Below are 72,089 nucleotides of genomic sequence, written 5' to 3'. Positions count from 1 at the left end.
AAACTCTATATATGGAAACTCTAAACATCTGGGCAACTGGGGAGTCAAACTGCTTTAAAGATTTAAAATGTTATTCAAATACAAGTTAGAAGTAATACAGTAATTCCTTACTGGGTACCTGTTATGTGACAGGCACTAAGCTAGATAGGTAGACCAGATTCAAAAGTAAACAACACATACACTGTCCTCACAGAAATAGCAATCCAGACGGGAGGGCAAAATTTTTAAACAGAAAAAGACATGCCAAGACAAGAGAAAGAACTGTATACTACTAACACACAGAGCAGTCAGCAAGAGCAATCTAAGGAAACATATAATACCAAGGAAAAATGCAGTTTCCTTTCTATTTTTTCAGCATTTTTTTTTAACATAAAGACAGTCAAGGGACTGGAGAGAAATTCTTAATTCAGAAAAAAAGCTCAGTGTTGATAAGTGAATTGATACTGATACTTTCTCTCTTATTTTCTCCCCTCACACATTACTACAGAAAGCCGTATTCAACTTACAGTATCTGTATTACAGCACTCATCATCGCACAGTCATAGGGGCACAAGTACTACTCCCTACAGAGGATAGGGCACCTGCTATTTCTAGTCTGCCTGCTCCACAATGAACATTTAATACATGTTTATGAAAAATTCCCCAGCCTTTTGGGTGGGAGCATTAAAAAACATTACACAACAGATCAGCTATGCCTCCCTGCTACGGAAAAAAAGTATTTTCATGACAGCAGACATTTCTTATCTCCAACAACAGTGCAGAATACCAGAGGGTAACTAATAAAGGCAATGAAATTGGCCTTGGTCTCAGAGTTAGAGAAAAATCACTTTTCCTTGCACTGGAACAGAGGCTTATCACTTTTAGCTACAGTGCTAACATTTTCCAAAACTACAGTTTCTGCCTTTCCTCTGTTGTTTATTTAAAGAGAAGCAGCAGCATAAACTCATGACCAGCAACAGAAAACAGAAGGTTAATAAATTATCATTTTTCTACATACCTACCACATCACCACTATGCGCAGAATTTTTATACTAGGCAGATGACTAATGGCAGTGAAAGAACTCAGAGCTAGGTTCAATCCTAGGAAGTATCCACAATGTGGAACTAACTAAAAGCATTGTCTGTTTTCTGGAAAAGCCCAGCAAGCTGCAGAATGTTTTTGTCAAAAAAGCATGTAGTAGGACAAAGAGACATCTTAACTAGGTTTACAACTCTGGGTTAAAAATTAACCCCAAGAGTATAAGACAGGAGCTCTCTGACTCTTTTTGGCTGCAGCATGCTGTTACATCATACCCTCACAGGAGTATCCAATGATACGCTGGACTCCAGGATAGCTTTACTAATCCTATTCACTCTTTCCAGTCACTTACAGCAGCACAGGAAATGCAAACAAGTGACGCTATTAATAGAGAGAACACTGAATTATGTCCAGTTCTTTTCTAAATCACAAACTCTCACAGCTAATGAGTGGCAAGATCTGGGGGCTGGGACAAGAGAAGATCTGAAAAAGAAATACATCAAGGTACACCTAGAATCTACGATCATCAGAAATACTACCACTCCTTTCAGTCTATTCCTCCAAATAACCTTTCTTTCTCACAATTCACTCTTGACACAGTGCTCTTCCTGAAATCTCTCCCTTTATCTGCCAAAAAAAACTTATGGGGGAGGGGGGTGGCTCAGTGGTAGAGTGCAGTGCTTAGCATGCATGAGGTCCTGCGTTCAATCCCCAGCACTTCCATTTAAATAAATAATAAATAAACCTAATTACCTCCTCCCTCCAAAAAATAAGTAAATAAATAACGAAGATAATGTTTTTCAAAAAAAAAAAACTCATCTGGGACATAACAAACTTCTATATTAACATATACCAGACATCGTTCTAGCATATTCTATTCTTGTTCACCAAGCAGATTATTAGGATTATTAATTATTAATGACATTAACTTCTAAACACTGTGCACTTTACATTACCTCATTTAATTTTTACAAACCTATGAGTTAAGTACTAGCACCCCTATTTTACAGATGAAGAATCTAAGGCTTACAAGTGTTAAAAGGTTTACTTTACAAGACAATGAGGGCTGGGGAGAGGGTATAGCTCAGTGGTAGAGTGCGCGCCTAGCAAGCACGAGGTCCTGGGTTCAAAACCCAGTACCTCCATTAAAAATAAAGAAGTAAATAAACCTAACTATCCCCCCCCCAAAAAAAGACAATGAGGGCAGATGATGTTGCAAAGTTTGGGTAAAACACATGGTATACTTATTAACCATAATCATGTATTAATTCACTTCCAGGAAGAAGAAATGTTACAATACTATAACCAATATTTGGGGGGACAGGGTAACAAGCTAGTAAGAAAGAAAATTGCTCTTGAAATTTTAGTACCTATTTTAAAAGGAAAATAGTAGGAAGGGTGTTTCTCTCTCAAGTGTCTGAGGGCTTTTGGACCTAGTTAAGTATATTCTTCTGAACAGTCCTTTCCACAGTGTATTCCTCACCTCTCTCTGTTCAGTAGCTCATTAGTTTAGACTTCACAGATATGCAATCGTAGATAATTCCAACTAAACAGAGATTTACCTTAGCATTGTGAAGCACTGTTTTTCCAAAGTACTGTTTTATGGAAAAGAAATTTTCCATTTGTAAAAAATTTGTATGCTACACAGTGGATCACAATGTAAAACAATTCTTCCCACTGTCATGATGGGAAAAAAAATTCTGATAAACACTGCTCTAAAGGTCTGCCAAAGAAATAACCTCCATTCCTTTGTTATATTAGAGAGTGAGACACTCCACTCAGATTTAAGACAACCAAAAGCTTCCACTAGGCAATTTTTAAGCTATGATGCATACCATCTCTTCAAGACCTCCCCATCTTCTTAAAATTGAGTACACAAAACACAACTGAACCATTTCTTTGGTTAAGGTAAACGTAATTTAACCAAAAAATTATTAAGGGAAGAAAGTTATTACTCTGTGCTATTTTAATAAAACAAGGCCATTTAGGAACTCACCTTAAACTACACAGTCTTAAATTGCTTTTATCTCCTTTATTCTTTTTACACAATCACCTGATTCTCTCTACTACACTATCTGGCATCAGCATGCTCTAGCATCTGGCAACTTCTCTCCTAATTCACATCGTCTAACCTGTAGGACAGGAAAGCAAATAAGCAGCCATTCGTATCAGACTAGCATCTGAAATAAAAATAAATAAACTCAGTACATGGACTGTGAGACATTTTTTGGCTTAGAGACCTTCCCTTTTGGCTTACCTCGTATTTCAGAAAGTTAAGAATGGTAGATAAAGATCCCCCAGACAGTGGAGATGATTTAATAAAAATACAATTAAGGGGGGAAAGGGGGAATTATAGGGTGACAGTAAAGGTAGAAAATTATTAAATGAAAGCTATTAAAGGGACCACCACACAAGTAAACATAAATGAGAATGAAGAGCTACTGAGAGTTTTAACCATTACAGGAGACATTAGCAACAAAATGGATAAATAAGCTCAAACATTTTTATGCTGGAATACTACTCAGCAATAAAACTGAATGATGTAGTGCTACATATGGATGAATAACATGGATGAATCTCAAATGTGTTGTTGAGAAAAAGCAGCCAGACACAAGAGTATACAGGGTTCCATTCTATAAAGTTTTAAAATAAGCAAAACTAATCTATGATAATGAAGATTAAAAGAGTGGTTACCTTTGGGGAGGAGGGTGGAGGTAACAACTGGGAAGGGGCACGAGGTGCTCGAGGAGTGCTATGACTATCCCGTTTCCCAATTTGAGGTGGCATTTACAAAATGTGTTCACTTTGTGATAAGTCACTAAACTGCTAGCACACTTACGGTATGTGGATTCAACGGTGTTCATGCTACACTTCTATGAAACAAAGTTTACCTAAAAACAAAAATCATCATGCAAGGGACTTCTAGTTAAAGAATTCAGTTGAACAACTAAGTTTATCTCTGCTCCCTTCCAACACCTCTGAAATAAGAGTAAAGAAATTAAAAGTCACCCTTAAGAACAAATAGAAGTATGGCAGACTGTACTTTCCAACACTGACCACAATAACACTCCCCTCCCACCCCCTCAGACATACTCTTCTGCAGTCTGACCACCGTGCCACTGCCCCATACAGATGACATTTCTGTCCCCTCTCCTAGAATCTGGTTGGGGCTTGTGACTGTTTTGACCAATAGATTACGGCAGAAATGTCATATTGTGGCTTCTGAGGAAAGATCATAAAAGGACATACAGCTTCCACCTGATTCTCTTATTAACCCAAGCTGCCATGTAACAAGCCCAGCTGCCTTAAAGCAACCATGCTGGGAAGGCCACATGTAGGCCCGTGGGTTGACAGCTGCAGCTAGGCAGAGCCTTCTAGCTATCCCTGTCAAGGTGCCACATATATGATGAAGAAGCCACCTTTAAAGTAGATCCTATAGCCCCAGCTGTTTAAGTTTCCCTCTACCATGAGTCATCAGGCCCTAATCATGTGGGGCCAAAAAAACAAAACAAAAAGGACATCACTGTTTGCAAATTCCTAACCCACAGAACCTATGAACATTTAATAAAATGGTGATTTGGGGGTGGTTTCTTATAGAGTAAGAAAACCAGACCAGAAATGGAGAGGACAGTAAACAAAGCAGATCAATAAACTTTTGAAAGACAAAATGCAGATAAAATGCCAAGTGTCTAAGGTTTCAGACAAGACAGAAACCCATCCAAGCAGGAGAATCCTAGACAGGTCCAAGATACAGTAGCAGGAACTGAAGAAAGGAAGATTATGAAAAAAACGGAATGAGAACTAGTTAAATCCCTAGATCTCCTCCAGATCAGGCTGCCAGGGAACTGTCTCTCCCCTATTCTCTCCTCCCCCATACCAACAAAAGGCCAAACATTTAAATCTAGAGATGCTGGACAGAAACAGAAACACCAAGCACAGAAGTGAGGGATGTCACATAGTCCACTTCCCTATTTTGGCTACCAAGGCACTAGGCTAGTAGGCCAGCACCAGGATGGGGGTGACAGGAAGTCCCAGAATGCTAGCTGTCCAACAGGCCTAGTGGTCTATACAACCACAGCAATCTGTGAAGGATACACTTAATTTAAAAAAAAAAAAAAAAAGGAACTATAAATTGATGTGTTTGACCATACTGGGGCTACATACATGAGAGAGAGAATTAAAACTAAACAAAAGGCCTATTTACTCATGAAAAAAAAAAAAAAAGGAAAGAAAATTTTGTACATTAAAAGGAAAAGTAATCATAGTGAAAAGCACTTGTTTATATAGTCTTCAACACTGATTTAACCCAACATCATAACACTATGGGAGAATAGGAAAATGTGGGGGCAAATGGAGCAGATAGGTGGGAGGTTATCTTCCACTGTAGAAAAATATCTAGCTATCCAGCCTTCTAGCTATCCCTGCCAAGGTGCAACAGATATGATGAAGAAGCCATCTTGAAAGTAGATCCTAAGGGGAGGGTAGAGCTCAAATGGTAGAGCACATGCTTAGCATGCACGAGGTCCTAGGTTCAATCCCCAGTACCTCCTCTAAAAATAAATAAACCTAACTATCTCCCCCATCCCTGCCAAAATAAAATAATTAAATAATACAGTAATAAATAAATATTTTAAAAAGGTAAATACCTAAAATCTTAAAAATCAACAAGCACCAGCATTGGCTATATAAAATATGGTGATAAATACTAGAAAAAGAAGCTACAGAAATGGAAAGGGGATGCCTTTGGGAAATGGAAGCATTCTTTTTACTTAAAAGTATACTAGAACTCTACACTTGATGTGAATTATATATCAATAAAGCTGTCACTAACAAAAAAGGATGAATTAAATTTTAAAAAGAAAAAATACTCTGGGAGCACACAGAGCAATTGGTTCCACTTTTATAGGATAAGGGAAACCATAAAAGGTTAAAAGGGGCCGCTGAAAAAGTATTGAAATAAAAATGACACAAAGTATAGAGGAAGAAATTAAAAAGTTTTATGGGGGCCCAAATGCTGAGGGACATCAGATGCCACTCCAGTCAATGGGAAGAAATCAAAGGTTTTTCAGTAGGTAGTTAGCACTGAGGGGAGCACAGATTTTTCTCTCTGAACAGACCAAAATCTGTAAGTGTTAGACTACTACAAAATCCAAGGAAACCAAGAGGCAGAGAAAAAGAATTATAGCCAAAGTACATATACAGATGTCTTTGAGCATTTGCATTTGTCTCTAATTTTTAAAACAAAGTTATAAACTTGTAATTTTAAACGGTCAAGAAGGGAATGATGGTAAATTTGATTTTAGAACAATGTAAACATTTTACAACCATGTGAATCTTTTAAACGTTACAGTGTAAAACATAAAAAAAAAAAAATTACAAGTTAAAAAACCAATCCCTAAAAAAGCCAAAAGCAAAATGAAACAAACAAACCTTACTGTGTAGCCAGTTGATAATATAACCAGACAGAGAATGATTATTTTAAGGAAGTTTAAAACACAGTAATTTGACCAAACATTCCCAGTGGAATATATCCTAAGGGCAAAAAGAACTACAAAAAACCCTCAAGCAACAAAGAGTAACCACATCGTGGTAATGTTGGTATTGTTATTCTAACACCACTAATAACGTGTATAGTCTGTGATAAAAGCAATCAAGTAATTATGCTACTGTCTTTGAGAACCAAAATTTTCATCAAGGAAGAAAATTCAGTGACAAAACCACTGCAGTTTTGTGTATAAACTGAAAGATCTGCATTAAATCATAATTTTACCTTTAAAATAAAGAATGCAGAGTGATGTTAGTGAAAATGGTGGAGCAAGGACCCCCAACAATTCTTCTCCAGTGAGAAAACTAGCAAATATTGTCAAAATCAACTTTGTAATAACTCTAGAAGCTAACCAAAAGCTTTCAGCAGTCTGGGAAGGGTTTGCTCAAGAGAAATGGCTGAATCTTGGTAAAAACAGAGAGCTTTATGGCTTTTTAACTTGCCCTAGTCCGTTTCCCTCTCCATCTTCACAGTATACTTGAAAACTAACAGCATGGACTTGTGATACAAGCCAGCGGCCTGAAAAGCCAGCAAAGGATGCTGACGCTCCTTCCAAGACTCATTTCCAAGAACCTGTCTGATGGTTTCCTGAAGACCCCACTTGCAAGGCTCTCTCTATCTCACATGACTTGGGGGGCTTGCCCACTACAAAAAGCCTTTACTCCAGGGACATTTACCAGAAACTATTCCAAGAAATTAATTGTTTGACTTGCTAAAGCAGTGGATAACAGTTGGGACAAACAATAGAATAATCAAAAAACCCTAAAAGGAAAAGTGGAGGAATGAGATGTCCCCCTAACAGCTTTCAAAGGGGCCAACAAATATGAAAAACCCGAGACTCAAAGCCGATCACAAACACAGGCTATCACCATACCCAAGAAAGAGCTGAGAAGACCCCTTAACAAAGACTAGGAGACTTACTGGTACTAGGCAATTAAGGAAATCTTTGTCTAATAGTTAGCTACATACTAAGATAAATAAGGAGAGATTTCAGTGGCAATACAGGACAAAGAAGAATACAGACTACAAAATTAGTTCAGAAAGTCACTGTAAACAAAGAAACAACTACTACAACAAACAGCAGAGGGGAAACATTCTGCTTTCCAGAATTGCTACACTGTATTAAAATGTCCAGTTTTCAACCAAAATTTTTAGATCTGCAAAGGAACAAAAAAAGCGTGGTCCACATTTTTGTTCCACAGAACAAAAAGCAATCGATAGAAACTGTGCCAGAGAAAGCCCAGATGATATAGGCTTACTAGACAAGACTTTAAATCAATTATCACAAATATGTTCAAAGATTACAAGAAGCTATGTCCAAAGAACTAAAGTGAAGTATAAGGATAATGTACCAAACAATACAGAATATTGATAAACAGAAATTTTATCAAATAAAATAAAGACCAAAAAGAAAGTATAACAACTGAATTTAATAAGTCACTAGAAAGGCTCAACAGCATATCTGAGCAGGCAGAAAGAATCAGTGAACTTGAGGATGGATCAGTTGAGATTATTCAGTCAAGGAACAGAAAAAAGAAATAGAGAAAAATGAACAGAGCCTCAGAGACCTGGGGATATCATGAAGTGTACCAAAACATGCAAATCAGAAGTCACAGAAGAGTTAAGAAAGGGAAAGAAAGAACATTCCAAGAAATAATGGCTGAAAACTTTCCAAACTTAGTAATTTAAAAAACTAATCTCACAGCCAAAAAGCTCAATGAACTCCAAATAACTAAACTCAAAACAGATCCACACACAGGCATTACAGTCAAATTCAAAAAAAAAAAAAAAAAAGACGAAGAATTTTGAAAGCCACAAGAGGTGACTCATCATATATAAAGGATCCTCAAATAAAATTAATACCTGATTTCTTCATCAGATACCAAGGAGGCCAGAAGGCAATGGGACAACATGTTAAAAGTACTGAAAGGAAAAGATGGTCAACCAACAATTCTATATCCAGCAAAATTATCCTGAAATATGAAGGAGAAATTAAGATATCCCCCTATAAACAAAAAGCAAATCTGCCAGCAGCTGACCTGCACTGCAAGTAATACAAAAGACAGTTATTCATGTTGAAATGAAAGAATACTAGACAATAACTCAAACCCACAAGAAAAAATAAGAGTACCACTAAAGGCTAACTATCCAGGTATATATAAAAGAGAGTATAAATGCATTTTGGGTTTGTTAAATTAATTTTCTCCTATATGACCTAACATTCAATAAAGCAATAATCATGTATCTGTGTTGATGGGAACACAATGCATAAAAATGCAACATGTGACATTAACAGCACAAAGGAGCTATATAGGAGCAAGGTCTTTGCATACTACTGAAATCAAGTTGGTATTAATTAGAACTAATAGTAAGTTCCCAGGGCAACCACTAAAAAAGATAACATGATAAAATTAACAAAAAGGGAATTAGAATACTATACCAGAAAATAACACACACATAAAAAAAAGTTGGAAATGGAGGACTAAAGAATAAAAATGACAGAAGACACATAGAAGACAAATAGTAAAATGGTAGCTTTAAGTCCTATCTTATCAGTAATCACATAAAACATAAATGAATTAAGCACTCTTACAATTAAAAGGCACAGATTGGCAAAACGGATAAAACGGCAAGATCCAACTATATGCTTCCTAAAAAAGATACACTTTAGATTCAGACCAAAATAGGATAAAACTAAAGGGATACAAAAATATGTACCATACAAACAGTAACCAAAACAGAGTTGTTGTGGCTACAGTAATATCAGACAAAATATACTTTGAAACAAGTATTATTAGTAGGCACAAAGAACATGCTATGGCGAATTCACCAAGATATAACAATTAAAAACAAGTATGCACATTTAACAACAGAACTCAAAATACCTGAAGCAAAAGCTGAATTGAAGAAAAATAGACAATTCAACAGTAATAGTTGCAGACCACAATACTCCACTTACAGTAATCAATAAATCAACAAAGAATCAGAAGATCTGAAGAACACTATAAACCAGTAAAACCAAAAAATCCATCTATAGAACACTCCCTCCGATAACAGCAGAAAACACATTCTACTGATGTGCACATGGAATGTTCTCCAGGATGAATCACAAAGCAAGTCTCCATAAATTTAAAAGGACTGAAATCATAACAGCTACGACCTCTGACCAAAATGGAACAAAATTAGAAATCAATGTAACAAAAAAATTTTGGGAAACTCACAAATTATGGAAATAACACAATCCAAAATAACTAATAGGTCAAGGAAGAATGCACAATGTTTAACCACTGCACATTATGATTAGCATATTAGACAGAAAATAAATCAACTCATTTCTTAACAGAATGAACAGCTAAGCTTATTTTAAGAGAAATTCATGTTAAAGGGCCTAAAACTTTTTTTCCAGGTTTTTTGTTTTAAAAAAATTTCAGTTTCTATATAAATTGCACTATAACAAGTTAGAAAGAACAAAAGGGACAAAAATCACAGAATTTGAGGTAGAATGAATTATAAAAGCCCCCTCATTTTTAAATTGTAGAACTGTGTTCAGCATGGACATTGCTGAAATTACCGTTATCCTCTGCCTCAGATGCACTGATGCCTCCCAAGTTTTCACTTGCCTATTCAACTGAATAGGGAAACATCTCTATGTACCACCTCTCCTCTTCTAAAATCTTCTGCATCATGTTATTTTGAGTGTTTTAAGAATTTCGGAGAAGGATTTTGTTGTTTTGCTGGCCTTAATATGGCAAAAGAAACAGAATATTCTGTTACATCGGTATGTTTGTCATGGGAATCTAAAGAGTAACTGCTATTTGATGGCAAACCAAAACAGTGACATTCTGCTATAACCCAGCTTATCTTTCAGTTTCTCTCTATATACGTGTAAATATATACTTTTTTTAAACAATGTAACAGAAAGCATTTGATGTCAAAAGTAAGCACTGTAATTATTTAAACCTTGTCCCCAAAATAATACAGCTATGGGTCAAGCCCTGACACAAGGGAACAGCTTTGCAATATGGTCACCGACTGATACTGTGAAAAGTTAAGATTTCCATGTAAATTTGATTTTTTAAGACTTACTTCATTCAGGTGACATAGTATCTTTAGGCAAAAATTTTCACAATTCAAACCTTGAATTGCTGTAATAGTAAATGAAAGACTTTCAGTTCCACCAAATTGGAGTAGCTTCATTTCTCTCAGGTACTCCCTCTTATAACTAAAAAATCCTGAATATGATAGAACAAATAAGCATAGGAAGTATCTAAAAGGTGAGGAAAGGGCAGCAGACTTCCTAGAGGCAACAGGACTTGAGGAATGACAAGGCAGTGAGTTCCCTAGGTTTTCTTACTGCCTCCCATACTTCCAGGACTGGGTGCTACTTCAGAAGCCCCTGATCTAGTACCACCAAAGTCACAGACCAAAAAACCTCCAAAAAGTCTTTTCCTCCTAGGAAAAAGACTAGGGGAAAAGTAGGCTGCCAATAGAAGCCTTTTTAGCAATACCCACCATGCTTCAGCCAAACATCAATGGAAAATACACACGCACACTCATGCAAACTGTCTAGTTTCAGTGAGGCCAAGCACGCAGCAAATCTTCCATACTTCCTTCCTCTCAACTGGGGTGGGGAGCAGGCAGTGCCAATCCGAGTCCACTCCCAGGGCAGTGCTGGCACAACAAAACAAGCAGTTGATCTTCTATTCCCCACACGGAGGGTGATCCAGTTCCCCAGACAGGATGGTATGGAAGAGGCTGAGCAGGAAGCAGATCTTCCTGGCCCTGCAGAACCAGGGCTTCAATACCCCTGCTGGGTTACAGCAAAACTGAAAGAGGAGCTGAACTTTCACACCCTACACCCAGTGAAAACAACTGGTGCTCAGATTCACCCATTTAAGGTAGCATTAGCAGGGTCAAGAGCAAGCTGGGCCACCACTACTACCCAGTAGCAAGGAGACTTAACAAAGCTGTATGAGGCAGCATTAGTCACTACTACACTTGAAAACACACACGCATGCACGCACGCACGCACGCCTGGTATCAGCATGAACCAGAGAAGAACTGAAACAGCACCCTACCCGACATCAACAAGACTGAACAAGGTGGTATGAGTTGGCACCAGTCAGCATTCCACCTTCCCCTCCACCCCTGGTGTCAGCAGGGAACAGTAGGGAGCTGAACCTTCAAACACACCCAGCAGTAAGATTGAATGAAGAGGTCAAGCAAGATGGAGCAGCCGACAATCCATTTCACACGTTCTCTGGGTGCCAGTGATGCCCAGAGGGAGCTGAGCTTCCACCACCCACCACTTGGCATCAACTCAGGGGAAGCGGTACAAAGTAGGGAGCTTCTCCTCCACCCCGCAGCATCAGAGTGGTGTGAGTTAGCCCTCCACTTCTGTCTTGCTGGGAAGCATGACCCATCAGAAAGCTGATCTTACACCTCCCAGACTCAGAGGCAACAAAGTGGTATAAACTGGTGCCCAACTTTTGCCAAGAAGATATCAGTGAGGACAAGGGGGGATGTGAACTTGCATCCATCAGTCTGGACCAAGACAGTATGACTCAGTGCCCTACTTTTACCAGGGTGGTTGTCAGCAGGGCCGAGCCAGAAGCTGAACATATGGAGCCACCCAGTCCTGGCACTACACCTCAGCAAGGAGACTACCTACTATAAAAAAGAAGAGGATCCAGAATTCTCATAATATGAAATCCAAAATGTCCAGAGTATAACTGAAAATCACTCACCATACCAAAAGCCAGAAAAGTACAAAGTGAATGAGAGAAAATAATCAACAGATGCAACACTGAGATGAACCAGGTTTTTGAGGTATTACCTCTGATGAAGATTTTAAAGCAGTCAAATAAATGCTTCAACGAGCAATTACAGCTGCTCTTGAAACAAATGAGAAAATGAAAAATCTCAGCAAAGTTATTTTAAAAGAATCAAAGGGAAATTATAAAACTAAAAAATACAATAACCAAAATAAAATTCTCTCAATGGGCTCAACAGTAGAATGGAAGTGCTAGACAACAAAGACAGATCAACAAACTATGGTTACCAAAGGGGAAACGGGGGGGGGGGGGGGGGGTGGAGATTAGTAGTCTGGGATTAACATATACACACTACTACATATAAAACAAATAAACAAGTGCCTACTGTATAGCATGGGGAACTATGTTCAATATCATGTAATAACCTATAATGGAGAAGAATCTGAAAAATATATATATGTATAATTGAATGACTTTGCTGTACACCTGAAACAACATTGTAAATCAACAATACTTCAACTTGGGGGGGGGGGGGAGAACTTAGCCAACCTAAACAAGAAAATAGACTGGGAGGTGTAGGGGATGGACAGAGCCTCAGGGACCCAAGAGCCAAAAACATAAGAGCTAAGCTTCTTACCAGAGTCCCAGAAGAAGAGAAAAGTGGGACTGAAAAAGTATCCTAAGATATAATGGCTAAAAACTTCCAAAATTTAGTGAAACACATTAACCCACAGAAAGAAAAAGATGTAAGAACCTCAACTAAAACAAAACGAAAGACATGCATACCAAAATACATCATTACTTAACTCCTGAAAACTAAAGACAAGGAAAAAACCTTGAAAGCGGCCAGAGAAAAATGATGAATTGCTTTCAGGATTCAAATGACTGCAAATTTCTGATTTGAAACCATACAGAACAGAAGGAAATAGCACATTTTTCACATAGGAAAAGAAAAGAACTGTACCCTGTGAATTCTACATTCAGCAAAAATATCTTTCATGAATGAAGAAAAATAAAGGCAATCTCAGAAAAACTAAGAGAATTTGCTGCTAACAAAGTCACACTGAAAGAATGACTAAAAAAAGTTCTCTAAGTAGAAAGGAAAGTAGAAGGCCAGGACTTCAGGAAGGAAAAAAGAACACTGAGGTGAGTGTAATAAGTGTAATATAAAGCAATGCAGAGTTTCATAAATCATATTTGCTGGTTGCTGGTTGAAGCAAAATTTATCGCACTATCTGATACGGTGTTCAACATTATGCAGAGAAAACACTTAGGAAAATTATATTTTAGAAGAGAGGAAAAGAACCTAAATGGAAGTAAAGGACTGCACTTCACTCGAAGCAGTGTAACATCCAAACCAGAAGATGGTGATAAATTACATATGAATATTGCAATACTGAGGGCAACCACTAAGAATTCTATAGAAAGAGATATACTTAGAAACACTACAAATCAAGATGGAATCAAAAAAAATATCTAGATAACCCCTAGGGAAGTAAGAAACAAGAAAGAAATGAGAAATGAGAAACAAAATAATAATAATAAAATAGCAGACTTAAGCCCTAAGATATCAGTAATTACCTTAAGTGTGAAAAGTCTAAATATACCAATTAAAAGAGACTGGAAGAACAGACTTTTAAAAATGATCTAACAATACACTGTTTATCATGGAAATATTAATTCTTTTAAAAAGCAAGAATGGCTACATTACTATCAGGTAAAGTGGACCTCAGAGCAAGTAAAATTACTAATAATTTTAGTAGGCCAAGAGAGATATTACATAATGATACAGAGAACCCACCAGAAGACAAGAATCCTAATTATGTACATACCAAAAGACAGAGCCTTAAAGCACAAGCAGAAACTGACAGAGATAAAAGGAACACAGACAAATCCCCAGTTAAAGTTGACGACTTGGTAACACGACTGTCTCAGCAAATGTCACAACTAACAGACAGAAAATCAGCAAGGATATAGAAGAACTGAAGAATACAATCAACCAATAGCATCTAATTGCCATGTACACAACACTCCAACAACAGAAAACACATTCATTCCAAGCACCCATGGATCATCTAGGTCATAAAACAGATGTCAACTAAGAGAATGAAAATTACACAAATTCCCTAATCATAATGGAATCAAGCTAAAAATCAGTAACAGAGTGAAAACAGGAAAATCTCCGTATCTCCAAATACTTACTGAATAACACACTAGGAAATATTCAATGGCTCAAAGAGGAAATTTTAAAATGCATAGAAATGAATGAAAATACAACATATAAGAATATGTGGGACATAATTAAAGTAGTGCTAAAAGGTAAATTTATAGCACCAAATTTTTACATCAGAGAAAAAGGCCTCAAATCAACAATCCAAAAGACATGAACAGAAATTTCACCAAAGAGGTTACACAGATGGAAAATAAGGACATGAAGGATATTCACCATCACTAGCCATTAGGGAAATGCATATTAAAACCACAATGAGCTATCATTACACACCTATCAGAATGCCAAAAATGAAAAAGTAATAACACCAAATGCTGGCAAGGATGCAACAAAACTAGAACACTGGTGGGAACTACTGAGGGGAATGTAAGATGGTAGAGCTGCTCTGGAAAACAGTTTGGCAGTTTTTTAATAAAACTAAGCAGGCAACTATTAGCAACTGGCACTCTTGGGCATTTATCCCAGAGAAAATTTATATTCACAAAAACCCCTGTACACAAATGTTCATTGCAGCTTTATTTGCGATAACCAAAAACTAGAAATAATTCAGACATCCTTCAGTGGGTAAATGGCTAAAGAAACTGTGGCACATCAATACTATGGAATACTACTCAGCAATAAAAAGGAACAAACTATCGATACATACGACAACTTAGATTAATCTCCAGGGAGTTCTGCTGAGTCAAAAGTGGCAATCCCAAAATGATATATACTGTATGATCCCATTTATATAACATTCTTCAAATGACAAAATTATAGAAATGGAGAACAGATACGTGTTGGTCAGGGGTTAGAAATGGAGCAAGGGGGGTGTTGTTAATATGGCCATAAAGGACAACAGAACAGATAACTGTCATGATAAACAGGTCCATATCTTGACTGTATCAATGTCAATATCCTGGTCATATTGTACTAGATCTATTATTACTTAAAACTGCATGTGAATCTACGATTACCTCCAAATAAACAATTTTTTTAAAAAATCAATAGAAAAAAATTTCCATTTATAGAAATGTATTCATGATACCCAAACTGTGATGTGATTGTCCACTTCTGTAAGGACAACCAAGTCCAACAAAACAAAGCAAAAGCCAAAAACACACATCAGATTTGGAAGGACTCCAGCTTTCCTTTTAGCTAGTCAGGACCCAGCTACCCCTTTTCATAGAATTATGACTATTTAAGAGTTGGATTATCATTACAGATAACTTAACAGTAAAAGTTATCCTTTGATATCTGAATGCTATCTACAATATCCAAGCCAAGTAGTGTCAATGGGCAAACGTGAACACTTTCAATGACAGACGACCCACCTCATATCTACCCATTGATCATCTTTGAAAAAGTATTACCAAAAAAGCTTCTTTTAAGAGTTATAGCCTGAATCTGGAGAGAAGAGAAGAAGGGACAGATTAGGAATTTGGGATTAACAGATACACACTATTATATATAAAACAAATAAACAATAAGGACCTACTATATAGCACAGGGAACTATATTCAATTTCTTGTAATGAGTTGTAATGGAAAAGAGTCTGAAAAATACGTATATATGTATGTAAGTATATGTATAACTGAATCACTTTGCTGGACACCTGAAACTAACATTGTACACTGACTACACTTCAATAAAAAATAAGAATTTTTTTTAAGAGTTATACCCTGAGTCTAACTTACAAACTCCAAATCTATCTTTTTAACAGATAGGCTAATAATGAAAATATAATCATAGATACATACAAACATACATATACATACATACATACATACACACACACACACAGAGCAAAATTCAACAGGAAAAGTTTACATTCAATAAATCAGGAAGTGCCTCAACTAAAGTAGGCAGCAAACCCTAAAACACGGGTCTTCGGTTTTCTGATCCACTGTTCTTCCCAGTATACAGCCTCCCAATCAAACTAGCATTTTGAGCACCCAGGCTGAAGAAACAATACTAAAGCCTGTTAACAATCTTAATGGGGCCATGTGCTTACAGCTATTTTTCCAGTTAGAGCAATACATTTGCTAGGGATCAGTCCACATTCTCTTCCCCTAGAACCCTTATAATCAATAGAGGAGAGTTTGAGAGAATATGTGAAGTGGTCATAGAACACCACAAAACTGGATGGTAAATCCATGCCATCTAAGCATAACGAATCCAATGGTTCTAAAGCTTTTTTTCTCCTCAACATACTCCTATCATTAATACCTCTACCCAAGAATAAAGTAAACTAAACTGAAAATAATGGAGTACACAGTTGGGTTTCAAAGTGATCCACACACTCCCCCAAAATCATACACAAAATGTATACAGCTACATTGACCCTCAAAGGGTTAGTGACCTCAAAAAAGTAAAGTGCCATTGTTCTAACTCAACCACCAGTCAATCTATAATGGAAATAAAAATATTCTGCTATAAGCTTATAACACACCACTGTACTATTTTTGACTAATCAAGAACACAAGTTTACCTATTTTTCCTTTTCTATAATAAAAAGCAAGAATAAATCAAGAAGGTGAATGATTCCTGCAAATACAAGATATTAAATAGTATAAACTATGGCTACTTCTTTCAACATTCAGGGAGTAAATTAAATTAGTATTCCAGCAGCCTGACAATCAGTCACACCAATAAAACCAAAATATAAAGGCAAAATTTGCCAATTATTCCAACTGACAGTTCACAGCATATAAAACTAAGCAACTCCTATCTTAGGAAAACACATGTGAACATATTTTCAATTAAAACTTTTGCATGTTGAAGAATTTCTTCCTTAAATACCATGTATAAAAGGAGAAATAGAACCTCAAAATCAAAATAACTTAATCACTCAAACCAATCCCCTCACCAACATCTCACTACTTGAATGACAGAGAACTCTCACACCTAAGACAATTCAATATAAAAACAATACTTTCATATGGTAAGAAGCAAAATTAACACAGCATTTTAACAATTTGTATACCGTACGATCTCATTTGTGTGGGAAAAAATACAACAGAATATGCTTGTCTATGTGTTGAAATATAAAGTTACCCAATAAACCTTTTATCAGTGGCTGCCTGAGAACAGGAACTAAATAACTGGGAGATGACGTGGGAGGAAGATTTTCTTTTCACTGTAAAATCCTTTACGTAACTTTTCAATTTTGTACTATGTACAAGTATACCTATCCAAAAACACTGTACGAAGGTATTTCAAAAGTCAAAGATAGGATCATGGCTGTGATTAGAATGTTAGCAGTAAGGATGGAGAAAAACAAGCAGATTTGAAACTTAAGAGGTAGAAATGTCAAGATATGGTGATTAGCAGAACTTGATAGATTAAGAAAAAGAGAAGTTAAAAAACTAAGGTTTCTGGCAAGGGAAGCAATAAGAGCCATTTACTAAGATAAGGGACGTCAAAAGACAACGATAAATTCAGTTTGCATATGTTCAGTTTAAGGTGTCTTCAAAAATACCCAGGTAAACTAATCAAGTAGCAGTCAAGTATACATGCAAGCAAGGAGCAGAGTGAGTAAATAAGGATCTAGAATAGAATCTCCTTGCAAAGGAAACTGAGATGTGGTCAGAGACACAGAAGGAATGCCAAAGTAGCCAGATGTTAGGAAAGTCAAGGAAGGGCGTTTTCAAGAGATCTCAAATCTGCCTATCTTCCCCCTCATTCTTAAACCACAGCATCATTTTTTTAAAATGTCTTTTCCAAGATGATAATAACGTATTATCTTGTACTGAACACCTTCCACACCAAGCCCAATGCTAGGCACTCTACGTACCTTTTTCTCCTAACACAAAATGCAGTAGCGTGTCAGAAATCTATTACCCACTTCCATTTTACAGATAAGAAAACTAAGCTTCTGCAAGGTAAAATAATTTGCCCAAAGATCATACATCCAGTAAGTGGCAGGAACAGAATTCGACTCTAAAAATCCATGCAGTGCTATCTATCCATCAATGCTTCACAACTAGGTTCCTTTTCCCTCCATTTCATCCCTCTCACTGTAGTCAATAATAGTCCCAGAAAATCTACTTTTGGTCACGTCACTTCCCCTGATTGCAGAGTTCAGTTCAATGACTTCCCAAAACATCCTATGGCCTTACAGTGATGGGAACCTTCAACTACCTCCTCCCAATCCTTCTAAGACCTCCCAATCCTACTAAGACACTCTACCCTCTATCCACACTAAACTATTCACAACTCCTCAAACACCAGTGATCGTCTCACCTTCAACTCTCTGCCCTCTTTTTCCTCTTGCTAAACTTCTACTCATGTTTCATAACCAAGACCAACCAAAATGTCACATCTTTGTACCACTTCTCTCACCCACTTCTCCAATCTAAACTAACTGCTCCAACATGTTGGAAATTTGTGTGGATAAACTACCCACAGTCAGAAGTTTTAAATGTTATAATTGCTCCAGCATTTGAGAGCTCACAGCATTTTGCATATATCTTGTTTACTGTACTTAACTACATCACATGATCACTCAGTCTGTCCATCTCTCTCCACAGACTGCAGGGACAGAGGCCAGGTCTTATTTGCTGCCCCAGGACTTGGCACAGTCCCTCACTCACAGTGCTTCAGCACACGTTTCACAAATCAATCAAGCAAAGTAAAAGCTTTTCTAGTTCTCATTCTGATACCTGAAATCAAAAACCTACGTTTAATTACTGTATCCTAAAAACAAATTTCCCCTAAATATACAAACTATCCAAACAGACTTAAGCAACTAAGATTCATAAGGTTTTTAGGAAAAGTTATCTCTTTTGTCACATATTGTGTAATATTCTATTACAGAATTCTACCACAGTATTAAAATACAAACAAACTCACACATATTCAGCTAAGTATCTGTTTTCTACTCAATTCCCAAGCAACTAATCCTTAACTTCCATACAGGAAAAAAAAAAAAATCAAGGCCCATGGATATTTGATATTAAGAAGTTATTTTATGTGTAATTAGGGCATTGTGGCTATGTTTCGGAGACCAACTGAAATATCTATGGATTAAATGATATGACTGATATCTGAGATTTCCTTCAAAATAATGGCAGTGAGGGGCAAAACACAGATGAAACAAGACTGATTATGAGTTGAAAATTGTTGAAGCTGGGTAATGATCAGTGATGGTTGGCTGGTTTATTTTCTCTGCTTTTGAAAATATTGGAAACTTTCTATAATAAACAGTTTTTTTTTAAAAGGAGCTAAAGAACATAATGTAATAGACCTACAGTCTGAAAACAATCCTTTATCTAAAAAGGTTTCTTCCATTGTTCTAAATTAAATTAGATGACCTTATATAATACTCTTAACTATAACAAAGCCCAATCTTCTTCCTGAGAATAAGGTTAGCAATAGCATCTTTTATTTATTTTAACACAGACAAAATACTACCACAGATGAAACTACAAAAATCAAGAACACATTCACAACAGAATGACAAATCTTAGCAATCTAGAGAAGAGAAAAGGCAGAATAAAAGGAAGAAATGGGTAAGAGAAAATAAATAAAAGCTTATAGAAGATAGTGGCAAACAGCCCATAATTTGGCTAAGAAACCTAAAACTGTCTAAATAAGGGATTATATCCACTTTTCCAGGTTATAGTTTTTAATTAGGTCCCAAATGTCAGCCCGGGCCAAATCAGACCCCAAAATAAAGTCATCAATGAAAGAGATGCTAAAGATCAAAATGAAGAATGAGTATACAACAACTATATCAAAGCCACCTAAATAAAATACAAAGAAATAGGACCAACAAGGTGTACCTCTCTACTTCGTTTACTCCTATCCCCACTGAAGGACCATAAAGATCAGAAGTATCCCAACTTCACAACAAGGCCTTTACAGGTATCTCTAACTACACATACGGTAGTATAAAATCCATGTTTTAATTCTGGTATACTATCAGTGTGCTTATTTTATTATTTTTAAGGTAATGCACATCTATGGTTTAAAAATAAACAAACAAAAAAAACCCACAGCAGTATAGAAATCTAGTTCAAAATCTACTCCTCTCCTCCTCACACTAGAGCTGTGTTGTACTCCAAGATAATCATTACTTAACTACTTCTTGAGCATCCTTTCAAAACTTTGTCAAGAGAATTTCTTAAATTGACCCATGAACACTCAACTCATTCAAGGATCCCAAGTTAGGAACTCATAACAAAGGTAAGTATTACTACAAAATGAGATCAGAGAGGGACAGAACACACAGGCAGGTGATCCTCTGAACATCTGCTAAAAACAAAATTCTGATTTCAAATCATGTCTTCCTAAACAAAATTAAAAGATTCCGTGTTAATAACAAAATCAAGAAACACCATCTCCAGGAAACACAATCAAGAAACAATTCCCATCCTGGTAATAAGAGACTGAGGCCCAATCTACAGTAGTACTTTGAAACTCAATTTACAACGGACTCAAGAGTAAACTAATTAACTGAAAACAGGGGTCCAGAAAAGCAAGTAGTATTTTTGCAGGAGCCATCAATGTCTTGCCCACCTTCAGCACCACCCACCTCGGGAAAGAAGGTGCAGATCATAAAAGTCCCCAGATGTGAGGAGCTAAGAGGCAGGCTTTTGTCTTCTACGGTCTGGTGTTCCAAGTGCATAATTTGTTGAAACATATACCTAGATAAATGGAAGATGCTGTTTGTAAATTAAGCTAGCCCAGAAGCCACTGTGCAATTATCTCACAAATGTGAATACCCGCCATTTAACTCATGTATTATAAAAATTTAATGAAATAATTGAGTTTTAAATGTCTGACACAGAATGTGTTACGTAATACAAATTCTCATTAAATGTTTCAAGAAAAAGTAAAATAAAATACATCAGAATACAGTGAGTCTCATGCGCTTTAGTTAATTTTAACTTAGCAACTATGAGTTAACTTTTGAAGTTAATTCTAATAATCTAAAATCCAGAGGCTGTTAGTTAACTTTTGAAATTCCCAAATCAGGAATACACAGTCCAGTAGAGTTAAATCTAAAAATGAGAGACAGGAGGAGGACAGGACAACACTCCACAAAGGCAGTGCTTCTCCTGCCTTTACATTAGTCAGCCCTGAAATGTGTCGGGTAGCACAAAGGGTGTTAAAAGTAAATTCTGACCAGTGAAATGAATGATGTTCAAGTTAATGTGGCTTGGCTAGAAGGCATCACCACCTCTGCATGAACAGAGTCTAAGAATCAGCAAATCCAGGATCCCGAAACTCTCCAGAGTGCACATATCATCTAGAAGTCCCACGCAGCTCTGTGTTTCTCTACTGACCAGGTGATTCTGGAGCTAATGCCTACTGCTGCTAACACACTGCTACATATGCCACCTTGCCAGCAAGGTCCTTGTTGACTGCCTACAAAGACAAAGAGCTGGGACTTTGTCAAGCTTCACAAACAGGTTCCTGTGCTTTTGCGCATGCTTGCTAAACAATGTTTTTATGAGTGACAGAAAAAAGAAAGAGCCTTTCTAACTTGTAAATTATTAAATCGATCTTTCTCATAAACTTTCAGGATACTTTACACTTCTCTTCTGCCACTGAAGTTTCTGTTAGTCATCCTTATACTTACCTCACCCTTTTAAGGCACTGTAAGTTTTCAGTGCAGAAGTGCAGACAAGGGATATCTATGTTATCTTCATATTCCCTGCATAGGCTTGCACTTAGGGTACTCAAATATTTGTTGCTCTAATTTACTGTCAACAAATTTCAAGTCAATATGGGAAACTGATACACTTACATATGAAGCTTCAGTATGAGTACATAAGACTGTCATTTATGCATTCATTAAATAAACTCCACTAATTAACTAGTCTACAGAAAAATACATGTGAGTCCTAAATAACCTAACCACCATTTCAATTCTTAGACAATCTGGTGGTATTTCTGTAACATAAATTAGCTCTTAATACCACATTCCAAAAATATTAATAATGCACAGTGTTATAAGTCATTAACATCAATTTCAAAGAGCTCAAAGTATCACAATGAATTTCCAAATAAAAATAAACTTAACCAAAAAAAGCCCTTTTCAAATCTGCAAAATGATACTGGTATTACATAAATAAAAACTAAACGTTACATAACCAAGTCAGAAAAAGATTTTTTTTACTCTGTAGCTAGCCGAGCAATGAACCTTCACTTTGGTTTAAAGCGTATGGCCCATCATTCCACTTTACCACCTACATCACAAAAAATCATCCCTCAGCCAGTTTTTCTTAACAACCTGAAATATATAGAGGTGGCAATCGAATGTGTTCCCTAGTCATTTGAATTTGTAACTGATTCTACGGAAAGAACTATCCAGTGGGGGGAAAAAGTCAGAACTTAAAAAGAGCACGTTTATATATTCCTGCAATTATAATTTGCGGCCAGATAAGCAAGCATTTTCTATAATCTCTTACTATATCTTTATCATCAGGAATGTATCAAAGTTTTAGGAAACGTGTAGTAGCAGCATGAGACTTTGTCCAGGTAAATAATAACGGCTGCAATTGTTTACAACTCTCCAAACTAGAAAATAGTTTTTAAGATGCATTAAATTAAAGACCTAATTTTCAAACACAAAGCATGACATTATTCTGTAGTTACTTTTGTAACCCACACACTAACCTTCTTTAACACTAGAAATGAATATATCCCTCACCAGCAAATAAAACACACACATAATATAAAATAATTTTAAACGTCATCAACATCCAAATATTATAGTATAAAAAAGCCACCTCTACAAGTGACCTAGTAATTTTCCCTTACCATCTACATGCAAGCAAACCAAATTTGGGAAAATATATGCCTTAATGGACCTAAAACTGCTTCCATTTCCCCAAAATTTTAAATTCCAACTATTTTAATATTAATTATCTCCGAGGAAAAGAAAGCACATACATTTTAAAGTGGTAAATAATCCATATCTACTTCTAGATACTCTACATAATCTTTCTATTGATTAGCAGAATTTCAAAAAAAAAAAATCCAGTAAGAGTATTTAATACAAACTTTAAAATAATATAGTTACTTCAAAATGAACAACTATGTATTTTAGCAATAATTCCGTGACAAAGATCCCCCAACTCTGTAGCATTATATTATCACTATAAATGCAAATGTATAGTATTACTACATTCATGCTATATATTATATTACATTAAACTTTAACTCAAATCTGTATCAACTGAAAATAAGATTAAACCAAAAAGATTTTCAAAAATGTACTGAAAGTCACCACAGTTAATTTCTGTTAAAATGTTTTACTTAATTACTTATCAGTAACTGCACTATAATTTTAAAAAATAAGAATCTTGAATTATTATGTCACCAAAAGATTAATAGCAGCATTACTTTGAAGAGGAAAGTGGTCAAGATCATGCGACACTTCAAGAACTGTGATTAAGCAACCACTTGCTGATTACAATCTTTTAAAGATAAAGGTATTACAACAAAATAATATACCATATTACTAATTATTTAAAATTAAAAACTCTAAGCATTGTGTATCAAATGGCAATCATACAACCAAAAATTCTTTCAATGACTCTAATTTATATTTATCTTACAAAAACATTCAGAGACTAAAAGAAATCAGCAGTTTGGACAAAGTATCCTCACACCTAAAAAGAAGAACATACAAGTTTCTGGACAAGTAAGAGATACTTACTATATGTTTTAAACTTTCCAAAAGCTTTTAAGAGTTAACTTTTTTAAAACCTCCTAATTTAAATTTTAAAACTTGAAAGAGGATCCAATAACATAGGAATAAGAATTTTTGAAAACAAGTAGTAATAGCTACGCTTCTGTCAGAAAGAAAAAAGTTACACAAATTGCAGACTAAATTTGTTTGGAGGGGGAGGGTGGGTAATGACAAAAATCATAGCTAAAAAGAGAATCCTAGAGTTACTCAGTTCCAGTATCTGCCCTTAGGTAAGTACCCTTAACCTACCCAAACAAAGAAAAGCCAACTCTTGTTTTGAAGACTTTCAGAGAATAAGAATTCTGAAAACCAACACAGCTCAACATTCCACAAAAAAAACATGCTGTTTACCAGGACTGTTCAAAAGATGGATGAAACTAAATAATTCAATACTTCCTATAGCAGGAATCCGGCTCATTCATTCTATTCAGAATCTAATTCAAACACCCGGTGTGAGGTTATATAATATCATCCAGCTTTGCATTACACATCTCACTGGTATGTTCAGGCTCACAAGGATGCAACCAAGAAGTGCATGAGGTTTCAGGCACAAGCTCCTGAGTGTTTTATTTTAATGTTAAGGCTTATGAGTCTTGACCTAAACAGGCAGGACCTCACAAGTACGGGGTCAGGAGTAATGAAGAATATTTTTCTTTAGCTCAACAAAATACTTAGTACTTTATCAAATTACCTGGTATTTTATGAGGCCTTAATTCTTCCGCAAAACATAATGAAGCTTCGCTACTTTCTCATTTATAAGACGTCACTGTACTTGTGAAAGTAATGCACACTTTCACAAAAAATACTTGAAAATGTTCAGTCCTTTTACTATTTAAACTCAATTATGCATAATAACTACCGGGTTCAATGTTATAATCTGAAATACAATGTTAAGCACGATCCACTGTGAATCTATCTAAATACAAGCAATCTGAGACATGAAATCACCTAGCATTTTACACATTATCCACATTAAACATCAGATTCCATTTATTTCTTCATTACCATAACCAAAAGCAATAGATTTAGCCAAACTTTTCCAAATGTATTATCTTTGCAGTTTTACCAGCCCCCATTAGACTGGCAACAGTCACTTCAAAATAAAGTAATGCTCCTTAAATTTTATTAAGTTAAATTAAATATTTTGCTTGGCCTTTTGGAATGACAACTTTGACAGTAACCGAGCACTTTTTAATAAAATATTTTAAATACTGAGGTTGCAAAACAAAAAAAACTCAAGGCTTAAGCCATTTATGCTTAAATCATTTCAGACGTAGTCACTATTGATTTTCCCGGCAATAATTTTAAGGAAGCCAATTAATACCTACACAAAGTTTAATTCAACTTTTCTCTGTCAGTCAAAGGAACTGGGCTTACTGAAAAAGATTATGGCTGTTTAGCTTTCTGGTCATTATTTGTGTCCAAAACCCCATATACTTAAGTTACTTTGAAACAAAAACAGAAGTGTAATTGCAGATAAAAGAAACGAGCGACTCTTCTAAACCAAACTACAGACAAAAATTCAGGACAACTAAATTTTTTAAAATCTCAACTTAAGAATAAAATGCTAGGCTTTAGTCATTTCTAACTTCCTTCTCAACTGCAACAATAAAACTAAGTGTCAAATGCAAAGCTACTGATTTCAGCTAGAAAAGAAAATGTCAAATGGATGCAACACCTATCGCGCACGGTGCAAGTTTCAGGGTCCAAATAAAGAAGCAAGCATACGATAATCATTTCGATCAGATTTTGGTCAAGAGACACAAACTGATGCAGGCAGATCGAGACTCCACAGCCTTTGTTCAATAGCTTACGGATGGGTAACTAAATGTGCTACAGGTTGATAAGCATTTACCAGGCTTATGAATGCTGCTTCCGAGCCTGAGAAAGGTACCAGAATTCCAGGCGCAAATAATCGTGGGTAATTTTTATTAAACACCACCGAGCTACACACTCTGAAGGAGAGGCCTATTCTTCGCTACTATTTATTTCCATGTTTACCTCTCCTCCCTCCCCCAAACCCCCCCCTTCACTTTCTCCTCCCACCCTGTCCCGCCATCTTGGGCCGATAGGAGCAGCCATTACTTAACTAAATGACAGTGCCAAGAACTTTCCACACAAATAAACAGAGACTACACCCCGAATTCCCCCCTGGCCTCCACTGTCAGACACACAGGAAACCGAGGCTCCAAGAAGAAAACACATTCACAGATAACTGTAGGGTTTCTATGGCCGAAAGACCCAAAAAAGTAAACAAGTCACCTAACTTCAGGTAAAACACAGACCTATCGAGATGCCCGTCAACGGCCCAATGCAAACTCTCCACCGCCCTAAACTACGTGCAACTTCCCCCTTCTGGGAGCGGGGACACAAGAAAGCCCCAAACGTTTGGTTACCAGTAGACTTCACGAGCAGCCTGCCTGGAGAAAAAGAATAAAAACCACAGGAGGCAAGTTAAGTCGGAAATGCGGGGACATCGGCACACATTTACGATCCCTTGACTCTTTAACAGGCAGCTCGGGGAGCTCATCGGTCGACCCCCCACAAAAGCCATAAAATAACAGGCAATTTTGTCCACCCGGTTCAGCTCGGCCCCAAAGCGCTGCCGTCTCTGTTCCTCCAGCTACGAGAGGAGAGGGCGATTTCGCAAGGGAGCCAGCGAGGCATCTAGGGGTGGGGGAAGAGCAGCGGCAGGAAATAGTTTTCCGGAAGCCCCTCGGCCATCGTTCGCGGCCACAATGAGCGCCAGCCCGGCTGCGGAGCCGCGGAGCCGCGGAGCCCGGGGCGAGTGGGGCGCCGGCCGGGGAGACCGTGTCCGCGCTCCGGCCCGCGGCTGCCTTACCTTGCCCAGTAGGGCCTTCGTCCTGGCGCCATCTTCATGAAACCTCACGAATCCGAAGAGGCGGCTGTGGGGAGAGACACAAGCGGCCCGTTAAAGCTCCGGCAGCACCATCGACCCATCCCTGCCCGAGCCCGAGGCCCCGGCGGCGGCTACAGCACCCCGAGCGCGAAGCCGAGGTGCCCGCCCCGCCGCCGCCGCCAGAGGCGAGCGGCGCTCGGGCCTCCCGGGAGAGCGGCGCCAGCCGGTCCGGAGCCGACCCGGCGGGTGACGGCGGCCCGTACCTGTCCAGTCCTCCGAGCGCCTCCCTCTCCTCGGCTGTCAGGCTCGGGGACGCCTCCTCGCTCTCGCCGCTCGCTTTTCCCGCCGCCATTTTCTTTTCCTCATCACCGAAAGCGGCGGCGGCGGCGGCGGCAGCGGTAGCGAGCGACACTCCGCAGGATTTCATGGAAACGCAGCGAATTCACAACTCCAACGCCGACACCCCCCCCCGGGCCGGGACCCGCAACGACGCCCCCAATCTCCGCGCGGGACCGGCACACCAACTTTATCGCCGCCTCCTCCTCCGCCGCGGGCGGCAGCGACGAAAAATCCCAACGCGGCGGCGGTAAAGGCGGCGGCGGCAGGGGCTGCGGAGCCCCCGAGTCGGCAGCGGCGGCGGCTCGGCTGTAGGGTCACATCGCGGGGGCGGGCGAGGGGCAGCTACGGGCGGGGACGACGGGAATGGCCGGAGCGCGCGGGGCTGGGGGACACAGGGGGGAATTCGTTGGAGACACAAACTTCCCCGGCACCAGCACAAAGTTGTTGTAATTGTGTCACACAGCGAACCCCACGCCGCCGCCGTGACCCCCCCCTCCCCGCCCGGCCGGGACAGCCAATCGACGCGGCACTCTCGCCTCACGTGACCTTTGTTGACTCACGTCAGCCGTGGCTCCACTCAACTTGCTAGCTGCCCGAGCCCCGCCCACCGAGGCCGCCACCGACGGGGAGCGGGACGCACGCCAATTCTGGCCGGTGGTTGGCTGCCGGGCCTGTCTGTCGGGGGGAAGGGTTGTCACCGAGAGGGAGCAGCCGGTTTGGTTGTGCCAGTTAAATACACTGGGGCAGAGAATGGAGGGTCCGGGCTGTGTCACCTCGGGAGTCGCGGCGGGCTTGGGAGGGGGAGGGGAGCGATAGGGAAGGGCGAGGTCTGGCACCGCCCGCGGCGGGAGCGAGCCGTGACCAAGGACGCCATGGACGGCCTTTGCCCGTCCGGGTGCTCCGGAGTGGCCCAGACAGCGGCTCCGGTATCCTGCGCTCCGGGGGTCCCGGGCCCCGGAGGGCCTGATAAAGAGTCGCGTCGCTGGGAGGAGGCGCACGGCCCGTGACCTCCGTCCTCCGAAGAAGGCGCACACTTTTGGCACCGCTGGAAATAATGGCCTCCGCGAGGAGCGCGGTCGGGGAGCGGCCGCCGGCTCCCTACCCCCGCGGCTCAGGCGCCGCCCTAGGCCATCCCTGCAGTCCCGGCTCCGATCCCCTCGCTGCGCCGCAGGTGAAGGGGGAAAGGCCCCCTGACCCGAGGGAATGAAGAGTCGCCCACGAGGGTCTGGCTCGCTGACCACGGATCCCCACCGCCGAAGGTCTGTTGGCGGCACTCTGGGGCCAAATTTTCGTGCTATCGGCTTTTTATCAGTAGTTCATTATGGTGATGTAAGAAGAAGCAATGACCAAAAAATTGTTAAGTGAGATCTCCAGAATGTTGGTTTCTAGTGCTATGATCTCAGTGGGGCCTTCATGGAAGAGTTGGGGCTACTTGTAGACAGGCCTGAGAGAAGACATAATTAAGATCCTCGTCGAAGCTTGCAGCCCAGAAAACCCTTTTCTACCACCACCACCCCCCCCCCCAAAAAAAACATGTCTTAGGCAGCAGTAACATTTTCTTGTTCTGACCGTGTCTCAGATGTTAGTAAAAGTCGCTAGGCTACCTTTCAATCTATAGTATAATTGGGAAAAAGGAAAACATGCCTTGGGTCTATTACTTTTCAAAACACAAGTTTAGTAAGATATGTCTCATAGAACTGTTACAGGGCACAACTCCAGTCTTCAGGGATAGGAAAAAAATAAATGGACATATGAAGACAAGATTTCCATTATAAACATGGACTCTATATTTTCAATAATGTAACCAATAAACAAGATACATTTAACTTGGATTTCAAAATATAAGGCAGACAATTCAGTGCTAACTCAGTAATCCTAGCAGTATTCATTGAGAAGCTATGGAAATCCCAACTGATTTTGCACACAGACAGTTTTAAACTGTCCCCCTGAGACGAGTAACTAGACTTAACTATAGTTTTACATGGATTACATTTCATGTTTAATTACTTTCTCTGATACACCTCTTCCACTCTTTACGATATCCTTTCCATTTTTACTTGAATGGGTGAGTATACAGGCTAAATATTTTCTACAGCTAAATTAATATGTGCATTGTTAACTTGGTCACAACAGATGACCTTCAAAGCTTGGGAGATTTTGACACCAGTCTACCCCCCCACCACCACCACCCCGACACACACACACAGACACACACTTAGACTTGCACAAGCAGGGATATGAATTCTGCCAGTATTTGGCAGTCTTCCTGGAGCTGGTGATTCTTGACTCAGGTCCTTTCCAAGAATTATTGGGCTACCCACCCCCAACCCCTCAAAACCCTCTTTCCCTCTACATAATCATTACTAGGTAATAGCAGCAGAATTGCATGGAGTGGCTGCAATGGGTGGGGTTGAAGTCAGGCTGGCAGACCTGGATACAAATCATAACTCTGCACAGGCTGTGTCCTTGGAAAAGTTCCTTATCCTCTAAGCCAGAACTGTATGTCTAATCCAACTACAGATATCCATCCTCCGTCATGAAGCATGAGACAATTTTTATACAGTAACGTGATCCTTAGATCACTAATGTTTTAGATCTTGCATAGCTTATAATCTGTCAAATGTTTGTGTAATAGGTATGTTACCTCTTAGGTTTAGGTCCTTCACTGGAGAGAGAAATGGGGAAGTTGGATGGATAATTTTATAATATTTCTATGAAATGTGAATCTAAAAACCTGTTGAGAAGGCAGAGCATTTGAGCCAAAGATACATGAACTGGGGAATCATGCAGTTCTGGGTTCAGAGCCTAACTCTACCACTTGATAGCTGGGTGACCTTCAACAAGTTAGTCTCATCTGACTAATGAGACTAATTTGGTTCAGTTCCCTCATCTGTGAAAAAAGAGAAAATAGAGCCACTTTACAATGTTATTTTCATGATTAAATGCCGTTAGGTAAAGTGCCAGACACATAATATGCATTCAAAGACCTCAAAAAAATAGGAAGCTTGGAATTTCTAAAATCCTTTCTAGCTTTCATATTCTGGGTTCTAACTGTGTTAATCACCACTCTACCAATCACTTCCTCCTTATCCCTCTTCAACCTCCCTATAAGCCCAACACATAGGCAGTCCTAATCTACTTTTTATTTGGGGCATATAACCCTAACATTGCTACCTCTCTCTTTTATTCTAAAATTAAACCTTATATCAATTAGCACTGATTTATGTTTCATAATTATAACCTAATACACTAGGAGCTGGGAAGAGTAATTTGAGTTTGCCAAGCTGATGTGACTAATACATGCATAGATAAATCAAACTTCTTAAATTTTATAAAATTTGTATCATGCTGAGTCAGATTATGGACTGATTAGTGCATCATGTGTAGCAACATTGTGTTAATACTCATGTAAGTACCATCAATTAATATCAGAGGAGAAGCCCACTCAATTATCGGAAAATAAATGTAACTTCCTTTTAAATACTAAATACTTAACCTGAACTATTTAGGAACATGTAGTTCATTTATAAAGTTAGTGCCATATGACCTATGCAGACAATAAAAAAATCATGTAGCAGAGTGATGACTTATCTAGTCTTATAAATAGAACTATACTTGTCCTTTAAGTCAGGATCAAAAATAAATTCAGCTCTTCCCACACTTACTGGTGTCATAAAGATTATCCAACTGATGTCCAAACACATTGGTGACAAAAATTAACACAGGGTTAGAGTTGAGGGGAGATAGGGAGCCAAGTATAGACAGATTTTCACCTATTACCAAAACTTCAGTTGTCAGAATAGTTTCAGGACTTCTGGAAGAAGCCTTGACTCCCACACCCAGCCTAGACTTCTACCCTTACCAAGCTGTAATTAAACACCTCAAATCCTACCCCCCACCACCACCGCACTAGAGAGCCTGGACTTCCACCCACACCCAGCAGTAGTGAGGCATCACTCCCCTTCCTTGCTTTTGTGGTATCAGAGGAGGCCTACTGGAGAGTCAGAACTTTCACCACTGCCCAGTGGTAACAAAGCCACCACTCCCATGGTGAGAGTGGACGCAATTTGGGAAACAGTAATGAGGCCCCCCCCCCTCCACTTCCAGATATAGTGGTATCAATAGAGGCCTCGTGGGGAGCCAGAACTGCCATTCACACCCAGCAGTAGAAAGGAGACCACCCGCCTCCACCAGTGTCAACCAAGGTTGAGTGGGGAACCTGGACTTCCACTTCTACAAGGTGGTAACAAGCAGTGCTTTCCCTTCCCCAACAGAGTGATGTCAGAAAAGGCCCACTAAAACAGAATATTTAGGTAAGATCGAGTCTTACAATACCCACCATGTCCAGGTTTCAGCGAAAAATCACTCATACCAAGAACCAGGGTAATCCCAACATTAGTTAGAAAAGATAGTCAACAGATGTGAACACTAAGGTGAATCAGATGTTCACATTATCTGACAAGGATTTTAAAGCAGTCGCAAAAATGTTTCAGTGAGCAATTATGAACCTATTTGAAACAAACGAAAAACTAGGAAGTCTTAGCAGATAAATAAGAAGTTTCAGCAAAAAAAAAAAAAAATAGAAGATATAAAGAAGAACCAAATGGAAATTTTAGAACTGAAAAATATAATAACCAAAATTTAAAGCTCAATGTATGGGCTCATCATCAGAATGGAGGGGATAGAGGAAAGAATAAGAGAAGTTCAAGATAGCACAATAGAAATTACCAATCTGAAGAACGGAGAGAAAATAGACTGAAAAATGATAATAATAAACAGAGCCTCAGAGATCTATTAGATGATAATAAAGGATATAACATCTGTGTCATCAGAATCCCAGAATGAGAGAAGAAATAGGTCAGGGCCCAAAAGGTGTCCAAAGAAATAATGGCTGAAAACATTCCAAGTTGACAGTCCCTGTCCTGAACTCTTACTTGGAGAGTTATGTAAGTAAATTCTATACTATAGAATAAAGTGATTAGTGCTATAAGCTTTGCCCAAATTTCTGTGGATGCTCAGAGAAGAGGCATCTTTATCAGCCTAGAGGTACCAGATAAAGCTCCTAGAGGATAAAAGATGGATTATTGGAAACTGGGGGCTGGGTACAGGGGTGGGTATCTTCCTGGCAGAAGCAGCAACAGATCTGCAAAAATACAAAAGAATATGAGAGTTCTGGTAAATTCAGGAAGTTGAATATGGCTGTCACCAAAAGGATAAGGAAAGAATTGGGAGTCAAAGTTGGAAAATTAAGCAGAACCCTGAAGAGTCTAGCAAGGCTTACTAAAGAATCACATGAATGGTTATGGTGATTTTAGGCACAGAAATAGCCAGGTTGCTATTGATGTTAGTGCTGCTGCTTTAAACAGGAGATTTCCTTTCACTTGGGCTCAGCAGCTGACACCAAGCTCGAAGAACATTGACCAGCTGGCTGGTCTAGCCCTTTTGCTAGACCAAGTAACCTATAGGCCAAATCCACCCTGCCACCTATATTTATTTGTACAGCCATTTCATCACACATTAAAATTACATGAAATTCAAATTTTGGTGTGCATAAAGTTTTATTGGAACACAATTATGCTCATTCATTTATGTGTCATCTGTGGCTACTTTCACAAAACAACAGAGAGTTGAATAGTTGCAACAGAGAATGTATGTGGTGCTCTCATCTCTTTGCCCTGCTGCTGAGTGCCCTACAAATCACAGTGATGCTGATATAACTTGGCAGTGTTTCAAGTGCCACACATATAACACTATGACATTTCTTTTTATGACCAGTGTATACCTATCATGCCAAAACCAGAAAAAAAGAGAAAAAGGACTTCATATGTCATGCTCTTAAGGCATGGTGGAGTGTGGATTATTTTGTTATCAAATTTGATAGCCTAGCACTTATTATGCAATAACACTATAGTTTTGCTAAAAGAGTACTCTATATGTCAACATGATCAGACTACACTCATCACAATATTTCCAACTGACAGGAGAACAACAGTGAGAACAATTAGAGAATTTAAAACAGAATATTTCATCACAGCAGAGTTTCTTCACAAAACTTAAAAAATGAATATGAGGCTGCAACCAAAGTAATTTTCTGAGTGGCTCGTTTCTTAGCCAAAGGAGGAAACCTGTTTAATTAAATTGTGTCTGATTGCAATAGCCAAAGTAATGTGTTCAGAGAAAACAAATTTAAGACTATTAGACTTTCAGCTAGAACAGTTGCTTGAAGAGTTGAGAACATTGAGAACAACATCAATAGTCAGTTTAAAAAACAAAGCAATTAACTGAGTGGTTTTCCTTGGCACTTCATGAGTTAACAGGTAATACTGATACTGCTCAATTGTTCATTTGAAGAATCAAGACCTTGTTTTAAATGACTGAAGAATTAGCTTCTGTGAATAGTCTGCATGGAACAACAATAGGGGAAAATATTTTCAAAGAAGCTGAAAAAATACTGATTCCATACAACATGAAGAGGAACCTGCTAAGATGTGTTACACGCAATGGTAGTAAAAATATGTGTAAAACAGAAAATTGCTCATTTGATCAAACAACAAAGTCTACGGCTATTTATTACATTATTCATCGGTAATTACTTTGTGGTAGTATTTGAACTTATTGTGTTATTGAGCCAGTAGTGTCAATGTTAACTTCATTGATTCACATGGCCTCTTCTGTGAATTTTTATCGGAAATAGAAACTGAATATCCTGACTTGTTCTACCACATAGCAGTTCTTGTTGTTCACTTGTGATTCTTTTCAGCTCAAGAACAAAATTGAGAATTTTTGAATGAGAACAGCCTTCAACCACTATTATTAAACTATGAATGGCTTTGGAAATTAGCTTTTGTAGGAGACTTGATAATATGTCTTAACGAACTTCACCAATTACAAGATAAAACAGCACTTAACACATGAAACTTATACTTCAGTAAAATTATTTTGATGACGACTAATGTTGCTTGAATTGCAAGTGATGTCAAGCCATTTTCTACACTTCCATGCTACCAAAAGTTAAAATAAGCATATTATCCATTCCTATACAAATCTACAACAGGTAAGTTTTCCAAGCTCAAATTACAGTTCCAAGCAGCATTTTTTAGACCTCAATGCAAGTGCAAAGGAAATTTCAATATTTCAAAATTCATTTAACTGTGCAGTTGAGAAGGTTCTACCTAACCATCAATTGAAAGCAATTAGTCTGCAATGTAATGACATACTAAAATGTAAATATCAAGAGAAGAATCTAATAGAATTCTATAAATGCTTTCCATGCAATTAATATGCTCACTTAAAATCATATGCACATGGACTGATGTCAGTGTTTGGCAGTGCCTATCTATATTGAAGGACATTTGTAAAAATGAAATACATAAAATCCCATTATAGATCAGCATTGACAGATGAACATTTGCAAACTAATCTGATGATAGGAAATACTAACTTTGAACCCTAATTAAGCAAAATGTATTCTAAAAACAAAGAATCCTATTCTTCTCATTAGTAGACCTCTATTATCAAAATACCCAATTATTATTATTACATTTTAAATGTCATCAATAAAATATTTGTGGAAATTTGTTTTCTCTCTTGTTATATAAGTACCTACATAATCTCTTTAATTTTGCCTCTTGACTTGAAAAATTTAAAATATTTACTATCTGGTCCCATATAGAAAAATTTGCCAACCCCTGGCCTAAATACCTGGGTCCCTGGGGACATCCAATTTAAAATGAAATATTGCCCTTTGTCCCCAAATGTATCCTGGCCTAACTTCTCCAAAAAATTCCCTCAAATCTAGAATTAAAGACAAGATTTCATAATATCAAAGACTAAAACTGATAGGTAACCTAAGGCTTGGATCTAAGTGAAATTGATGTTAATTATGAGGCAGATGGTCTTAAATGACTGGATTAAGAAAAATCTTAGTCATTGTTTACCTTGGCTTCATTTCCTCAAACACACTGACTGAAAAAGGTAGTAAGCCACTTATTTACACTTGATCTTAGCCAAAAGGCTGAGAAGTGATAGTAAGCCACTATTTAAGGTCCGCACCCTATCTGCTGATGACCCACCATCTACCTCCCAACTCAGAGTTGGTGTCCAAACCGACAGGAGATGTCAATTTCACTACCCTTGAAGGATGCTCACCAGAAAACTGACCTCTACCTACCCCACCACTGTATATCCTCTAGACTCCTCTATTTCCTGTTTATCTAGGTGATAGAGATTGGGAGGAAAAAAGAGACTTGCATTTAAGGAGGTGTAACCTTAATAATCATCCCTATTAACCATGATGGGCTTAATGGATGTGTAAACTGTGCAGTTGCACAGGACCCCATGATGATAAGAAGGGCTTCATGCTTGGTTTAATGATCTGTTGTCACTCTCTTGAAATTCTTAATTTTTGAACAAGGGACCCCACATTCTTATTTTGCATGTAATTTTCCTACAAATTACATAGCAAATGCTGCCCAACACTTTAAGGAAAGGCCAGCTTCTTAAAGATCCCTGAAGGAAGTCTGTGCTGGGAACTGTACTGTGCTATGTATTACATTAGTGAAAAAAGAGATGTAAAAGGCAAAGTCAGATGTGTATACATTAGCGTGCCCTCCAGCTATAGACTTGAGATGAAGATTCTGCCACTACTTCCATGGTGAGCCCAAGGGTAAGCAGCTCAATCACAGATATTGAGCCCACAGAAACCCTTGTCTTACTTGAGGGTAAAGAGACTAATCAACACAGAGCTACAGGAAGAGGACGGCACCTAGAAAAAAAAATGGCAGGAAAGAGAGCTCTTCACCAGGATCATCCAGGAGAAAAGTTTAGAGACCTGTTAACATCCTTAAAGCTTCTGCAAAAAAGAAACAGAAAGAATGAAGAGGTGAGACTGATATGAAAACCCAACAGGATGAGATGAAAAGAGAGACAAACAGGGTAAGGGAAATAAACAAGTACTCTAAAAAAATCAGGAACAAAATTAAAGTACACACTGGAGACAGTAAAGAGGAAAATTCATCCAGCAGAAAATTGAAATTGGTGTCAAGAACAAAGCAGATGCTAAGAAATTGAATGGAGCATGAAAAGACAGTGATGGAACTAATGAGAGAGAAGACAATAGCTGCGGAGAAAGAATGGAGAAAATGGAGAACCAGCGTATGGATAATTTGAGTTCCTAAAAGAGGAACAAAGGCAAATGGAAGAGATGTAATAAAAATAAAACAAAACAGAAATTTTCCTCTGCTGAAGAATAGTATATGTTGATTGAAAGAACCTACTATGTTCTAGGCAAAGTCAATAAAAGGGGTCACACAATTGGACACATCATGGCAAAAGTTTTAAGCTACAATATTAAACTGTCTATACTTTTTTGAGTGAAACAAAATGAAGTCAGTTTGCCCAGATAAAAACAAATGTCAGTCAAGATTGCTCATATCTAGAGTTTTAGAGAGAAAAGTTTGATTCCAAAATGCAATATTCATCTGAGTTGTTTTTCAGGTGTAAAAATGTCAGAAAAACACTCTCTGCTACATAGGGGATTGTAAAATATATCACCTTCTTGAAAAAATTGGTTTACAGTATTTTTTCAACCTACCAAGAGATGAAGGGGGTGGGGAAAAAAGTTCAAGAATGGGGAAGTCATGGAATGGAGCCAAAATAGAAGTGCATCTAAATAATTGCATCATATTTAATTATAAAATTAAATCTTAATCTCAATACTTTTTCTCAAATTAGGTTCTGAATTTTTAAAATAGTAAAAAAGTATATGAATCTTAAAACCTGAGTTAACATTTTCATGCATTAGAATGGGAAGGAGGTAAAGAAAAAATGCGCTAAATTCTATATCTCAAAGGTGTGATTCAAAATATGCTGTTTCACTTTGGACCTAGGAATTAGATAAAAATATGTTTAAAAAAAAAAAAGCTTTTGAAAAACTTAAAGGTCCATGCTAGGTAATATATTTGCTGTATTAATTCAGGAAATAGAAAGATGTTGTAAAACGTACAAGTTTTGCCTTTCTTCCAGGTAGCTGCCTTCAACTAATAGAATAAAATACTTTCTAAAACAATGGAGAAGATAAAAACAAAACTGAAAGTAGAGAAAATAGCAGAGAAACGTTAATCAATAAGTCACAGAACAAAACAGCATAAACCAAAAGATTTCAGAATTTTAAAATGTAAATCCCCTATTAAAAGACTTGGTTGAGTAAAAGAAATTTACGTATAATCTAGTTACAGGAGACGTACTATTTTTAAAATGACATAATGTGTTACAAAATGAAAAAGAGGCAAAGATAAATTAGACAAATGCAGACCAAAAAAAGGGGGTGGGAGAAGAGTTGGCAATATTAGCAAATCAAGACAAAAGCATTAATCAGGCAAAGAGAGTTAATTTTATATTTGTAAAAGGGTATAAATAAAATTTTCATTATCTTGACATTCAATGCCAGACTATCATACTATGAAAACATATAAAGCTATTAGAAATTGTATTAGTCAGGGTTCTCCAGAGAAACAAAACTAATAGCATTACATATACTTAGAGAGAGAGTGGGAAAGAGACAGAGAACTATTTGAGGCAATTGGCTTATGTCATTGTGGGGACTGGCAAGTCCAAGATCTACAGATCAGGGTGGGGTGGGGGGTAGGGGGAAGTTCTGGGCAACAGGCTAGAAACCCAGATAAGAGTCGATAATTGCAGTCTTGAGTCCAAGATCTACAAGGCAGGCCAGCAGCCTGAACACTCAGGCAGTTTCTACGTTGCAGTCTTGTGACAAAATTGCTTCTTCTCTGGGAACCCTGAGTCTTTGCTCTTAAGGCCCTCAACTGATTGGATGAGGCCCACCCACATAATGGAGGCAATCTGCTTTAGTTAAAGTACTGATTGCAAACGTTAATCCCATCCACAAATACCTTCACAGCAACACGTAGACTAGTGTTTGACCAAACAGATGTGCACCATAGCCTAGCTAAGTTAACACGTAAAGTTAATCATCCCAGAAATATAGGGAGAAATTGACATACAGATGATTGCAATATAAGACTTATTTATTTATTTATTTATTTATTTATTTATTTATTTATTTTAACATTTTTTATTGATTTATAATCATTTTACAATGTTGTGTCAAATTCCAGTGTTCAGCACAATTTTTCAGTCATTCATGGACATATACACACTCATTGTCACATTTTGTTCTCTGTGATGCAATATAAGACTTATATACCTCTTACTCATTGGGCATATTAAGCAGACCAAAAATAAAAATGAATATAAGGAATATGAATACTGTTAATAATATATAATATATTATGGATTATATATAAACTATCTATGAATATAACATACATTTTCTTATATTATAAATTAGATAAATAGGTAAGAATGGTGGTAGCAACCTGAAGAAAAAGTAATGTTGGGTCCATACTTCATACTTTGTACCAGAATATATTCTATATGGATCAAATATGTACATGTTTAAATTAAAACCATAAAAGCACTTGAAGAGCAATGGGAGATCTTTTAGTATAATCTTCAAGCATGGAAAGCCTTTCTGGGAGTGACACAGAACCTAAGAGTCATGAAAATGAAAACATAAAAATATAAATAAATAAATAATAGTAAATTTGACTTAATAAAAGTTACCTCTACCTGGTAAATCGATTCTAAGCAAAATCAAAAGACAAATGAAAAACTGGAGATAATATTCGAAATTCTTATCACAAACAAATGCCGTATTTCTCCGCTAGAGTTCTTACAAATCAATAAGAAAAAAAGACTAACAATCTAATAAAAAATTGATATGAGCAGCCAGTTCATGGAAAGAAAAATGCAAATGGCTCTTAAAAGAATGCAAAGATGCTAGAACTTAGTTGTAATAAGAAATGTGCAAATTAAAAGTAAACTGAGATTATGAAAAAGAACATGAAAACCAATATATGTATGTATATGCATGACTGAGACATTGTGCTGTATGCCAGAAATTGACACATTGTAACTGACTGTAAATTCAATTAAAAAAAAAAGTAAACTGAGATACTACCTCTGCCTAGTCAGAATGGCCAAAGGTACAAAGTTTGATAATACCCCATGCTGCTGATTCTGTGAGGAAGCAGGCACTTTGATACATTGCTGGTTGGTGTTAATAACATCCATAGGAATTAATCTGGCAATGTTTATCAAAATTTCAAGTTATGACCCTGTGAGATAATAGAAAAAATATATATATTGCTCTGTGCCCTCTCCTTCCCCGTTTCTGGCACAGAGCTCCTAAAAAACCTTGTCACTTCCTATGTGACAGAAGCACTAGGAGCATCTTTTCTTCTAATGAGGTGACTCCAGGTGGACCTGGGTGGCTCCTGGATGGGGCTGGTAGTCAGAAAGACTAAGGCACCGTTAGAAGCTTGGAATTTTCAGCTTCCCCATTCTCCAGAGAGGAGAGAGGGCTGGGAATGCAGTTAATGATCAGCCATGCCTACATGAGGAAACCTGTTTAAAAATCCCCAAACAATGAGGTTCCAGGAGCTTCCAGATGGGTGAACCATCCACGTACCAGGAGGGTGATGCACCCCAAGTCCAGAAGAACAGAAGCTCCTACTCTTGGGTCCCTCCTAGACCTCGCCCCATCTATTTCTTCATCTGGCTGTTCATCTGTGTCCGTGATTATATCTTCTAACAAACTGATAAACGTAAAGTGTTTCCCTGAGTTCTGTGAGCCACTCTAGCAAATTAATTAAACCTGGTGTCGGGGTGCGTGGGAACCTCCTATTTGTAACCACAATTGCTGTGGGTAACCTGGGGACCTACTACTCACAACTGGCATCTGAAGGGGAGGGAGCGGTCCTGTGGGACTGAGCCCTTTACCTATGTGATCTCCAGGTAGATGGTGTCAGAATTGAATAAAATTATAGGACACCAGCTGGTGTTGCAGAGAATTGCTTGGCTGGGGGAAAACCTCCAAATATTGGTGACCAGAAGTGTCAGAAGTGAAGTGTTCTGTGTGAGTGTATGTGGTAGTTGTATGAGTAGTAAAGGAGACACACAGATGGAAAACTGGGTTTTCCTGAATGCAGACCCACTGTTTCCATTTCTAATAATACCCTGTGGATATATTTGCACATGAATAAATTTATGTGCATAAACTTAACTATGTAAGTTTATTAATTGCCTTATTATTTGTAATAGCAAAATTCTGGCAACAGCCTAAATGTCCATCAATAAGGGACAGGTTAGATGAATTATAATACTTCCATACAATGGAATACTATGCAATTGTAAAAGAGAATAAGGATGTTTTCTTTTACTGACTTAGCATGATCTGTAATATATATTATTAAACAAAAAGAAACAAGATAGAGAACAATGTGTAAAGAATGCTACCATTTGTTGAAAAACGAGAGAAAATACAAATGTAATTCCTTGTAGATGCATAAAGTAGTATCTTAGAAGGATATGAGAAAAATTAATAACAACTGCCTTTGGGGAGGAGAACTGGTTGACTAGAGGTCAGAGATGAGGAGGCTTTTCACTCTATATACCCCTATGTACCATTTGGATGCTGAATCACAGGTATATTACCTAGTCAAACATGAAAAGTTTTTTTAAATAATAAAATATGATAAAACATATATATATATACACACACATATACACACACACTTAGAATCCTACCAGTAGACAATGCATGTTCCACTATTTAGGAAGACAGCTAATGAGAAAATTTCAGTGCTGTAATGCAGAAATTATACAAGCCAGATTCTTTGAGCATCATGCAATAAAGCTGGAAATGAATGCAAATTCTCACAGTCCCCAGCACAGGCCCCAGATCTGCCAAAACTTGGAGCTTCCAGAGTTCAATCAAATTTATCACACAGACCTTCTAATTTGGTCAAGTTCCATGCTCATTTTTTTATCCCCTCACCCTAGAGGCTACTGAAGAAAGAAGCCAATTATGAGTCCAGGTTCTAACACTATTATGCCCTATTTCAGAAAGTCTTGTTAAATACACTTTCTGAACACAGCTATGTGACCTTGATCCATCTCTCTGGATGGAGAGGACCTGGCAAGGAGTCTGGCCCAAGCACCAAAAGGTTACCATAAAATTCATATTTTCACTGCCTCCTCTCCCCTCATCAGGCAGTTCCCAAAAGGTGATCAAGAGGTCACCCCCCCAACCTTCCTATATTTCATTAGTGGGAAATAGCGAAGGCATATGGAAACGAGACACTGAGGTAGCTGGAGACAGGCTCTCAAGTACCCACAGAGAAACGTACCCCTCTTATTGTGTATCTTTACTTCCATGGTTTGTTTTAATTGAAGTGTAGTTGATTTACAATGTTGTGTTAGTTTCTGGTGTACAGCATAGTGATTCAGTTATACATCAATTCTTTTCCATTATAGGTTATTACAAGATATTGACTATATTTCCCTGTACTATACAGTAGGACCTTGTTGTTTATCTGTTTTGGATATAGTAGTTTGTATCCACCAATCCCAAATTCCTAATTTATCCCTCCCCCTTTATATCTTTACTTCTTTACCTCAACAGTTTAGGTCAAAACAAATAATCCCGTGATGTCATGGATGTCTCATCGGTAATGTAGGAGACATGGTAAATGTTTTAGCAGGTAAAAACCATTCTAAAAAAATTGAACTCAAAAGAATTGAATGAAGGTGTGTGTGTGTGTGTGTGTGTGTGTGTGAGTATACTAAATTACAATTTTATAGCACAATGAGCCTTTGGAATTAAGATATATGAACTCCAGAAATAGGATTAACACTTTACTGATCAAGTTTCACATTCTGGGTAGATGACCTTTTATTTAAATATTTATCTATGTAGAAACACATACAATGTGTGTTCTATTTTTGCCTTTCAGTCCCCCAATACCTGTTTAAATAGTTCTTTATATTAGATTTGTTCTGATAAAATAACTATTATGGTTTTGGTTTTCCTGATTCAATCTTGGCTAATACACAAGAAAATAGTAATTCCAATCCAAACTGCCATAACTGTTAAAATGATTCCTTCAGAAAAGAAGAAGAAAGACTCTGACAACAACAATGACAAAAACACCTCTGAAAAAGGTGGGAGTGGGGTAGGGGGACGTCATTGCTCTACCAAATGTCACAGCTGATTATGAAGCTGCACCAATTTTAAGGTATGTGTTACCGGCACAAGAAAAGATAGAGGATGTAACAACCCAGCAGGAACAAAAGCAGACAAATATTTATGGTGGTTTTGCAACATCTCAAAATTATTTTTAAAAATTAAGTGACTCCAACTTATATGAAATACCAGAGACCAAAATTAACTTAGGATCGATTTAAGTGTCACATGTCCCCCAGTGTAATAATTGATGGTGGCAAAAATCATTAATAAATACTAATATTATTGGATGAAAGAAACAGGATATTCACATGGTATAAAAGTATCGCCCTACAGATTGCTTACTAGTTTTAAAAGCAGATATCTGGTGGTCACCATCTTAACTAAGTGATCAAACTTGGTACCACTGTAGGTGGAATTATAGCTCAGTGGTAAAGGATATGCTTAGCACACATGAGGTCCTGAGTTCAATCTGCAGTACCTCCATGAAAAAAAAAAAGGATTTTTTTTTAACAAACTTAGCATCACTGCTAATGGGACAAAGAGACATTTGTGCCTCCTGATGTGACACAACATGACAGCACTTCTGAAGTGTTCGAGGAAAAATTACTCAACCCAAATCTAATCAAACCTCTAGACCCGACGTCGAGTTTAAAGAAAATGCAAATGATAAAGGAACAAGTAAAACAATAGCAAGAGGAAATAATTGGACAAATCCAGAGTGCTGGACCTTATACCACAAAATTGTTCCAGACTCATCAAAAAGACAATGTCAGGAGAGAAAAGAGCGAGGGCACTGTTCTAGATTAAAACAAATACAATAATGAAATATAATGTGTGCTCTTAATTGGATCCTGTTTAAGAAAGAAAAAAATAGCTATAAAAGACATTTTGGGAAAAATTTAAATATGGATTGAGTCTTAGAGAATTACTGTTAATTAATTGGCTTAGGTTTGATAATGATATTTTGAGTATGTAGGAGAATGTCCTTATTCTTAGATGATGCATTTTGAAATATTCAAGGGTGAAGGGTCATGGTATCTGCAACTTATTTTCAAATGGGTCAGAGAAAAAAGCATTATATTGAGAGAGAAAGCATATATGACAAAAGGCTAGCAATTGGTTAACCTTTTTGGATGTTTGAAAATTTTCAAATTAAAAAAAAGAGGGGAAGGTTTAAAAGTGAAAAAATATAAATGAGGAGAAATAGTATTTAACATTTTTATGATTATGCACTGGAGAAAACCTTCAAAGTGTCATTCAAAAGCAAGAACAATTCAGTTAAAGATTCATAGATTTAGCTACATAAATTTAAACTTTTGAATCACAAACAAGCACCATCAACAAATGGCATGTGATAAAGTGGGGAAACATATGCAACATATTTGACAAGAAAAGTTGAGTATCTTTATACTGTATAGCACAGGGAAATATATACAAGATCTTGTGGTAGCTCACAGTGAAAAAGAATGTGACAATGAATATATGTATGTTCATGTATAACTGAAAAATTGTGCCCTACACTGGAAATTGACACAACATTGTAAACTGACTATAACTCAATAAAAAAAATGTTAAAAAAAAAAAAAAAAAGTTGAGTATCTGTATTCTATATTTCAGGTCCCACAACTGAAAAGAAAAAGAAAAAATTTACATAGAAAATTGTCTTAGTGCATAAAGAGATAATTCAAAAAAGAAGGACAAAGATGAGAAGATATGAAATACCTAGTATTCATGCATTCACTACTGTTTGGTTGACATTTCTTAGCCTTCATCAGGGTCATTTAAGGTGCTTGTTAAAAATGCAGCTTCCTGTCCATCAACAGATGACTGGATAAAAAAGTTGTGGTATATTTATACAATGGAATACTACTCTGCCATAAAAAAGAATAAAATAATGCCATTTGCAGCAACATGGATGGACCCAGAGATCGTCTTTATAAGTGAAGTAAGCCAGAAAGACAGAAAAAAAGCAAAACACCATATGATATCACTCATAAGTGGAATCTAAAAAAAAAAAAAAAGACACTATGAACTCATCTACAAAACAGAAACAGACTTGCAGACTTAGTAAACAATCTTTAATCTTATGGTTACCAGGGAAATGGGGTGGGAGGGGATAAATTTGGGAGTTTGAGATTTACAAATGTTAGCCACTATATATAAAAATAGATTTTTTGAAAAGTTTCTTTTGTATAGCACAAGGAACTATGTTCAATATCATGTAATAACCTTTAATGGAAAAAAACATGAGAACGAATATATGTATGTATATGCATGACTGGGAAATTGTGCTGTACACCAGAGATTGACACATTGTAATTGACACACTGTAATTCAATTAAAAAAAAATGCCGTTTCCTGGACCTTACCTATTGCCTACTGAATCTAAATTTGTGATGGTGAGGCCCAGGTATCTGTATAATAAAAACTCCCCAGGTGATTTGTATGCGTACTCTTTGGGAATCAAGGGAATGGCTCAAAAATATCCTTTTTTTCAATCTACTTACCTTGATCTCAAAAGAAATGCAGGAGAAGAGAGCCCGTCTGCATGCCATCTCTTCACACTTGTGTGCTGCCTTGGGCAAATTCCTTAACCTCTTGGAACCTGTTTTCTCATTTGTATGATAAGGACAGTAACTACTTTGAAAAGCCTTTGAAAAGACTTGAGACACTGTTGTAAAGTGGCCAGTACTGTTCTTGGCATATAATAGCTTCCGAATACATGGTCATTATTATTGTTCACTGTAACTCATATTTTACTTTTACACTGTGACACTTCTCTTTTTCCAAGTGACGTGATCCTTTTCTTCTCTGTGTGTGTGTCTGTGTGGGTTATATCACTTTATGCATACTCCCCCAAAACTGGAGACAGTCCTGTTATGGGCCGAATTGTATCTTCTTCCCCAAATATGTTGAAGTCCTAACCCCCCCAAACCTCAGAACGTGACCTTATTTGGAAATAGGGTTGATGCAGATGGAATTAGTTAAGATGAAGTCATACTGTATGGCGGTTCCTTAAAAAACTAAAAATAGAGTTACCATATGATCCATCTAGCAGTCCCACTCTTGGGCACATATCCGGAAAAGACAAAAACTCTAATATAAAAAGATACATGCACCTCAATGTTCATAGCAGCACTATTTATAACAACCAAGACACGGAAGCAACCTAAATGCTGTGGTATAAAGAAGATACATATAAAAAATTTTGTTCTACACTGGAATTTGACACAACATTGTAAAACGATTATAAATCAATAAAAAATGTTAAAAAAGAAGATAGATATATATATATATATACATATATATATAATGGAGTATTACTCAGCCATAAAAATGAATGAAATGCCATTTGCAGCAATATGAGTGGACCTAGAGATGATCATACTAAGTGATATCAGTCAGAGAAGGACAAATATCATATCACTTGTATGTGGACTCTAAAGAAATGATACAAATAAACATACTTACAAAACAGAACTAGATTCACAGACGTAGAAAACATACTTATGGTTACCAAAAGGGAAAGCAGGGTAGAGATAAACTAGGAGCTTGGGATTAACATACACACACTACTATATATAAAATAGATAAACAAGGACTGACTGTATAGCACAGGGAACTATATTTAAAATCTTGTTATAATGGAAAGGAATCTTTTGAAAAAGAATATACATATGTACACACATACCTATATATGAATTACTTTGCTATACACCTGAAACATTGTAAATCAACTACACTTCAATAAAAAAAAGAAAAAGAAAAAGAAAAATCATACTGGAGTAGAATGAGCCCCTAATATGACTGGTGTTCTTATAAGAAGAGGAAAATTTGAAAACAGATGTGTACAGAGGGAAGTGATTCTAAACAAACCCTTTGGGGGGAAGCTGAAGCGAGGGACTGGAATGGTGCCTCTTGCTTCTTGCTTACACATGGATTATGTACAATGACACAATAGGAACTCTGAAAAGACTCTAAATCTCTCCTCTGAGGTAGGGTCCGAAAGAACTTTAAACAATTTGTTTTTACAGACAAGATGATTTTTTGGGGAAGATCACTTCATGGACACAAAGGGCGGTGCACAGATGGGGGAAATGCCACTGTGAGGATGAATGTACTGATCCCCAACCAGGAGGGCCAAAGAGCATCCTTAGTAGCAAGAGCAGCCCTTTCCTCTAAGCAGGAAACCATTGGCGTGCTAGGTCCCATGCTAAGGAATCTAATCCTCTCAGCAACCCTAGGAGAGACGGGTGAGGAAACCAAGGCTCTGAGAGGCCCCCAGTCATAACGGGAGGAGGTGGCAGAGCCGAGTGCTGGCCAGCAGCTCCAGCCTACCACACCAAGGCCCATGAGAGGAACTGAGGCCTGGTGCTGGGTGGGCTCTCTCTCTTAGCATCCCTGGAGGAGGGGATTAATGTTCCTTTCTCACAAAGGCTGGTGAGGGGTTGCCCAGGGCACCTTGAGACCCTGCCATATAGTACAGCACTAGAAAATATGTTTTTCAACTTTATATAGTGGAATGGGTTTTTTGAAAACTATTTTATATGTAAATATAATCTAGAAAACCAGAATTGGGTCTCTGTGGTTGAAGGTGGGGGCAGGGGTGGCCTGAGGCTCCTCCAGGACTCCCAGAGAACCCCAAGAAGGCCACCTACCCAGTAGGTTGGCACTTACTGTAAGAAGCACAGGGTGTCAAAGAAGATTCTGGCTTTGGGTTGCGAAGAAGCAGGTGCGATGGTGGGGGTGGGGGGCACAGACTCACTCCCGGGTCAGCCTCTGGCAGGTCACAGGGTGCAGATCCATCTAAGCTGGGCACCACCTTCCCCACCCTCCTCTCTGGCCAGGCCCCAGCAGCCATGCCCTGCCCCCCACAGGATAAGAAACATTATCACCAAGTTACATTTAATGCATTTTATTCTTTAAAGATAAGGCATAACTAAGCTAAAAGACCCCCGCCTCCCCCCTCCCTCCTTTTCGCTTGCCCTTCTAAAAGGTGGTTTCTAGTTTCTTTACCAACATAAGTTCAACGTTCAGTTCAAGGCTGGTGGAGGATTTGCAGCAGATGTCAGGGATTGGCCGGGATGGCTCCCATCGGCATCATCAAACGGACCTCTTTCTGGTAGATGTCCGGAATCATACCCACCGGGGAATTGACCATGTGAACGGTGTTCTTACTGAACAGCTTGAATTCATAATGGATAAGCTGTTCCCAAAAGCCATTATTAGGCCGGATGATGGGGCGGCACGACTTGGTCCACGTGTGGGCGTCCAGCAGAGACATGAAGTGGTACTTCATGAGGTAGGCGAGGCAGAGAGCGGCAGAGCGGCTCACCCCGGCGGCGCAGTGCAGCAGCGTTCGGCCGTGCTTCATTTCCACGCTGTGGATGTGGTCTGCGATGGGGTCAAAAAAGTCGTAGAGCTGGGAGCTGGGAGCATCCTCAACGGGCACGTGTACGTACTGGATGTCTTCGAAGAACGTGTTGGCCACCTCCACCGACACATTGATGACTGTGGTGATGTGGTTGGTAGACAGCATGAGTTTGTTATTGGCTGCCACACCACTGCTGATGTATAGACTGCTGGTTATCTGGGAGAGGTCATGGATCGAGGGCTGCCCGACAGCCTGGGCCAGGAGGGGACACGGAGGTGTTGTCATCAAGGTGGCGGGACAGCGGTGTCTCTGGCGGGCTGCTTGGTGGCAGTGCTCCCGGGAGTGAGTTCAGGAAGCTGCAGCTCCATGAAGTCTCTGGAGAGGGTTTGGGGGGACAGTACACCGGTCACTGGTCTCCATCTCCTCTCCACCCTCGCCCCCTCCCTCCCTCCCACCCCTCAAACCCCTCCCAAACCCCCCGCGCAGGCATCACAATCTCCCACTGCCCTTCCCACTGGTTTCCATGGCAATGGCAGCTTGCTACAGGAAGGACTTGGCCGCAGAGCTGGGTCTTCAGAGAAACCCCAGATCTCTCTTCTTTTTATCTTTCCTCATAGACATTTATGTTCCAAGCCCAAATTCTTATCTGTCTTGATGTTTTAAAATGTTCTGTTACCAGATATCTATTTTATGCTTCAATTATTAGGCCACACTGAACACAATATCTAAGAATGCTTCTATTTTATTGGTGTTCAAGAACAGGGCTTACACTTTTTGTATAAAGTAACAGTATCGTATTTTAAATTGCGGCGCAGCGTTTGGCTCACGTGATATGCTAATCTCTATAAAACTTCAGGGAGATAGGGGTTTGGCTGGGCTTGGCGAGCCCGCGTGATACTTCTGTGTTGATTGTAGCCATATTATCACGCTTCTGCTTGCAGACACATCAGAACTGTTTATACGGGAACATTGCTGATATATGGCCCTTTATCTCTCATGTAGTTGGCCTGTGATGAACAGTTGTGACTAATTTAGCTGTGTCACTATCCATTTGTGCATACGGCCCAGATGATTTATCACTTAATTCTACTTTATTACCTGAAAGAACAGCTCCAATGATCTTGTCTACTTTCTCCAAAAAGAAAGCCCCTGTGCTTTGTAAACTACAAGTCATTTTGACCACCACCCATGGTCTCTTCCCAGGCATGTTCAAAATACTGAAACAAGTCAATACTCTATCATAATTGGGCCCGAAGTAGATTGTTTTAATTGCTCCCTGAGATTTGCATTTCCTTTCAGCTAAGATTTTTGTAGAATTTGACTGAAGATTCAAAACAACTATAACCTAAAACTAACAAATTCTTTCACAGTGCAGCTGAGAGATTTGTTACTTCCCCCTCACTCCTTATCATTTTGGGTTGTGTGCAAAGATGTGCTCCTTAAACTCTAAAAATGTAGTAAAATTAACCCAAATAATTCTGTACACTCTTCTCAAAGACAAGCGTGGCTCGTATTAAACAGATTCATTTATTTCTTTTTCCAGCCAACAGCCTGTAATGCCCTTTCATCTGAGGGATGTTGGATGTCTTAAAACTCCACTGTAGAGCTTTTCCTGGATGGGTGAGGAGAAGATGTTTCCTCCTCCTGAGTTTGGAAATGGGTCACTTTCAGACTTCCACTTATCTCTACTTTTCCTTTTTACTGAGGGAAAAAAAATATGTAAGAGACTTGCTCAGGAACACACTCTCTTCCTGCCACTGGGAAAAGACCCTGGGTGTCAGGAACTAGTTAACGTTCAGATTTCTCAAGTCAGCGGCCAGGGCCCTTTCCTCTCTGTTCCAAGCCTGCCTTTCCAATCTCATTCATTCATTGACTCACCAAATTTTTATTAAGAATCTGTTGTGTGCTAGGCATTTCCACTTATATAAATATCTGCAGCTCTGACCAAACCAATCGAATGTTCTTGGTAACTGCAAAATACCTTACTTTTGCTCCAGCCATTCCTCTCGCTTAAGAAAACTTGCTCGATCCTGCCTGCTTACTGAATCCTTTCCAAGCCTCAAGAATCAGCTTTACTAATTAAAAAAAAAAAAAAAATTCAGCTGATAGAGCACAGGGAACTGTATTCAATATCTTGTAGTAACCAATAATGAAAAAGAATATCAAAAGGAATATACGTATGACTGAAACATGATGCTGTGCACCAGAAACTGACACATTGTAACTGACTATACTTCAATTTAAAAAAAAAAATTAATAATAGGGTGGAAGGGTATAGCTCAGTGGTAGAATGTGCTCTTAGCATGCATAAGGTATTGGGTTCAATTCCCCAGTTCCTCTATTTAAAAAATAAATAAATAAACAAACATAATCACCACCCCCAGCGCAAAAAATAATAATAATAGAGACAAGAAAAATAAATAAAAAAATTTTTAATTTAAAAACATCAGCTGAGCATCCAATCTGTGTCAGGTACAGTCCTAGCATTGTGTAGACCCAGCACAACACACCCAGGCCTGGATATCAAAGAGCTTATAGTTTGGTCAGAGAGCTAGATCACCATGAAAGAGTCCAGAAGAGAGGGTGATTCATTGTGTTATGTGTGTGTCTTTGGGGACTGGGGGCGATACGGAGGATGTCATGAAAGGCTTCACAGAAAACATGACCTGGAACAAAGCTTTTTGTTCATTTTTTTTTTTATTGTTTATTCTGTCCAAGTGTTTGTTTTGAAAAATTTCTAACCTACAGAAAAGCAGCAGGACCAGAATAATGAGCACCTGTTTCCCCTTCACCTATGACTCTCCTATTGTTAAGACTTCATCACATTTCCCTTTTCTCTCCGTTTAGATATACGAACACACATATTTATCTGTTTGCTTCTTTTTGATGAGCCATTGTTAACTGCAGATATAGCAACACTCTAGCCCTTTCTGAATGTCCTAAGAACAAGGACACTGTCCTACACAGCTACAATACAGTGACCGTACTCAGGAAATTTAACATTGACCCGACATTATTATCTAATATATACTCCATATTCAAAACTCACCAGTCCTCCCAATAATGTTATTTGTAGCTGTTTTTTTCCCCCTTTGATCCAGGATGGAATCAAGGATTACACATCGCATTTATTATTACGCTTCTTTTGCATCTTTTAATTTGGAACCGTTTCTGAGCCTTTGGTTTTGCTTTCGTCTTTCCTAGGCATTGACGTTTGTGAAGAGTTCGGGCCAGTTTTGCAGACCTTCTTTCAATTTGGAAGTGTTTGAGCATTCCTTTGGGATTAGGTTCAGGGGAAATATTTTTGGCAAGAACAGTACCACAATGTGTCATTCTCAGTACATCTCCCTGGGGGCATGTGATATCTGTTTGTCCCATTAATGATGATGATAATTTTGACCCCCTGGTTAAGGTGGCATTAGCTCGGCTTCTACATTGTAAAGGTAACTTTTCCTCTTTGTAATGAATGAGGAATACGTAGGGTGGCACTTTGAGTTGGTGGGAGTATCTTTGGAATAGGACTTTGAAGGATGAATAGGAGTTTTCCAGGCAAACAAGAAGGGGAGACATTCTAGACAGGAAAGGAAGTATATGCAAAGGCACAAGAGTGGGAAATGGCGTCAGGAGGGCAGAGAACAACTCAGAATTACTAGAGCAGACGGAGTGAGGCAGGAGTGGTAGGTGGAATGGCAGCAGCAGCAGAGATCCCAGAGGGCCTTGCAGCAGGCACTTGGGCTTGATCCTGTAGTACAGGGCAGCACACTGGAGTATTTTGTGCAGAGAAATGGCATAACAGAATTAATTTTTAGGAAGCTCACTTACAGCTTTGTGGGTGGATTTGTGGAGCAGAAGGCGCAGTGGGGAGAAAGACAACGCTTGAGGGAGTGAGAGCTATTGCAATAGTCTAGACGAGCAGTGGTACATCCATTGCAGTCTTTTCTGCCGTGGAAGCTGAATCAAATCCAAATATAGTTCACCTCCTCAAGTGTCCACATGGGCCAGGCCACATAAGAGAATTGAATATCAAACTTCCTATGCATCAGTGTCTGGAGAGTTTGCTGTTTTAGGGGGTGGACCATGAAGGCAAGAGGCTGAGGATACAGGTAATACGTTTACAATGAAGGGTAGTGGTGGTGAGAAAACGTAAGCATGTGGGATGAGGGTGCAGGAGAGCCAGCAGCTAAAAGGAGTTGCCTGTTATGTTTTCTGATGGGCAGATAGGGTAGGCGGTCCCCAGCAGAAGGCTCTAAGGCAGAGGTGGGAGTTGGCCTCCCTGAGTACTGAAGAGTTCTCATATGTTAATTACATTTCCACGTAGGGCTGAGTTAGTTGTACCACTATACAACCAGCAGCAAGCCAGCTTCCTAGGACTTGTTGCTGGGTTCAGTTTGGTCTTTGGTGTCTGGGTGGTGAAGGGAGACAGATGGCTATAAACGTGGAAGTCTTTAAATAACACTCTTGGGGGTGGAGGGTATAGCTCAGTGGTAGAGCGCATGCTTAGCAAGCACCAGATCCTGGGTTCGATCCCCAGTACTTTCAATGACAAATAAATAAATAAATAAAAATAAAAATAACACTCTTCAGTCCAGAATAGATAGAGATGATATGAGAAAATGATTGTGACTTACTTGTTTGGTGAAAACAACAAGCTTATAAAAAAGTAGTACTTTTTAGGTGAAATACATACGTATATGCATCATATATATGTACATGTATGTATGTGTATATATATATATATATAACATGTATATTAAATACCCATTAGTAAATCCTGTTTGTGGAAATATTAGGTATCAAAAGCCACCCTAGGTATATGTAGAGTAAAACATTCAACAAATGTCAGATATTTGATACTATATTTCAGCAGAGGGATTAAAGGGGATTATTCTTTCTTTTTTGGCATATCTATATTTTCAAATTTTCTAAAACAACTTGTGATTTTTATAATTTGAAAAAAATGAATCAAAATGTATTTAGACATCATCAAATATCTTGTGGGGTTTTTTTTTTTTTTTTTGGCCTAAAATTAGCAAAGATGAAAAACTGATAACACTTCGTGGTGACAGAATTCAGAGAAATGACTACTCTCCTACATGGCTGGGGTTGGAGAAGGGGGATCGAAACATTGGCCAAACCAAGTGGCGGTGAGGAGGTAGAACAAAGAAAACTCTTACAGTACAGGTGGCAGGGTGATGTGGTGCCACCAATTTGGAGACCAGTCCAGTAAAGCTGAAGACGCACATTGTCTCTGCCCCCAGCAATTCCAGCCCAGCTGGAAACTCGTGCTCATATAGGCAAGAAGATATTTCCAAGAATATTTATTGCAATGTTGTTTCTAACAGTGAAAAAAGGAGACAATATAAATGTCTATAAAGAAGAAAATGAAAATTTGATCGCATAGTCATGTAATAGGTACCATACAAACAGCTAGGAAAACAAATGAACGAGGGGATACATGTGTAAACCTGGATAAGCCTCAAAAGTATAAAACTGTACAAAAAGAGCAAGTTATGGAACAAAATGTGAAGCACGAACTTTAAAAACAAGTAGAGCAGTACCATACATTGTTTACACATGCATATACCTATAAATGAATAGATAGACAGATAGATAGATATATGTTAAAAACCCAGATGGGACTGAAAAACACCAAATTGAGGACAGTTGTTCCTCCAGGGAAAGAATTGGATCTGGGTGTGCTACATAGGGTGTTTCAATATGTCTTAATATTTTCTTTCCTTAAGAAAATAGATCTGAAGCAAATATGGCAAAACCTTAAGGTCTGACAAACTGGATGCTGGGTACCCAGGTATTTATCATCATATCCAGCAGACTTTAGGATTGCTTGAAGTATCTCATAATAAAAATGAATGGGGAAAAATGCACATGTGCTTTGAACTAGCAATTTCTCTGCTGGTAATTTATTTATTTATTCTAAGGAAATCCTCACAAATGTGTGCAGAGATTTACCTACCAATATGTTCATTCTAAGCATTATTCACAATATAAAAAAACTGGAGAAAACCTAATCTAAGAATAAGGGTTTGTTTAACTAGATTATGAAACCTTGATAAGAAAATATAATGCAGCTCTTAAAATGATTACCTAGAAGAATATTTATGGTCATGGAGAAATTTCATACTATTTCATTATTAGAAAATACTATGAAAGAGTTGGAGCTCAATTTATAAACCTAAGTAAAATCTTTTATCTCTGTATATGGATTCATGAATAGAGAAAAGCAAAGAAGAATATACACAGAAATGTCCACAGTCGTTATCTCTGAGTAGTGTTATTGCAGGTGCTTTTTATTTTCTGGATTTCCCCAAAATGTATATAGTAGATATGCAACAGTTTTATAATTAGAAAAATTATATCTTTTTAAAAGAGACTAATGCAATGGTTTTAGTAAGAGATGATAATATGGAATGGGGGAAAAATAGCAGCTGCAGGATGAAGAACAGACAGCATCAAAAGTGATTAGGGGTGAGGGTATAGCTCAACTGGTAGAGCACATGCTTAGCATGCATGAGGTCCTGGGTTCAATCCCCAGTACCTCCTCTAAAAATAGATAAATGAATAAAGCTGGTTTTACCAAATTTTGGCAGATGATTGATACACTAGGGGAAGCCAACTTAGGGATTCCCAGGAAAGGTTTTGTGGCTCCTAGGGAAGAGACAATAGTACTAGAGACCACTTTTCTTCCCCCATAAATCATTTCTGGATGTAATACCCAGATGTTGGCAGCCATTTTGCAGCCATGTGAGAAGGCAGCCCTAGGGCAAAGCCAATATCCTGGAGATGGCAGAGTGGAGAGGTGGAAAGAGCTTGGGTCCTTCTTGATGTTGTCATGATTCTTTCTCAACCAGCCCCAGAACCTGCCTACCTCTAGACTTCTTGTTATGTGGGATAATAAACTCTCTTACTGTTTAAGCATCTTGAGTCAGAATTTTCTGTCACTTGCCTCATTCATCTGAAGTAATATAGATAATTTTATGGAAGTGTCTATGGTAGAACAATGGCTTTTGAGAAGAAGGAAGACTTGCCTGAGGTCCTAAGTAGCAGAGTCTGGATCCTACAGAAAACTTCAGGCAAGTTATTTGATTGATTTAAATTGTTGATGCAGTATAAAATTTTATATGTGTTATATTTCATTTATATAAATCCAGGCTTATTTAATTTTAAATCCAATAATATAGAAGTTTATAGAGTAAAAAGTGAAATTCCCCCTTTCACTCACCCATCAAGCCTGGTCCTTTACTCAGAGGTAACTGCTAAGAATAATATGATGTGTTTCCTTTCAGATCTTTTCCTGGGCATTTACACACGTCGATTTTTACCAAAAATTAGAGGGAATATTGAAGATGGTCTAAGGTAAAACAGACGCCTCGAGTCACACCTGAAATTGTTCTGGATACACAAAGAGATAAGACAGTCATTGCCCAGAAGAGAGAAAATAATATGTCAACGGGCCTGTGGGAATGCTGGACAAGAAATACAGACATATGGATTAAGGTGGTGTGTTCAGAGAACACAAAACTACTTCAAGTCAGAAGTCTTGCCGTTAGACTTCAATTTTCAGGCATTGATTTCTGAGAAAGATTCTTCTCGTGTGGGCAATTCAACGCAGCATGCTCCAGGATGAATTGTTTTGAAGCCTCCTCCAGGATTCTTCAGAATGAGTGGTAGGAGCAGAGATTCATTTGTTTACAGATGGGTAATATATGAGTAATGCTGGGGAAATTAAGGAGGAATGATATTCATATAATTACACTGTACGTATTAGTCTGCAAATTTTTTCACTTGACAGTATCTCTTGGATATCTGTTCTTGTTGATCTCATTTTTATTTATTTATTTATTATTATTATTTTTATTGGTTCTCATTCTTTTTAAAGGCTGTGTAGTATTCTGTAGTATGGAAGCGCCATGTTTTATTTAACCATTACCACCCTGACTGATCATTGAGACGTACAGAGGTTCAGAATATGTCATTTTAAAAGGTGCCACTTTGCCATATTGATTATTTTGAATTAAAGGTACTTGAGAAACAGCTGGTACAAGAAGTATGCTCTTTTGTCCCCAAGAAAGTAGGAGCTAAATCTCCCATGTGATAGGTACCCTCCCTGTACCAGAAGGGGAGAACACATCCTTATTACCAGAGACAGGGAATTTAGGGCTAAAGGCTATATAAACAAAACTTGTTTCTTCTTCACCATTATATTACCCTTCTCCCTAACCCCTCTGTCTTGTTAATTCTTCACAAATGTATTATTTCTTTGTCTAAAAGGTATGAAAACTTCTTGCCTTTGGTTATTTCATTGAGTCTCATATCTTTGTGATACTCCTGTACTTAGATTTGTAATTAAATTTGTTTTTCTCCTGTTAATCTATCTTTTTATTACAGAGGGATCTCATTCAAGAATCTAGGAGAGTAATAGCCAAGACATGGAAACAACCTAAATGTCCACTGACATATGACTGGATAAAGAAGTTGTGATACATTTACACAATGAAATATTATTCAGCCATAAAAAATAGTAAAATAATGCCAGTTGCAGCAACATGGATGGACCTGGAGATTGTCATTCTATGTGAAGTAAGCCAGAAAAATAAAGAAAAATACCATATGATATCACTCATATGTGGAATCTAAAAAAAAAAAAGAAAGAAAAATAAACTTATTTACAAACAGAATCAGACACAGACATAGAAAACAAACTTAATTGTTATGAGGAGGGAGGAGTGGGAAGAGATAAATTAGGAGTTTGAGATTTGCAGATACTAACTGCAGATACTTACTATATATAAAATAGATAACAAGCTTCTGCTATATAGCACAGGGAGCTATATTCAACGTCTTGTAGTAACCTATAATGAAAAAGAATATGGAAACGAATATATGTATGTATATGTATGACTGAACCATTATGCTGTACACCAGAAATTGACACAACATTGTAAACTGACTATACTTCAATTTAAAAAAATCCAGTAGGATAGAGGAAACATTTTTTCCTCCCTTACAGACATTTTCAATTATGTATTATTACCAACAATGATGCAATGAAAATCCTCTTATATATATATATATATATATATATATATATATATATATTTGTGCCTACATACAACTCAGTATGATAAATTTCTAGATGTAAAATTGCTGATTCAAAAAGAATGTATACTTTATATTTTAATTATCACAGTCCAGTTCTTGTCGAACCCAAGTTCATGTGCCTGACTCACCGTGAGGCCAAATCTAAACATCAAAGCTTGGAGCAGAGAAAGGTTTATTGCAGGGCCAAGCAAGGAGAATAGAGCAGCTCAAGCTCAGAAGGACCAAACTCCTCAGTGGTTTTTGGGGAAGAGTATTTATAGGCAAGATTTGGGGGAAGGTCTGCAGGGTGTGTGCCCTTCCTCTGATTGGTTGGTGAGGTAACAGTTGTTCCAGGAATCGCAATCATAAGCCTTCTGGTTCCAACCAGTCTGTGGTCCACATGCTGGTGCTCAGCCTAAGATTACCATGTTCCGCCTAGGTGGGGGCCTTAGCTCCTACACAAGAACTCAGAGATGTGTATCAAATTGGAATGCACATCCCCCGAGGAGGAACCAGGCCCAGGCCTCATACAGCACTATTTCTTTCTTCATTCCCTCACTCCCTGAATGAGTAGTTGTTTGAATCTGCCCTTTGGAACTCAGGGAAGGTCTAAGAGGCTGAAACCTTTCTCCTACAAATAAGACATGAGAGACGAAAGGCTTTTGTCCTTAGGAGGGCCCCTCAGGGTCCTTCTCCATTTCAGGCCCCCCTTTTCTTTGTTACTCCTCAGTTTCACAATTACCCACCAAAAAGCCTGTGTCAATTCGTATTCCTTCATACCTTCCTCAATCCTGTATAATATCAACCTTTTCCATTTGCACCAATTTAATAGGGAAAAATGGCACCTTGTTCTCTTAATTTTCTTTACACTGATTATTACCAAATTAGAGAACGATTTTCATATATGAATTGGTCATTTACATACCTTCTTTTCTGAATTACTAGTTAATATCCCTTGCCCATTTTTTCCCCTAGTCTTTTATTGACAATCCGCAAGAACTCTTAAAATAACAGGGTTTTTGTTCTTTGTTGTATATGTTAAACACATTTTCTCCTAATCTTTTGTTCCTGTTTTCCAATTTCCTTTTTAGGAGCTTTTGCCATATGTAAACTTAAAACTGTTAACGTTGTTTAATCTGTAAATCTTTTCCTTGGAAACTTCGGGGGTTTTGTGTTCCAAGATTTAAACAACTGTTTTATTTACTTCCAGTATTTCGTGGTTTTGTTTTTTATATTTAGATTTTTTTCTTCCTTAAAAAAACTTTTTGTTATGGAGAATTTCAAACATGCTGTGATGCTGTGATTAACGATAAGAAATACGTATTTGGTCTCCATCCCTGATTTCTGGCACGGAGCTCTTAAAACCCTTGGAATTTCTTAAAAAATAAGAACGATAAAGGTGTAATGGGTGGCTTTTGTTATTCATAAAAGCTCACCTGAGTTTATGTTAATGAGTGGCCTTTGGAAAGCCCCTATGTAATCCGAGGAAGGGGGCTGGTTGCCAGGGGAACCAACCTTGTGATAAGAGGGTTGTAATTTTCAGCCTCCCCGCCACCACCTCTGGGGAGGAGATTGGAGTTGGAGGTCGAACTAATCACCAATAGCCATTGATTTAATCAACTATGCTTATATAATGAAGCCTCCCAACCTAGAAAACCCAAAAGGACGGGGTTTGGAGGGTTTCCAGTTTGGTAAACACATGCTCCTGAGCTGTAGCCCTTTACAATAAACCTGTAATTTAGTAAGTAAAATGTTTCTCGGAGTCCTGTGAGCCTCAGGCTAATGAATTGAACCCGAGGAGGGGGTTGTGGGAACCTTGGATTTGTAGTCAAATGGTCAGAAACAGAGCAGACAACCTGGTCTTGTGATTCTTTAAATTCTCCCTGTAGCTCCCTGCCCCCAATTCCATTCTCTTACTCAGAGGTAACTACTGATAATAAGTTTCCTTTTATTTTTATTTTATTTATTATTTTTTATTGAGGTATAATTAATTTACAATGTTGTGTCAATTAATAAGTTTCCTTTTAGATCTTTACTGGACATTTATAGACACATAGACTTTTTACCAAAATTGGAGGGAATATTTAAGATGGTTTAAGGTAAAACACAGGCCATGAACTATTACCTTGAAGTAGATATGTGTGTGTGTGTCCATGAGCAATTTACCTTTTGGTTTCGTGTATTTTTTTAATGTTTTATCAATCAATTAATTATTGGGGTAAAATGTACATAACAAAATTGACCATTTTTTCCCCCAACCCAGGCCTCACTTGCTGCGCCCCGGCCCCACCCCCATCCCAGTGACCCTCGCCCCTGGCCTCCTGCCCATTTTAAACGTTTTTAAATGCACACTTCAATGGCATTAAGTTCATTCACATTGCTGGCCAGCCATCACTGCTATTCATCTCCAGACCTTTTTCACCATCCCAAACTGAAACTGTCCCCATTAAGCAATGACTCCATATGACACCCACCCTAGCCCCTGGTAACTCTTTCACTTTGCATCTCAATAAATTTGCTTTCTGTAGGTACCTCACATAAGTGGGCTCATACAGTATTTGTCTTTTTGTCTCTTGGTTATTTCACCCAGCATAACGTCCTCAAGGTTCAACCATGTTTTAGCATGCATTAGAATTTCATTCATTTTTAAGGCTGAATAATATTCTATGGTATATATATGTGTGTGTATATTATATATATATATATTATATTTTCTTTATTCATTTGTCTGTTGATGGACATTTGGGTCCTTTCTACCTTTTGGTTATTGTGAATAGTGCTGCTATAAACATTGATGTACAAGAATCTGTTTGAGTCCCTGCTTTTAATTCTTTTGAGTATGTACCCAGAAGTGGGTTGTAAAGTAATTCTGTGTTTAATTTTTGAGGAATCACCATTCTGGTTTTGTGTATTTGAATGTTTACATATATAAATTAATCCGGTGGGACTTTCTGTCTCTAAACAATCATTCCTTTAGAGAACTTAATATGTTTGGGTCCTCTTTTCTGTCCTTCCATAGTTTATACTTTTCTTTATAGAAAACTGCCTCATGGTGAGTTGTAGATATTTTATGAGCTTTATAGCTATCGTGAATGGTACCTCTTTTTCAACCTTCCCTTCCTCCCTTTCTCCTTTTCTTTCCTTCTCCCCTCTTCCCCTCCTCCCTCCTCCCCCTCTTCTCTCTTCCTTTCTTTGGTTAACACAAGTTGGCCCTTAGCTAATGCAGACTACTTCTGCATTGCTTATTCTGATTCACTAACAGAAATGTCTCAAACTACGCGGCTGGAAATTTTGACCAGGGACTTAAGTAGATATGAAGCAGAAAAACAAAAGTCTTTCATCCAGTGAGATTATTGGTGCTCATAAATCAATTTACTTGCTAATACTTATAATGAAATACAGACCTGAAAGAAATAAATTTTGAGAAATGCATAGAGGAATTTTCCTGATTAATTAAAAAAATTAAAATTATGATGTTGGAAATTGGAATAAAATGTTAAGATATGTATTCATATATTTTCTATCTAAAGCTTATAACCTCAAAATGATTTATTTATTCAACTCCATAGGAAATTATTTATTTATTTACTTTTTGTGTGTTGGGGGGGGAGGGAGGTAATTAGGTTTGTTTGTTTATTTATTTATTTATTTATTTTTTTTAGAGGAAGTTCTGGAGATTTTTTTTTTTTTTTTGAGGTTCTGGAGATTGAACCCAGGGCCTCGTGCATGCTAAGCGTGTGCTCTACCACTTTGAGGTATATACCCTCCCCCTCATAGGAAATTTTTAATGGGAAGTTATTTATAATGCAATGAAAATTTGCAGCATTGCAAGATGCCATTCCGCTTCTAGTGACACTTACATTGCAAACTCATTTGGTGAAAGGGATCTGAGGATACGAGTATTTCTTCGTCTCCCTTAATATCTAACACAGTGCCTTGTGCTTCGTAGCTACTCATAAATGTGTGCTCAGCTTATAAAGGAAGACAATTTTCAGAAAAAAAGTGACTTTAAAAGTAGACTGCTTTCTGTAGGTTTTTTTTTTAAATTGACGTATAGATGGTTTACAATGTTATGTTAGTTTCTGGTGTACAGCGTAGTGATTCAGTTATATATATAAATACATTCCTTTTTATATTCCTGTTGTGTTTTTTGATCTAGAGTTTGATTGAGATATACTTATTTCCCCAACTAGTTTTTATAGGAATATGAGTGAAATAAATACTTAATATCCCCTTTCTTACCACTCAAATAATTTAGATTTTAAAAAAGGAAAGTAGAAGATTTTGGAAATAGAAAAACAAGATTGAAATGCATATTTTCTTGACTGTAGGAGCTGGAGGTCCACAGTATTTATTACCAAACCAGGTCTATTTGCCTGAGGCGCAGCCAGCCAAAGGCTGAGATACTGAGCTTTGCAGCAGAGAAAGGGTTTACTTATGAGGCAGCCATCGAGGAAATAGGAGAACAAGTCTCAGATCTGCCTCCCCAAAGTGAGGGGCTTGGGATATTTATGGGATTAGGAAGCAAGGTAGCCTGAGGTGTGGGGGAAGATGATTGGAGGCAAGAAAAAGGTGATGTCATCAGTATTCTGAGCAGGTGTACCTGAGTTACATGCTGTGTCACGGGATGCATGTTCAGAAAGCGGCAGTCTTAGCATGCTCTGAGGGCGGAGTTTTTGGCTCTCTGACATAAAAAGATCATTCACTGGATACTTGCTCAGGCCCGGTTTGAGGATTAGTGGTCCCAGCCAGTCTTAGCTGGTCTGTACTGGACAAAAGCTGACTCCAATTTCCTGAAAAACAACGTAAGGCACCATTACTACACATCTATAGGGAGTGGTTAAGGACTTTTGTGATCTATTATCTTTACTATCTGAAGCTTGAAGGGTTTGCAATTTGCAAAAATAATTAAAGTGAGCTTAGTCAGTGAAGACAGGTTTCAGGTTATTAGTTATTGAGCAAGCTACAGTTTAACGAATCTAACTGATGACCACCCTCAGTTTCATACTGAAGGAGAACGTTTTACTTTTGTCCAAAATATGTAATCATTAAACATATAATGATTTAGAATAACATAGTATACAGACTATTTTATCTATATTGGCATATTTTCCTAGCCCATGTAAACCACGAGAGGGAAACAGCTCTGTTACTAGGTAGCTGTGTGACCTTGAGCAGATTCTTAAAATAGCTTGGCCTTGGTTTTCTCATCTGTAACAAGAGAACATCTCACTGATCTCTTTCAGCTGTAATTAAAATCAACGTAATGTTTTGGCACAATCATATATCAAATCTTGACAAAGAAGACGAGGCCTCTAGGGTTGAAAAGTTGTTTACAGTTTACATGTAAATAAATATGCATGTGCTATAATTTAGTAATCAGATGGAAGCTAGCCATCAAAGTATGTAATTTCCTAAGCCAACTGGTGAGATCTAGGGCCCGAGAGCGGTGCCAACACTCTGTCTTATTATATCCACTTTGTGCCTCATTTTGACCATTTGTGAAGTGAGGTTCTGCTAGTAGCCAATTGAGTCTTGTTCAATTTCAAATAAATTTCATCAGCATGATTTTTAATCTTATAACATCATTATACTTTACATTTGCAAAGCATTTTTAACTTTTCAAAACTCCTGTATATGCATTAGTTCATTTAATTCTCCCAACAGACTGAGGTAAGCAGGATGGGTATTAATGAATGAGAAATTGAAAAACAAGAGGCGTGCATGAGGATCAAATCCACGAATAACAGACTGGCAGGATTGGAAGAATCCTAAATGATAATTCCTTTGAAAGATAAGGAGACTGAGGGACTGAGGTGTGGAGATTTTAAATGACTTGTCCACATTCAAATAGGTAATTGGAATTAAAACTAAAATCTTCTGATCTTGGTTTAACTCATTAAAATTGCATTCAATTTTGCTTTAGATTAATGCCCTGATTATGTCCAAATTTATTTTACCCTGAGACATGCTAAGTTGTACAGAGTTTGACAGAAGCCTGCTGTTCTTATGTTAATGAAAAATTTCCTCTTTCTTCCTTATTTGCTGTCTTTAAAACTTTGTTAGTGTCTAAAACGTTTCACCAAAGTGTTTCATTTCAGTGTTAACTCAGACACAAGTGATGATAATTATGTTCCAAAGTTTAGAAAATTATGCACAAATTATCAATTAAGCAAATGCTTCAACAGTTATATGCCTCATCAAGAGAAATTATGCAAACTCTGAGAGAATGACAATTTTACACAAGATGTTTTTATTTATTACATTTCCTAAATTGTTGTGGATAATTTCCAATGACTTTATCAAAATATGACACCATTTAAGTTCCAGATAAAATTTTGTGACCAGAGATTTTTCTCAAATGTATTATAAACATAGCACCCCATGTCAATCTTAGGCATGCATGTGAAGTCTGAAAAGTTTATCAAACTCAATACATCATAAACTAATGTTTCGTATACATCTGCTTTCTCCTCAGTGTTCATTGTGTTGGGCGACACTGTCTCTAGCTGTCTACATACCTGTGTTAGAAATCTTGCAATTAATTCTGGTGTCTTCTTCGTCCACCACATCTATTACCTCAGCAAGTCCCATTGACTCGGTCTGTGAAATATTTCCTGAATCTGTCTTCTCCATTTCCTTTCTAATTAAAGTTCAGATTCAAAGAACAGTAAAGTGATACAAAGGCTTTAAGAGGCTGGATGTAAGTGTTTAAAATACAGTTCTCTTGAATGTGTTTGGGGCTTTTGCTCCATTCTATTCCGCTTAATAAAATCAACTTTTACTGAGTACCTACCCTGCACTAAACAATCTGCTAGATTCTGGAAGGTACAAGAATAATTATGACATGTGGGTCAGGCCGTTAAGAGGACAGATATACAGACAATTAATTATAATACAGTTAAAGGCAGAACGGAGAAGTTTCCATAGTGTAGGTGTATTATATCCAGAAAGCGTTTACAAGGAAGTGGCTTCAGAGCAGTTTTGACGATTTGGAGACAGACCAGTGCTGAGAGGTGGTAGACAAAGGAACAATTTGTGACAAGTTATGGAATTGGCTTTCTGGTACGATAGCACACAATACATTCTTTCTAGTTTAAATTTATAGCATCAACAAACATGACATAAAAGTGAAAAAGGAAAAAAAAATATAGCTGGACTTAAAAGCAAGGTAAACAACTGCTTGGACAGAAAATGAACAGGGATAGAAAATGATGGTGTCATAAAGCCTCAGGATTCTGGACGCTCATAGTGGTTCTGCAGGATAAAGGAAGCTAAATCGAACCCGTATAGGAAGGAAGACAGTCATCAGGGCTCTGCTTAAAGCCAGTGGAGGGATGGTACTTTCTCATCTAGTAAAAAGATTGAGGGGGGTGGAGGAGGCTATTGCCAATAATTTATAGAGACTCTGACTTTTAGCAAGCTGTAGATCTAGTAAGGGGGGAGGACACCAATACAGCCTCGGCACCTGGAACTAAATCAAGTCATCCATTGGATACTATCAGACAAGACTTCAGAAAAGCCATCATAAAACCTGATTTTGAACTCAGCTTCCTGGGAGTGGAGTGAAGGGTTCATCAGAAATTCTAGGGTTGGGGGAGGGGGTTGAGGGCATAGCTCGTGCTTAGCATGCATGAGGTCCTGAGTTCAATCCCCAGTACCTCCATTATAAATAAATAAATAAAAACCTAATTACCTACCCTTTCAAAAAAAAAAAAAAAAAAAAAAAGAAAAAGAAAAAAGAAATTCTAGAGAGGATAGGAAAAAGACAGTGGAGAAAGGAGATCCACCCACTGGCCATTCAAAAGACCTCACCAGTCAAAATTTCAAAAACACATATGAAAATCTAAGGCCAAGATACATGAACTATAAATCAATATTTTATTTATTTATTGCAGGCAATAATAACTTATGAAACAGCCCTCAAAGATTTTTAACTAACAAGATTAGAATGTTCAAAGGGAATAATGAAAGAATAGTTTTTATTCACAAGTGCATGGAATTATGAATAAAAATAAGCAGAAGAGAAACAAGAATAGGTAGATATGAAAAAGAATCAATTATGCATTTTAAAATAAAAATACAATTGAAAAATTAAAAAAAAACAATAGGATAAACTCTAGACTGGACACAGTTAAAGGGACAGCTTCTGTGAATTGAAAAGTAGTCCCTATGAACTCCCCTAAAACAGAGCCCACAGAGAAAAAAAGATTAAAAATAAACATGAGGGGGAAGGGGATAGCTCAGTGGTAGAGTGGGTGCCTTGCATGCACAAGGTCCTGGGTTCAATCCCCAGTAACTCCATTAAAAATAAATAAATAAACCTAATTCCCCCACCCCTCACCAAAACAATAAACAAACAAAAAAACCCAAAAGCAAAAAACAAATATAAAAACAAACATGAAAGGGTAGTTAAGAGACATGGAGGATTGAAAACAGGAATTCTAAAGTAAGAGAGTTGGAGAAATGGAAGCAAAACACTATTTCAAGATATAAAAGCTGATAATTTTCTAAAATTGAAGACATGGGTCTTTAGATCAAAAGTGCTGAATACCAAGCAGGATAAAAGAATCCGCAACTAGATACATTGAAGTGAAATTGCAAAGCATCAATGATACAGAGAAAATATAAAAGGTTATTGAAGAGAGTAAAAACTTACTTTCAAAGGTACAACAATTAGTCTAAATTGCAGATTCCTCGTGGCATCAATAGATAATAGAGTAGTATCTTCAAGGTATTGACAGGAAATAACTGCAACCTGGACCTTTATTTCCTATTAAAATGTCATTTTAAAAAACTGGGGACAAAATAAGGACATTTTCATACCTAGATGCTAGAAAAATTAGTCAGTCACAGACTTTACACTGTAAGAATTATTAAAGAATGTACTTCAGCGAGGACACAAGTGAGCCCCAGAGGGAAGGAGTGGGGTGTGAGAAATAGCAGTGAGACTAGAAACTGACAAAATATGTCAGCAAATTTAATTACCTGTTGCCCATGACCTTAAAAAGAAAACAATTTATTGCATTAAAAAAGTAAAAACGACACTCTAGATAACAATATAATTATTATAGAGGGAGAGGTAATTCAGTAGAGAGTTAAAGAGTATTAAAAATCTGTGTTATGTTCAGGAGGGGATAAAAATACTGAATAACTTTAGATTTTGTTAAGAAAATTTATACTTAAGTATGGATAGAAACGTTAAAGATAGCTACTAGAATTATAGAAATGCAATCTCTAATTTTCAAACTAGCCGAGGTAGGAAAAGAAATGAAAAGGAATAAGTAAACAGAAAACAAATGCTAAGAAGATAAAATTGGTTTGGATATGTTAGTCATCATCAGAAACATTTACAGATAAACTCAACAAATGACAGAGACGATAAGATTGAGTAGATAAAACAAAATCCAGTGACATACAGCTCATAAAAGTCACAGCTAAATGAAACAACATAAGAAAGCTTTTTTTTTCCCTTCTTAGCAGAGGCACTGGGGATTGAGCCCAGGACTTTATGCACACCAAGCACACTCTCTGCCGCTATACCCACCACCCCAACGTATAGAAAGCTTTAAAGTAAAGAGATGAAACCATTTCTTGAACTTTTGTTCAACTAGCAACATAATTTCAAACTGATAGAATTACAAAGAGAAATTTATAATTAACAATTATATTGTGAACATTTAACAAAACTCTCTCTTATGACTTATATTGATAGAGTGTACAAACCAAAAAAAGTAAGAATATAAAAACAAACATATAGACTACAGAGGTTGAAGATAGGACAGAAATTTTGTGAGACACAATTAACAAACTTGACTTAGTATTTAATGTAACACTTTGTGCCTAAGAAATAGAGACTACCTTTCAATACCCGGCTCATTGGATGAGAATTGTATGACATTAATACCAAACAGGACAAAGATTACATGGGAAAAGAAAATTATAAACAAGTTTCATTTATGAACAGTGTTGTAAATATCCTAAATAAAATACAAGCCACTCAAATCCAACAGTATATGAAAATAATAATAATTGATGACCAAGTAGGATTTACCATAGAAATGCAAAGAACACATCAGAAAATCTATCAATGTAGTGCAGCACAATAACAGATTAAAAGGAAAAAAATGCACAAAAGACACTCTAAAAATTACAAAATTAATTCGTGATCAAAATCTTAGTTTTAACTGTTTCTATCAAGTTTAATTTTCTTAAAAGACCTATAATGGCAATTTTGACAAAATGTTAATAATTAGTGAAGCTGCATGATGGAGATTCACTACACTATTCTATCCACTTCTGTGTTATGTTCAAAATGTTCTGTAATAAAAAGTTTTAAAATGCTCAGAAATGTAAAAAATGACCTGAATAAGGCAACATAGTGGGTGGGTATATGTTAATATATTATTTTTTATGTTTGAAATATTTTACAATCTTTAATATTTACAATTTAATTTTACAATTAAAGCCACACAAAAATAGTCATGGAGGCCCCCAAAGCAAAGTTTAAATAAATAATTTGAACTGGAGTCAAGAAATAAGGATAAATATTACTGAAGACGTAGGAAAGCATAAGGTTTTTTTTTTTTATTGAAGTAGTTGATTTACAGTGTTGTGCTAGTTTCTGGTGCACAGCATTGTGATTTAATTATAGATATGTATCTATATTCTTTTCATATTCTTTTTCCTTACAGGTTATCACAAGATATTGAATATAGTTCCCTGTGGTATACAGTACGTCTTTGTTGTTTATCTATTTTATACCTAGTAGTTTGTATCTGCAAATCCTAAATTCCTAATTTACCTGCCCCCCCAGCTTTCCCCTTTGGGAAATAGCTAATGGCTATTGAACAGCACAGATATAGAAAGTTTCCATCACTGCAGAAAGTTCTGTTGGAGAGCACTGCTTTAGTTTTATTATTACTATTATTATCATTTTATATCTGACTTCTTCTAGAGGCACTAAATTTATTTTGACATTCATCAAACCAGGGTTTCTCAACCTGAGCACTACTGATGTTTGGGGCTGGGTAATTATTATGGGAGGCTGTCCTGTGTGTTGCAGAATATTTAGCAGTATCCCTGGTCTCTACCCACTAGACACCAGTAGCACCCTCAACCCCAACTTGTGACAACCAGTATCTCCAGACATTGCCAGATGTCACCTGTGGGGTATGTGTGCACGCGTGTGTGCATATGAAAATTGCCCTTGGTTAAATTAGTCTTAAACTTACAGAAACAATATTTTCTAAACTAATGCTTTACCTCTACTACAATCCTTTTGAGCGTGTCCATGGAAACCTGTCTTAGTGAGGGCAGAATAATATACACAATACTAATGAATAAAAATCAGAAATTCTTATTTGTAATAGTTATCACATATGTGGTCTAGGTGAAATTTTCTTTAGTGATTTTTAAGAAGAGGACAAACTCATAATAATATTTACAGTTTTCTGGTCTTGACTTCCAACACCATAGATTAATTTGCCTGTTTTTCAATTGTACATGAAAGGTTGGCGTATTTTTTTCTTGAAGAGCCAGCTAATAAATATTTTAGACTAGCAGGCAAGATGGTCGCTGTCACAAGTACTCAGCTGATGATGATACACAAACGAATGAATGTGACTATGTTTCAATAAAACTTTAATTACAAAAACATGTGTCCAGCGCATGGTCTGTAGTTTGATGACTCTTGCTTTATATAAATGAAATCATGTAGTAGGCATTATTTTTTGTGGTCTGGCTTCTTTTGCTCAACATTATATTCACAAAATTAGATCACGCTATTTTGCAGAGCTGTAGTCCATCATTCTTATTGCTCTGTAGTATTTCATTGTATGAACTAATGAAGTGGGTTTATTAATCCATCTTGCCATTGATGGATATTTGGGTTAGTTCCAGCTGGAGGTTTTTATAGAAAGTGCTGCTGTGAACATATGTGTGGTATTACACCTGGAAGTGGAGTCGCTGATATGGGTATGTTCTTTTTTTTTTTTTGGCATTCTTTTTTTATTGAAAAGTATAGTCAGTTTACAAGGTTGTGTCAATTTCTGGTGTACAGCATAATGTTTTAGTCATACATAGACATACATATATTTGTTTTCTTATTCTTTTTCATTATAGGTTACTAGAAGATATTGAATATAGTTCCCTGTGCTGTACAGAAGAAACTTGTGGTATGTTCATTTTTAGTAAACACTGCCAAATGGTTAATCTGAAGTGATTGTACTGATTCATACCAGCAGTGTCTGGGAGAGTCACACGCTCCATATACTTGCCAGCACTTGGTGGTGTTGGGGGAGAACAGGTTCTTGCCTTGCGCAGGAAAAAATTCAAGAGCAAGGCATGGTAAAGTGAAAGCAAGTTTATTTAGAGAGATACACACTCCATAGACAGAGTGCAGGCCATCTCAGAAGGCAAGAGACAGAGCTAGAGCGACCACGAGGTGCAGGGTTGTTACGTTTTACGGGCTTGTGTATTTCACATGCTAATGAGTAGGAGGATTATTCCAGCTACTTTGGGGAAGGGGTGAGGACTTCCAGGAAACGCCCCCTGCCCACTTTTGGACGTTTTATGGGCAGCCTAGGAACTGTCATGGCACCTGTGGGTGTGCCATGAGGCTCAAGGTCTACTGGAAGTGAAAACTTCCGCCATCTTGGTTCTAACCAGTTTGTCCTGTCCTCAACTGCTGTGTCATTCCTTCAGCGGTTGTGCCCTGTCCCCTTCCCTCCCACTCCAGTATTAGTTCTTTTTCTTTTTCTTTTTTTTTTCCCTTGTGGAGTGTGGTTAGAAGTATTGCATTGTAGTTTTTTATTTGCATTTGCCTTAGACTATTTGTAATAGCCAAACTGGAACATCACATGCCAACTCCAATAAACATTGAGCACATTAAAGAAAAACAAAACAAAAACACAAGACACCTCGCTCACTGTTTCAGTATTGCTTTATAATAATTTAATACTTATTCTCTGGTCCTTCCTAGGAAGGACTGAAGCTTAAAAGTTTTTCTTCAGAAAGAAAGACAATTTCATAGAAAGTCTTAATCAAAATGTAGTAGAGAATAACTTTTGTTGGAAGTTTACAGGGACACCATGACCTGGCCCACGTGGATGGCTGCAAGAACAAAGAATGCCTGCAGCAAGAAGATTACAACAACCAACCACACCCTCTCCCTTGTTTTTTGTATAAAAGGAGCCTGTATTTTTACTAGAGCAGGATGGTTCTCCAAGACATCAGTCTGCCGTCCTCTCGGTCTGCCGGCTTTCCGAATAAAGTCGCTACTCCTTGGCCCAACAGCTCGTCTCCCGATTTATTGGCCTGTCGTGCGGCAAGCAGAACAAGTTTGGACTCGGCAGCAAAAACATTTTCACTGTTTGAAACCATCCTATGTTCTTGAGTTAATTTAATCCTATGGTAATTATTCCTTATTTCACCAAACTAATTATTTGCTCTGTCAAACCTCCTATATAACTACTGAATTTTTTACTTGAGGTAAGAATATCCCCATGACTTTAGTCACTCAGACCAGAAAGATCCGAGTCACATTTGACTTTTCTGTTTTACCGTCATGCTGGTTCTAGCATTCCAGGGATTCTGTTATCCATCTCTGCCTTGGACCTCATTTGAGCTCTCATCACCCTAGACCAGATCATTCCAAAGAGGGAAGGTGTAACTCTTTTTGATCACCCACCTTCTCCTCAAAGATCGTCAGGATGGGTCACATACCTGGGTACCTCAATCACCAGCAGACTAGTGCCTCTGTATATGCCTCAGTGTGACTTACTCCCTGCTCCACATTGACCCCAAACCCTTAGTGATGGTTAATTTTATGTGTCAACTTGACTGAGCTAAGAGGTTCCCAGGTAGCTGGTTAAACATGATTTCTGGGTACGTCTGGGAGGGTGTCTTTGGAAGAGATTAGCATTTGAATCAGCAGACTGAGTAAAAAAGATTGCCCTCATCAATGGGAGTGGGCATCAGCCAATCGGTTGAGGGCCTGAATAGATCAAAGAGGCAGAGGAAGAGGGAATTTGCTCTCTCTGCTTGAGCTGGGACGTCCATCTTCTCCTTCCAGTGGCCATCTTGGCCTCTGTATTCAGACTGGGGCTTACACCACTGGCTCCCCTGGTTCTCAGGCCTTCAGGTTTGGAATGAACCTATACCACCAGCTCTCTTTGCAGCTTGCTGATGGCAGATTGTGAGACTTCTCAGCCTCATAATTGCATGAGGCAATCCCTCATAATAAATCTTTTTTTTATATATCTATATGTAAGCTATTGGTTCTGTTTTTCTGGAGAGCCCTGACTAATAATATACCCTTCTCCCATGCACTCAGGAACCCAAGGTCCGTTGTCAGGAAAACATTCTGCAGCCTCAACCTCTTCTCTAAATCTACACTTTTCTGCTCTAACTTCAGGACACAGCTTCCCCCATAGGCCTTTCATGAAAGGGGCGTGAGCTCTTTCTCTCCCTTACCCCTCATACCACTGGGTTTAAAGATTGAGTAAGTATCCTCCTTACCCTTCCTTGCTGCGTACAGAGCATCTTTGACTCTTCTTCTGCCGTCACAACCCCAGTTCCTTTGCAATCTGAGCCGTTAAAGTCTGTTGCCTTACAGTCACTCTCATGCATTGAAAACCCAAACCCCTGGCTCATGGTCCCCTGGGGTACTTTTTTTTGTTTTTTTTTTACAGTTTATTAGAATATTGATTTATTCCCTGTGGTACTTGACAGGACAAAAACCCAAATCTGGGTAAACCTAACTCTGCCTACTCTACTCTATGTCTGTCCTTATGGCTGAGTGTGGCTGGGGAAAAATACAGACTTAAGACAAGGAGTTTCACTTTAAATATATCCTACTTTAGGGTTACCTTTTAATTCTTCTTTAAAAGGTTTTTTGATGAATAGAAATTCTCAAGGTTATTGTAGGTCAGTTTATAAATAATTTCTTTTTACATTTGGTATTTTGGGTACCTTGTTCAAGAACTGCTTCCCTTCTTCACACTCTTGAGTGATATGAGGACTGGAGTCATGAAAAGACTGAAGGAGGATTAATA

At 37.9% G+C, this 72,089-nt stretch overlaps 2 protein-coding genes and 1 non-coding gene across 10 annotated transcripts in view; 1 reads left to right on the top strand and 2 right to left on the bottom strand.

Moving 5' to 3' along the window:
* The window catches only part of KDM6A (lysine demethylase 6A), a 168,116-nt gene extending 140,175 nt beyond the window's left edge, over positions 1–27,941 (bottom strand). For 6 of the 8 annotated variants that reach the window (XM_074359374.1, XM_074359375.1, XM_074359377.1 and 3 more), the window contains exons 1-2: positions 27,376–27,941; positions 27,095–27,158 (exon numbers count right to left, since the gene is read on the bottom strand). In XM_074359374.1, the coding sequence (XP_074215475.1) occupies positions 27,095–27,158; positions 27,376–27,539 (228 nt within the window). In that variant the 5' untranslated portion in view covers positions 27,540–27,941. The remainder of the gene's footprint in view (positions 1–27,094; positions 27,159–27,375) is intronic. The other 2 variants (XM_074359379.1, XM_074359381.1) reach the window with 1 other exon arrangement.
* A 19,667-nt stretch (positions 27,942–47,608) lies between these two features.
* Positions 47,609–48,399, bottom strand: DUSP21 (dual specificity phosphatase 21). Its single transcript, XM_010968165.3, has one exon. The coding sequence runs from the start codon at positions 48,217–48,219 to the stop codon at positions 47,629–47,631; it is 591 nt and encodes a 196-aa protein (XP_010966467.2). The 5' UTR covers positions 48,220–48,399; the 3' UTR covers positions 47,609–47,628.
* A 16,869-nt stretch (positions 48,400–65,268) lies between these two features.
* On the top strand, positions 65,269–65,337 carry TRNAA-UGC (transfer RNA alanine (anticodon UGC)). The gene has a single exon. It is a non-coding gene; the product is annotated as a tRNA-Ala (tRNA).
* The last annotated feature ends 6,752 nt before the right edge of the window (positions 65,338–72,089 follow it).

The sequence above is a fragment of the Camelus bactrianus genome, chromosome X, assembly GCF_048773025.1.
Source record: "Camelus bactrianus isolate YW-2024 breed Bactrian camel chromosome X, ASM4877302v1, whole genome shotgun sequence".
NCBI lineage: Eukaryota > Metazoa > Chordata > Mammalia > Artiodactyla > Camelidae > Camelus > Camelus bactrianus.
This window is presented reverse-complemented; position numbering and strand designations above follow the sequence as displayed.

What these genes read in the sequence shown, in the direction of transcription:
- DUSP21 (XM_010968165.3), bottom strand. Translation starts at nt 48,219, where the DNA reads ATGACAACACCTCCGTGTCCCCTCCTGGCCCAGGCTGTCGGGCAGCCC.